General features: G+C 47.9%; 4 protein-coding genes and 1 long non-coding RNA gene across 7 annotated transcripts; 2 read left to right on the forward strand and 3 right to left on the reverse strand.

Annotated features, from left to right (window-relative positions):
• Positions 1-3295: 3295 nt before the first annotated feature.
• Positions 3296-23841, reverse strand: LOC147645686 (uncharacterized). 3 transcript variants are annotated; one of them, XM_086874326.1, is made up of 3 exons: positions 23706-23841; positions 10580-11435; positions 3296-8362 (listed from the first exon to the last, which is right to left on the reverse strand). In XM_086874326.1, exon 2 carries the CDS (start codon positions 11406-11408, stop codon positions 10590-10592), a length of 819 nt encoding a protein of 272 aa, XP_086730452.1. In that variant the 5' UTR covers positions 11409-11435; positions 23706-23841; the 3' UTR covers positions 3296-8362; positions 10580-10589. The 3 variants fall into 3 exon arrangements, with proteins under 3 accessions (XP_086730452.1, XP_086730453.1, XP_086730451.1); XM_086874327.1 differs by lacking the exon at positions 3296-8362 and having other exon boundaries at positions 8420-11342; XM_086874325.1 differs by lacking the exons at positions 3296-8362; positions 23706-23841 and adding an exon at positions 17805-17850 and having other exon boundaries at positions 8420-11435.
• LOC147645687 (endogenous retrovirus group K member 8 Gag polyprotein-like) lies at positions 4631-7377 on the reverse strand. Its single transcript, XM_086874332.1, has 2 exons — positions 7338-7377; positions 4631-7249 (listed from the first exon to the last, which is right to left on the reverse strand). The coding sequence occupies exons 1-2, from the start codon at positions 7375-7377 to the stop codon at positions 6534-6536; spliced, it is 756 nt and encodes a 251-aa protein (XP_086730458.1). The 3' UTR covers positions 4631-6533.
• A 6304-nt stretch (positions 23842-30145) lies between the features above and the next one.
• LOC147645688 (uncharacterized) lies at positions 30146-32457 on the forward strand. The gene is made up of 2 exons (XR_015282210.1): positions 30146-30290; positions 31176-32457. It is a non-coding gene; the product is annotated as an uncharacterized LOC147645688 (long non-coding RNA).
• Positions 32458-37047: 4590 nt separating this feature from the next.
• On the reverse strand, positions 37048-47646 carry LOC111942867 (uncharacterized). The gene is made up of 11 exons (XM_086874330.1): positions 43930-47646; positions 43436-43473; positions 42529-43033; positions 42257-42320; positions 41882-41930; positions 40762-40871; positions 39879-39996; positions 39387-39486; positions 38772-38968; positions 37730-37867; positions 37048-37278 (listed from the first exon to the last, which is right to left on the reverse strand). Exons 1-11 carry the CDS (start codon positions 44456-44458, stop codon positions 37189-37191), a joined length of 1938 nt encoding a protein of 645 aa, XP_086730456.1. The 5' UTR covers positions 44459-47646; the 3' UTR covers positions 37048-37188.
• Positions 47647-47821: 175 nt separating this feature from the next.
• Positions 47822-55691, forward strand: LOC147645689 (uncharacterized). The gene is made up of 2 exons (XM_086874333.1): positions 47822-47913; positions 53616-55691. Exon 2 carries the CDS (start codon positions 53735-53737, stop codon positions 54458-54460), a length of 726 nt encoding a protein of 241 aa, XP_086730459.1. The 5' UTR covers positions 47822-47913; positions 53616-53734; the 3' UTR covers positions 54461-55691.
• The last annotated feature ends 14787 nt before the right edge of the window (positions 55692-70478 follow it).

The raw sequence follows: 70478 nt of genomic DNA on the forward strand, positions 1-70478 counted from the left end.
GGTTTAAGGGGTTTCCAAGTTCCAGATAAGGGGGTGCAGGGGTTTTTGGGGCTTGGGAAGGGGGTACCAGGGGGTCCCAGTGCTCCAAACTGAATGTTCATGGGGGGTCTCTGTGCCCAGGAAGGGGGGTTTTCCTGGAAATTGAAGTGCAGGGGTTCCCCATTCCCAGTGTAATAAATGGAATTGATTTGTGCTAACTAAATTGTGACTCTTATTGAAGTTATTATTAGAAATGGTCAGGAATCAGTGTTACAAAGCAGATGTACCCCTTTGCAGATGTTACATGTCAAAATTAAGGTACAGGATGTAGTTTAGAAGATAAGTGATGTCTCATGACGAAAATGGCCTTGAGATGGACAAAATTAGGATGAATCTAGGCATTGGGCCTAAAGATTATGAGACTAATTAGTAGACCAACATAACACAACACGTAGTACACACGTGCAAACATGTAAGGTTATCCAAAGGACAATGAGGAAGAGGAGAAGCCTTTGCCAAAAGACCCCCAAAAGAATACTGAAGACGCCCTAACAACAAGTGAAGCATGTGCCATTGAAGAAAAGTGACGTAAAGTCAGCAAAATCAGAAATAGGAGGAAACTTACGGGAAACGTGAATGAATATTTATAAGCATACAGTATATAAGGTTAGCTTGAAGTGCTTTGTTTTGTAGGTGAGGTGAGGTGAGAAGCACCCCCTGTACGCCGGTTGGTTTTGCTTATGCCTTTGTAACCACTGCCCAATTGTATGCACATTGCAGGAGACAGGTTCGGGAATCAAGAGACGACCCAATGTGAGTTAGTTGCTTGTTCCAAATTTATTACAATCTTAGCTACATTTTATAGTATTTTGAAAAGCTAACATGCGATCTGTATTTTACTATGTTGGATAATTGCTATTTTTCACACATTAATTTCTACATTTCTATTGGACCAGCTCATAACACCCAAGCTCTAGAAGATACTTTTTAGTAAAACTTATTAAGATACATTTAGCAGATTTCTCATCCTAAATTCTTATTCTTCATTGTCTTATTAACACTTAGTCTCCTTAATTTCTTTGATACAGTATTTTGCCAAGGATTTATGCTAGCTCAAAGTCAGGGTTGTGCAGGCCTTCCAAAGAGCTATGGCCTCGAGAAGCGAGCCATTCTTCAACAATTCCCCCGTTTTCTGTCTGCACAACCATGACTTTGGTTACCTTAACAAACAAACACTTGATTTTGTTGGATATTGCAAAGGATATTGCAATATCCATCAAAATTGCAAAGGATATTGCACAACTAACACATAACAATCCAATGATCATAACACAGATAATTAATAATCCTGTTTTACATAAACTCTTAACCCATCCTGTCAGTCCAAGCCAATCAGTCAGTCCATCAATCCCAAAGAATCCCACATCTTCTTTGATCTTCTGTGTATGTTGCATGAGTTCTTGAATTTCCTTGTGGATGGATTCTGAATGATCTTGTAAGTCCATACAAGACATACCATCAAAGTCTTCACATCCATGACCATGTGCTAACAACAAAAAATCAATGCCTGCTCAATTTTGCAGCACTGCATGCTGAACTTGTGACGATATCAATTGCTAATTCAGAAAGTACTCTGCTAGTACCGTTTGCTTGTTTTACAACCCAACAACTAAGTTTCTTTAAATTGCGATGAGCTCTAACAGCAGCAGCACCTGGCAAAATGGTAGAAGCAAAAAACACTTGCCATCTGTTCCATAAATCCAAATTATCATCACAGTCAGAACTCAAAATTTGACTAAGATCTCTATTCCACCTGACACGATGTGTGCTATTAGGATGATGGTGTGGAAGTGCCACGCTGAGTTGTCCAATTGTGCAAAGACCTCCAACAGGTTGTGATGGGATACCTTCCCATGCTCTGTTACCACAAATTAGAAAATAACCTGCTGGTAGTCTACAAGGTGATTGAGTCCCAAATACAGGGTTTGATACATTCCTCACCATTTTAGCACACCACTGCAAAAAATTGCCAGTTGGACTTGTCAATGTGATGATATTGGATTGTTCACATCTTTGATCAGTACCTTTTGCACACAATTTTTTGCTAGCATTTAGATAAATACAATAAGCAGCATCTAATGAATCTGCTAGATCAATTTCTTGTGGCTCAGGGCCTTCTGGAAGATGATCATTCCAAACATCATAATTCTCCGTACATTGTGAAAAATTCTTATATCCATTCCCTAGACACCTTGTCTTAAAAATGTCCTGAGTCTCTTTCATTGCCTTGTCTACCAAAGTCCACCTTGATTCATTGACTGGAACACCAATCAGACAAATAATGAAAGGAGACTGAGGTGTCGACAGACTAGCACAGAAGGTCGTAGTATTTAAACTACGAGCAAATGAAACCCATACATTTTCCCATGGATCTATGGTCTCTCTCTAGTTAACATGGCTGTTATTAAAGGTAAAATTATGAGAATGAAAATGCCAGTTGCCATTTTGAACTCTTTCCCACTGTCTACGTGAAATAGTACATTTTTTGCACTGTGCTGCAATTATATTAGTTTTCTGAGCAAGTTTTGTAAAAGTTGCTATTTTCTGAATTCTAAATACTAGATTGGCTCTTTCTAATGCACTCCCATTTTCCCATAATGCTAAGGCTTCTGCCTGTGTTAAAGAACAATTTAAGTATTTTGTCAGTGCAGCAAGTGGAGTTAAATGGTAAATTTTTCTATAACACCTAAGACAACCTCTATGAGGTTCTGATCTCTGATATCCCCACAAATCTCTTTTACAACCTTCACACACAATTCTTATTCACAATTTTTCTGTGGTTTTACAATACCAACACTTTATACCTTCTAATTTTTCTTTAACCCATTGTAGATAAACAGAAAAATAAACACTTCCAATATACGTACTTCTATAATCAACTTGTACACCCAATAGATAATTGACTTCTCTCACTAATGGTTGAAGGGCAAGTTGCCACCGTTTACTTTCTTGCCACCATCTACTTTCTCTAGTCTGACTGTGATATCCCACTGTTGATGTGGTTGATCGTGGCTCGTGTCCATTTACTCGGCACCCATAACGGTCCTGTAGGGGTATCAACACACACGTAGCCTCAGCCATTAAATAGGACTTTGGCTGGTCCTATCCAATGTCCTGTTTTAGGCTCTCTGTAATGAACAAATACTTCATTAGTTACAACACTTGATTTTACACATCCATTATGTATGACAGCTGGAGGATCTTGACAATCTGCAAAAACACACAAATGGTTAATTACAAAAAGAACTTCATCTAATTTTTCTTTTGGGTCAGAGATATCTTTGAATTTGTTAAGATATTCCTTTAAGGTTCTATTAGTTTGTTCCACTATTGCTTGTCCTGTAGGAGAGTTTGGAATCCCTTCAATATGCTCAACTCCCCATTGCTGCATGAATTTTCTAATATTGTCACTGGCATATACAGGGCCATTATCAGTTTTAATTTGTTCTGGGACCCCCATAATAGCAAAACATTGGGTTAAATGTTTCTTTACGTGCAAACTCTTTTCTCCTGTCTGGGCTGCAGCCCATACAAATTTTGAATAGGTATCTACAGTAACATGTACATATTTTAATCTGCCAAATTCAGAAACATGGGTAACATCCATCTGCCATATCTCTAGGGCTTTTAACCCTCTACGGTTAAAAAGCCTATCCCTAACCCAGGACCATGATGACTGCATTGTGGACATGCTTGCACAATTCCTTGTGCTTCTGAAATTGATAATGAGAACTGTCTTCGTAGGCCCTCTGCATTTTGATGAAACTGTTTGTGAGCCATACAAGCAGCCTCAAACTGATTGAGAGGAACTCTCTGCACCCAACTAATTGATCTGCAATATGACTGCCAAGACCAAGGCCTTCTTGAAATTTATGACTTCTAATAAGTATTACACAATATGGTGCTGATCTTAATCGTGTAGCTTGTTGTATTTGTTGAAACAACTGCATTAACCGTTTATTTTGTGTTTCCTTAATAAAAGCATCCTCAATCCTTTTCAAAATACCTGCAGCATAAAATGAATCTGTAACCACATGAAGGGGACAATTTATCCACCGACACATAGCCCAGCACACAGCTGCTAGTTCAAGAGTCTGTAATGAGTCTCCCTGCTCAGCGTGCAAAATATGGTAAGTCCAAGATCCCTGTTGCTGCCAGACAATAGCTGCTCGTCTGGTTGTTTTACCAGCATCTGTAAAAACTGTATGTCCCTCTTTAAATGAATGTTTAGGCAATTGAATCCAATTATGATCTTTCAATATTTGAATAATTTTACTTTTTGGAATTTCATTAGTTACTTGCCCATTGTATGCCAATAATGCAAGCTGAAGAGGATAAGAGTGACGCATTGTCCATTCAAGATCAGCAGCAGTCATTGGGATATGAATACTCACTGGTTCATTCCCTGAAACAGCAATTGTACGATCACAACCTTTTGTAATTGTCTCTCCCACTTGTTCCCTCCGGGTCTGTAAGCTATGCTTAGGTTGCATTGATACAAAGACCCACTCAATTATGTAAACCAGATAGTCTCCCCTGTTTTTCTTCTGCCATTGAGCAATGATGGCACACACTGAAGAAGGCTGTGAAATAACGAGCAACCAAAGAGGTAAATTTATTACACACGGCCATCTGGTAACAAGTAAAGAAGCAAGATATTAAATACATTGTTGCTGTTTTTCTGTGAGAACCATTGGAGCAGCAGGGTTAGTTCCTTTTAATAAAGGTCACAAGGGGGCAAGATCTTCATTAGTAATTCCAACAACAGTGCGGACCCATTGTAAATCACCTATTAAAGTTTGCACATCTGTAAGATTTTGTATTTTGTAATTCAGTGTTACTTTCAGTAGACGTATTATGCTGTCACTAATTTGCCACCCTAAGTATTTCCATGGGGCAGTTTTTTAGGTTTTCTCAGGAGCAATTTGTAATCCAGCATTAGACAATACTTATGTGAGTACCTTTAATTGTTCATCTGTAAAAGGGTGTTCCTGTGCAATGAAAATATCATCCATATCATGACAGATGATAGCTTGTGGCCATTGTTCATGTATTGGCTGCAAAGTTGTGGACACAAACAACTGACACATGGTGGGACTACTGTGCATTCCTTGAGGCAGTACAATCCATTCATATCTCTCACTAGGTTTCTCTTTATTAATTGCAGGTAATGTGAATGCAAACCATTTTGTATCATCAGGATGTAGTGGAATAGTGAAAAAACAGTCTTTTAAATCAACAATTAACAGTGGCCACTTTTGTGGTAACATTGCAGGTGAAGGTAATCCTGGTTGTAAAGCTCCCATGGGCTGCATTTGTTCATTAACTTTTCGTAAGTCATGCAAAAGTCTCCATTTTCCTGATTTCTTGGGTATAACAAAAATAGGTGTACTCCGTGGACTTACTGATGGTTTAATATGTTTTGCATTAAGCTGTTCTTTAACCAATTCATGTGATTTTTGCAGCCGTTCCTCACTTAGCGGCCCCTGCTCCACCCACACAGGATCATTACTTTTCCAGGTCAGTTGTCATGGGGCTGGCTGCACTGCAGGGACCGCTGTGAGAAAACCCAGTCTGGGGTAGTTAGTACCACTCCCCATTGAGTTAAACATTCTCGACCAATGAGAGCGAATGTTCCTTCTGGCAAAGGTATTACTGTTGCAACTGCACGGGCCTTTTTCCCTTCAAGCACAAATGTTAGAGATTAGGTGTGACTGAAGCAGCTGCAGACACTCCTCCAACTCCATCCACAGCAGTTGTGGTTGTTTGCAATGGCCAACAGCGTGGCCAAATTTTACTAGAAATGATGGTAATATCTGCACCTGTATCTAACAGTGCTTGTATATTTATCTGTTCTTTTCCATTTATGATGGTTGTTTTTTGAACAGGACGATCATGCATTCGTAGTGTTAGGTCTGTAACTGGTCCTGTTGAACCAAAGCTAGCATCTCCTCTCATGGGTCACATAGGTTTGGATCCTTTCATCATTGCAGATACAAGATTTTGAAAGGGAATTATTTGTGCAATTTTACTGCCTTGAGGTATAAACAAAGGCGGATGCAGTGTATATGCAACAATTTGAATAACTCCCGTGTAGTCTGCATCAATGAGTCCTGGTATCACTAAGATACCTTTTAAGCCTGCCGATGAACGTCCTAGCAATAATGCTCCTACATTGTGTTTAGAGGAATGAATTGGACCTTTGAAAGTTGTAGGTATCTTTTGTGGCTGATTGTCTGCAAGGGTAACTCCTACTGCTGTTTCCAAGTCGATTCCCAGACTTCCTGCGGTTGCAGGGCATAACTCCGGGTCTCGGGGGCAGTTACTGTGATCCGTGTGCGACTGCCTTTCGCGCTCTTTCGCCCGTTTCCCGAACACCGACATGCCATGGTAGCGTGAGTATTAGATTGGCAATAATTACACCATACATTGCCTACGCTACATTGCTTTCCTAAATGCCCAGTTTTTCCACACCGAAAGCAAACATTTGTCAGTCAGGAGCGTCCTCCTTTTACAAGAGGTTTTAAAGCCGCAGCAAAAGCTTGGTTTTGGGTGGTTATTACATTTAACATTGTTTCATTTTGTTTTTTCACAGCACTAGCTACAGCCTCTGACATAAAAGCAGCTTGCTGTTGATACACTGCATTGGACATGCATTCTAACATTGTTCCCCAGTCAGCTGTGCGTGGGAGAGTAGCTAGTATCATTTTAGCTTTTGGATTTGCATTCTCAAATGCAAAAGTCCTTGTTAATTGTTCTCGTACTTCAGCAGTTAGGTCTGTTGCCTGATCAAGTGAAACAACAAGTCTGTTAATAAAAGAGTCAAAAGACTCATTCATTCCCTGTTTGACAGTGGTGTAGCTTGGTGCTCTTTTATCAGCTGGAATCCTCCACAGGGCTTGCTTTGCTTCCTCAGCAGATGCATTATGCAAATCTGCTGGAAATTGTAATTGCTGTGCCGCTGAGGCATAGATACCTTTGCCCATTAACATCTCGATAGTGGCACCATGAAGAGGATCAATTGGCTGTCGTGGTGTATTTATAATTCTCTTACAGCCAGATTCCCATTCTCGCTCCCACAATACATACTGTGAGGGAGTGAGTAATAGTTTTGCTATGGCCATACAATCGTCAGGTGACAAAACATTAGACGCAAAGATATAATTAATCGTTTGCTTAGAGGGCTCTGAATGTAGTCCATATTGAGTAACTGTATTTCATAATTGCTGCATTAATTTCCATTCAAAAGGTGTATATTGTGCTCCAGGCTGGCCATTAGCAAGAGTTCCTTGCTGTACTGGATAGGCATGTGGAGAACAGGCAGCTGCAGCTTCCCATTGTCCTTCTAAAATAGCATCCCTGATTACTGCAGACCAGCGACTGTGAGATTTGACTGGTCGTATTTCCATTCCCCCTGAGATGGTGATTATCATGTCACCTACTGGCTGCCTTCCATGAGTATTTAGATTGCTTGTTTTCTTAATTACTTTTTCTAAAAGTTTATCTGATGGCCTTTCATGTTTTGGAACTGTAATATCAGAGGGTGTTCCATCAGCTTCGTCAGCTGAGCTTTCATCCTCAGAGTTTTTAGCACTAGTTGTACGGTACTGGGAAATTGTACAGTCTTTGCCTCCTGTTTCTGTGTTGTGTTGTTTGTTCACAGGAGATAAGGGGGGTGCATTTGGAGTTACTGAGGTCAGTCCTGTCTCTTGATTGGCAATTTCTTTTGCACTTGTTATGACAGGCACTTTAATACCTTTTGCAGGGCTAGGGTCAGTGAATAAATGAGAACTTGATTTTGCTGACACTTCTATATCTTCCCCTCCTAACATTTTTTGTGCAGCTAGTGCCATACGTTTTTCAGCTTGGTATTGATTTAGGGCATGAATAATTTCTCTCCAAGTGGTAGCAAGGTCTCTAGCAGATTTAGTGCCATCAATAGTGGCATCCCATAAGGCATCTCCAATTTTTTGCCACTCTGTTCGGTTAAAGATTTCTGTGGGATCTTGCATAAATCCCTTCTCTTTTGCCCATTTACATAGCTCTTGGAGCTTTTTTGTGCTCACACTGGCCTCTCGCTTAGTGAGAAATTCTGCCAGCAGCGATAATGCCGCCTCTCTATCCGTTTCCCGAGGCAGCGGTCTTACCGGCACTTTGGAGGATGGCCCTCAGATCCTCTTAACCTCTCCAGGCTCTTTGTGCCGAATCGCCTTCTCTCCTTAATCCAGAATCCACTGGATTCTTTTACTGCATTTCTGCAATACTGAGCCTCTTGACAAGGTCCTCAGGCAGCGTGCAAGCTTTATTTGTAATCCCTGGGTCCCTGTTTTGGGTGACAAAATGTAGGAGACAGGTTCAGGAATCAAGAGACGACCCAATGTGAGTTAGCAGCTTGTTCCAAATTTATTACAATCTTAGCTACATTTTTATAGTATTTTGAAAAGCTAACATGCCATCTGTATTCTACTATGATTGAATAATTGCTGGTTTTCACACATTAATTTCTACATTTCTATTGGTCCAGCTCATAACACCCAAGCTCTAGAAGATACCTTTTAGTAAAGCTTATTAAGATACATTTAGCAGATTTCTCACCCTAAATTCTTATTCTTCATTGTCTTATTAACACTTAGTCTTCTTCATTTCTCTGATACAATATTTTGCCAAGGACTTATGCTAGCTCAAAGTCAGGGTTGTGCAGGCCTTCCAAGGAGCTGTGGCATCGAGAAGCGAGCCATTCTTCAACAGCACATATATATAGAAAAATATGTACCTGAATATATTTACTAAATTGTAGCTTTCTTACTAAATTGTATTCTTTTACTAAATTGTATTCTTTTATTATTTTGTTTCAAATTTATTAAAGTATTTTATCAATTAATTAGATTGATTGTTTGGAAATTTGAAAGTCATTTATAACACTACTTATTTCAAACATTATGTAGACTATGTAGGAATGAAAAAAACCACCAAACTGCAGCAGGATATCCACTGTGCTTTAGGTTCTTCTTAATGAGATTCTTCAGGGTGAGAATATTTGGCTCATTCTGAGAACTGACAACGTTTTTTACCATTCAAAATTAGATCTGCCTCTGTGAGTACCACATTTCAAAAACCCAAGCCTGGGAACCTCTTTCTCTTTTTCTTCTGGCCCTGAGCAGGTATCGGGGGTCCGGCCCCTGTTGGGCCCTGGCGGGGCCGGGCCGGGCTCTGCTGCAGCGCTGGCCCCTCCCGGGAAGCCTCTGGGTCCCGTTCCCGGGGGCCGCCGAGCCCTTTCCAGCTGCGCTGCTGGGCCGGGCCAGCCCCCGGCTCGGCTGAAATTCTCCTGCCGCTGAGTTTCAGCAGAAGCTGCCGGGCAGGAGGAGCTGAAGCTGCCTCTGAGTGCTGGCCTGGCTGCTGAGATCCCAGTGCAGCCACGGGAAAATCATCCAGCAGGAACAGCTCCGGCAGCTGCCCCAGCAGAGAGCGAGTAACCAGCCACAGGCCTGGGCAAGATATTAACCCTTTCAATACACAGATGAGACCTCTCTAATTTGAGGAGGGGGTCATTTTGGTGAGGAGGGGTCATCAAGAGATGAAGGAAAACCGCTCTTCCTCACTCTCACCTTTCTACCTTTACAATGGTTGACATTACAAATGACATTTGGTACAACTCCAATTTCCTCCCTTGTGACTTTGAAATGGTTTTCCAGATGTAAGGTCTGTGATCTTCCTGAACCCATTTATCAGTTTCTCTTTTCTCATTATAAAGCACAGCTGAACAAACATACAATGACAAGTAATTTTTTACCTAAGTCTGAGATTCATTATCTCAGATCCCGCTTCTCACTTAATCATTAACTAGTTCCAGCAAGGCCCATCTCTAGCTAAGAACACTAATTTTTCTAAAATTCTTAATTTTTTTAAATTAGTGACTCCAAAGGAGATTTCAGAGGGTCCTGGGTGGGCTGGGAGAGACTGGGAGGGTCTTTGGAGTGGCTTGGGGTGTCTGTGAGAGGTTTTGGGGGTCCTGACCTCTGCAGACCCCCCAGGGATGCTGTCAGACACCGCTCACAGCTGATGAGGATCGGGGGCTTTTTGTTTGGCTTCGTCTTCCTGGCACTGGGGCTCAGCTTCTGCCTGAGCAAAAAGGTGAGGGGGGGTCCCAGGGGTCATGTCCTCCCTCCCCAAGAACGTGTGTGCTCCCTCCAGGGACCCCCACTCTGGTATCACCCCCTTTTCTCTGCCCACAGAGCTCTTGAGGCAGCAGGAAAAGGTTCACTAGGACTGAAAGTTAACAAATCCACTCTCCCAAAGGAATTCCCATTGTTGATCTGTGTCCCAATGCTGTTCCTGTCCTGGTGTTCATCCCGGTGCCCACAGGGAGCCAGGAAGATGTGGAGCCTCCCAGCCAGGTGTCTTCCCAACACGGATCACCAGGACCACGGATCACCAGGGCTCTGCCCAACGGGGGTCACTGGGGATCATCCAACGCCCATCCTCCCATGGGGGATGGAGCTGGAGCAGCGCACGAAGCTCTTCCCGCACTCGGGGCACTCACAGGGCTTCCCTTACTGGTGCCTCCGTTGGTGTTTGGTCAAGGCAGAGCTCCCAGAGAAGCTCTTCCCACACTGGGGACACTCGTAGGGCCTCTCCCCACTGTGGATGCGCCGGTGGACGGTGAGGTCGGAGTTGTACTTGAAGTCCTTCCCGCAGTCGGGGCAGCGGAAGGGCCTCTCGTCTGTGTGAATCCGCTCATGTTGGAGGACATCAGAGCTGGTCCGAAAACTCTTCCCACACTGGGGACACTCGTAGGGCCTCTCCCCAGTGTGGATGCGCTGGTGTACCCTCAGACTGGCGCTGTGACCAAAATTCTTCCCACATTCCAAGCAGGTGTAGGGCCGTTCGCCTGTGTGGATCACCTGATGTCTCATCAGGCCAAAGATATCTCTGAAACTCTTCCCACATTTTCCACACTCAAAGGGCCGTTCCCCAGTGTGGATCACCTGGTGATTCCTCAGGTAGGAGCTCTGGCTGAAGCTCTTCCCACATTCCAAGCACTCGTAGGGCTTTTCCCCAGTGTGGATTACCTGGTGTCGGATCAGGCTAGACCTGTAGCTGAAACCCTTCCCACACTCCAAGCACCTGTGGGGCTTCTCCCCCAGCTCTGAGCTCCGGCTGGATCTCTGGCCATGTTCCTGGCACTGGGGGGATCTTTCCTCCTCGCAGCTCCCTGGACTGGGTTTGCAGACCCTCCTTGTGGGGGATCTCTGTGGCTTTTTCTCCTCCTCTTCCATCTGGACACAGTTTGGGAAGGAAAATTCCTGGTTAGGAGGAAAAAAAGAGAGGAGAACGCCTTGGACTGGGGGTTCCTCCTTGCCCAAGTTCATCTCAGAAAGTCATTGGGCATCTGCTGTCTGTAACAAACCAAAACACCAAGATTCAGTCCAAACATCCTCCAAACATCAAAAAAAAGATCAAAAACTACCAAACAGCAAATCCACGAAAAACCCCCTCCAGAACAGAAAGATTCAGCCCCTGCAAAAAAACAAACCACCAACATTTATCCCAATAAAGCTCAGAAACACCAAGATTCAGCCCAGTGAAAATTGTGGAACCCCTCCCCAGTCACCTGCTGACTGTGGGCAGGGCAACACTCCTGGGACTGCACATACAGGGAGGGAGGAACCTTGTGCTGCTTCCTCTTCCTGCTCCTCCTCCTCCTCCTGTGGCCCTACTCTTCCTCACACTCCTCTTCCTCCTACTATTTCTTCTCCTCCTGCACAATCCCACCTTCTCCTCCCACGTGCATCCTTTGACCGTTTTGTTCCTCAACCCTGCTTCTCCTTCCCTTCTCCTCCTGCCCCCAGGCCCAGCACCCACTGCCGCCTCCCTCTTCCCCCCCAGTCCCACAGCATCCCACCGCAGGGGCACGGATGCAGCTGGGCCAGCTCGGCCTGGGGCAGCGCTGGGCTCTCGGCCGCTTCCGCCCGCACTCGCTCCCCACTGCAGCCGCTCCCGCCACCACAGCGCGGGGGGGCCCGGCCTTGGCGCTCCCCCCTCCCACCTCCCCAAATTCCCCTCCAGGGGGGCGCCAAGGCCCGGGGGGGAGGGGCGCAGCTGGGATCCAGGTAGAACCATTGAGGGGAGAAAAGGGAATGCTAGAACGGCATCCTGGACAAAGGGATGATGACCCCAAAATATCTCTCAAGGGTCCCTTGGGAGCATGTGGAGGTCGTTTGCACATTCTCCCAGAGGGAATTAAGGACATGGACACCCCGGGGGGGCAAGAAGGGAAGTCCAGAAGGCATTTAGACAACAGGGGATGGATGGTGTTGGTGTGCTGGGAAGGGATTGGCTGAAGGGGAGTGTGCAGGAATGTGCTTAAGGCAAGAAGCAGCAGGAGGAATCCATGGGGTAAGAAAAAGGATGATGGAAAAGAAGAGGAAGAAAAAAACACTGAGGATTGGGATGTGTTTCAGAAGGTTCTTATCCTCAGCATTTGCCAGCTGACTCAGATCCTTTGTATCCCAGTTTTGGAGGACAGGAAAACAAGGAGGTGAGGATTTCAGGGGGTTTCTCTGAGCTGGGAGCGGCAGGAGCGGGCGCAGAGCTGCGGCACCGGGAGCACGGGCTGGGGGCCTGTGGGGAGCTGTGGGGCCGGGCCGGGGCTGTGGGGCAGCCGGGGCTCAGCGCCGGGCGCTGCCTGAGCCCAGCACCCCCCGGGCAGGGCCGGCAGTGGCCCCCGGCCCCCAGGAGGCTGCGGGACGCCCCGGCCGCTGCCCGGCCCCGTGGAGCTGCCGGCCCTGCCCGCCGGGGGGGCCGCCTTTGGACACTGCGGCAGGACAGGGACCGGCTCGGGGATACGGGCTGGGGAGGGGAGCCTCAGCACAGCCAGCACGAGGAAGGAACAGCTCACAAATGGCGATTAGACCTGCAAGGATCCACATGATCTTTTAAGCATTTCCTGCTGGGTCCCTGGAGAAAGGAAGGATTTTGCAGAAAGCTCAGCAGCTGCCACAGGATGAGCACCCACAGGCACTGAGGGGGGGCTGCAGCAGCGACAGAAGAAGCCCCTGCAGCACTTGCTCACAAAGGCTCAGCAGCTGAATGCAGCAAGGGATGAGCAAAAGGCCAAGCTGAAGGCAAAGGCCATGGCACAGTTCCTACAGCCCCTGAGGGATCAAGCCCAGGGCCCAAGGGGGCCCCAGCACCCAGGGGACACCCTCGGCCACAAGCACCTGGCACAGGCATTGCCCTCCTGGCCAGGGCACAGCCCACCCAAACAGCCCCTGGCAAGGAATCAGCCTTCCAGCTGCAAGGCACAAGGACACTGCAAGCACAGACAGCAGCACCCTCAGCACCAGCAAGTCCAGCCCTTGATGGACACGCATTCTTAGCGGTGGCACAGCTCCCATTCCACCAGGGACCCACCACACTGCAGCCCTTGGGTACATCCAGGGTGGGGCTGGATCCAGAGGAGACCTTTCCTGATGGACACAGGGGCCTCTCTATCCACTCAGAATCTTACACCTAAAGGTGTTAGGGAATATTTTAGCTATTAAGGCACTAACTGGGAAAGATGAGTGGGTGTGTTTTATTCAGCCACTATTAGCAGATGTGGGGAGAGGGTTTGAAATGCAGGAGCTTTTATTTGCTCACAATTGTGATTGTAATTTACTGGGAAGGGATATGATGGCTAAATTGGGAATGCAAATTAATGTTGCAAAAGGTGATACAGAGGCTGGTTCTGTTGTACCTCTGTGTCAAATGTCAGGCAGAGCCTAGGCTGAAGTGAACCCACAAGTGTGGGCAGCCCCAGGCAAACTGGCAAAATTAGATATGGAGCCTCTCCAAATTTCCCTGAAGCAACCAGGACAAGAGGTGTCCGAAAGCAATCCCCTGTTCCAAGGGAGGGAAGGAAGGGCTCACAGCCTGTCTGGGAGTCCTGCTCAAGGCTTGGGGAGCCAGGGATGGCTCCCTAGAATGCTCCTATCCTGCCAAACAAGAAATCCAATGGAATCCACAGAATGCTGCAGGACCCAAGAAGAAGAAATGAGATGATGAAACCGAGGCACCCCACACTCTCAGATCCTTACACCAGCCTCAACCAGGTGCCCTCCTCACACTGCTGCCATTCACAACTTGATGCAAAAGATGCTTTCTGGGGATCTGCCCACTCACAGAGGATGCAAACACAATTCTGCCTTGGGCTGGCAACAAGAGCTAGAAGGGAAAATGCTCAAGACATGGACGGTCCTTCTGCAGGGATGCACGGAAGCACCGGCCTGATTGGGGCAAGCCTTGCAGGAAATATCAAAGGAATTGACCTCACCCCCAGGGACTGGCTTCATGCAGGATGTGGATGACTTGATCCAGTCAGGAGGACAAGGAGAAGAGGTAGAGGAAGCCTCTGTGAAATGGCTTCATTTTCAGGCTAAAAAGCAGCTTTGAGTAGCTGAAGGAAAAGAAAGGGCAAATGGTAGAGAAAATAGTCAAGTATTCGAGACCTGTTTTGACTGAAGCTTTGTCTTGTATTGACCCTGAGAGGGTTCAAGGAATCTAAGAACTAATGTTACCTAGGACTAAAATGGAGCTGAAACAATTCTTACAATTAACAGGGAATTGCGGGAGCTGGATTGAGGATTCTCTCTTCTAGCCAGAACATTGCATGAATTTTTTACCCCCAGATAGTCTCAATGTTATGGGGTGGACATAAGAAAGAGAACAAAACTTGACAAAATGGAAAAAATAAAATGATTGATGCCCCAGCCATGGCTCTTCCACACTCAGAAATCTGAACTGGAAGGGAATATTAAACAGGCCACCCCTGAGCCTGCACTGAAGGCAACGCAGCAGCAGCCAGGGCTCCCCAGCGGGGGAAGCCCCTGCGCCTGCCCACAGATCCTCTGCTCAAATTCTCGGCCTGGGCACCCTCCTTTGCCATCTCCAGCCACTGCGGGACAATCCTTGCTCTCACTCTTGCACCTTCAGGCCTTTCTGTGCCTGCCCTCGCCACAGCTGCTGGGGAAGGCACCGGGACAATTCCACTCTGCCTCTCAATTACACTCACACTCTGCCCTGCCTGGGATTACAGTCTGGGAAAATAGACCAACTGGAAAATGGCTTCAAATCTAATTTCTCTAAATGGACTTGGTTTGCATTTACCTTGGTGAAAGGAATTTTAATGTTTCTTTTCCACCACTCAGCAGAGATGAAATTAACATCTCAACAGACTGGGAATAGCCCAAAAGATTCCATCAGCTAACATCAACCAACATCTTACCCCAGACACTGCCCCAGGCACAGCTGGAGACACCTGGTCTGGAAAAGGCTGAGCAGGAAATCCAGGAGTGCCCACCTAATTCCCATCACAGGCACAGAAATCCCAGTGCAACAGGAAACCAAATCCTAACAACTCCACACCTTCAAACCAATGAACATTAAACCAGGGGATTTCTATGGGGTCAGAATGTATAAATTTAGAAAAATCTAGTCAAACTCCTGTGTCATGGAATGATTTTCTCTGCACACCCAGCCTAAGTGTGCATGAAATTATTCCTGTTGCACATTCTGTACAGAATCAAGTAATGCCTTATTTCTCTAAAGACATTGTGGTGAGTTTTTGCTTTTCACAGTTTCAGTGAAAAGATTACACCATTAGAATACATTTTCATAATAATTTTACTTCTATATTGTCGGTTCTGTTTGGGCCAGTGGTGTGAGAATCAGTTTTCAGTCCTAGGAGAAGGAAAAGAAAACACTTGATTGCTTTCTCATTTTTGTTTTATATTTGAACGTGACTCTTAGTGATGACAAAATGATGGTATGAGTTTTTCAATGTTCACCTTTAAGCTGCACTTTGAAAACTAGAAGAGCTTAAAAGTTGGCGCTTTAACACATAAACAGTTAATAAAATATTGTTTAAAAAAAAAAATAACAGATTCTGTGGGGGCCACGTGTGAGTCACGGGATGTCTGCCCTGGAAGAGCAGCTTTGTTCCAGGCAGCCAGGAGAGGAGCTTTAGAAATGCAAATTAACACTGATGACCCAAAGCCTGCACAATGGCCCTAGGGCTTCCTGCCTGCAGGAGGAATTGGGCTGATTCCCTTTGCCCCTCAGCCCAAGCTCTGCCTGCTTGCACAGATGGAATTTGCACAGCTAAAGGCAGAGCCCATTGTGAGGATATCTGACTCTGCAGCAGAAATTGGTTAAGCTGCAAAGGAAAACAGAAAAGGAAGAATGTTGTGAAAACTTCACTAAAACAAGTGGGGGAGAATCATCCCTGTCCCCACTCCAACATGTGCTGTCTCTGTCTATGTTATATAGGGTGTATCAGACCACTGGGGTTTATTTGCTACCACAAGTTCAGGGAAATCAGTTGAGAATCCAAGTATGTGATGATTTAATGAGAGAAAAGCTGACAATTGATGCAGCCCTGGCTGGAGGGAGCACCCAGAAATGGGGAAAAGATGAACAACCACCAGAACAAATCCTGCAACACCATGGACCAGACCCAGGAACCCAAACAAATTCATATCAGGTACCAGAGAAACCATTTCTCATTTCAATAGGATAATCAGATTACAGGATGCCATTGAAATAACACCCAACCAGACAGCTGCAGCTCCTGACCTTCCCCCCAACCAATCCACTCAGATGAGGAACACAACATTTCACCATGGGATGGGATCAGATTACCTTTTAGCAGAAGGAGACAGAATTTCTGGAAAAGTAAATGACTCAAACTGCAGTTGACAAATAGATGAGAACAGATACCAAAGGAAACAAGAAAGCAGCTCATGAACCAGACCAAATGAGGAAAGGATGGGAATGGGAAACGTTTTTGTGCTTCCCTGGCAGACCATGGGTTAAACAAATGCCAGACAGAGCTGTCCCCCTTCAAATCTACACACCAAAAATCCTGTAACTCAGGGATTCCTCCCAGAAAAAAATCTGCTAGGATCTCCCCAAATTGAGTGAAAGGGGGGATGGGACCCCCAGACAGAGCAGGAGGGGCCTGGAACCCCCAAATCCAAGCATGGGGGAGGAGGCTGGAGATTGGAGGGACGTTTGGGAAGGGGCAAGAGTGGGAAAAAAAGAGGGCTGGGACCCCAAAGCGTTGGGGAGGGTGCTGGGAAACCCAAATTGCAGTGTGAGGGGGCAATGGACTGGGAGAAGTATGAGAAAGGGGGAGAGAGGAGAGGGAAAGGTGGGGCTGGGATGAAAGAAACGTGGTTCCCTGTCCTGCAGCACTCGATCCCTGGAGCGATTCCCTGCGGCTTGTGGGGAGGAAGATCTGCACTGGGGGGTCCCCAAGCCCCCTGCCCATCCCAGCGTGTCCATCTCGCTGGTGCCCTCCAGCTCCCAGCCCGGCCCCGGCCGCCTGCTCTGCTCCCGGATGGATTTCTCCCCTGCCCACATCCAGCTGAGCTGCTCCCAGGGCCAGCAGCAGCTCTCGGGCCACGTGCTGGCCACTGCCGTGCTCCCCAGCGGGGACTGGAGCCAGCAGCTCCTGGTGCTGCTGGAAACCGCCCCCGGCAATGCGGGCTCAGCTCCAGCTGCCAGGTGGAGCACGGCAGCCTGGAGCACCCCCTGAGCCGGCACTGGGGCACGGCCCGGCCCCCACAGCGCCGGGGGCAGGGGCTGGCAGGACACGGAGGGGATTTGGGGCTCCTGGCCTTAACTGGCAGCCCCTCCTTGAGAACCCCTCTCCCCCTGGCCCAGCTCCCCTCATCCCCCTCTCCCAGCCCTTTCCCACCGGCTCCCGGCCCCGCTCCGCTCACCCCAGAGCTCCTCGCCAGCAGCCGAGAGATGGAGGAGGAGGAGGGCAAGGAGGGGAAAGCGGAGGAGCGGGAGGAAGAGGAGGGGTAGAGGAGGAGCAGGAACTGCAAGAGGAGCAGCAGAGGAGGCCCCATGAAACAAAGAAATTAAGAATTAAGAAGAAATGTTTAAAAGGGGTGTCTGACAAAAAACCAGACCTGACACCCTAATCCACAAGAACAGGAAAAAGAGTCAGACTGCAAGATAAGATAAGGAGCTGGAATACACAAACAAGATGCAAAGACAAAGGCACCACAGGATAAAGGAGATTCCTGGACCCTAAGCCGGAGGAAACGGATTTGAAGTCCCCCTCCCCCAAAAAAAGCGGCCAAAGGACTGAAAGGGGCACAGGGCTAATTTTAATATGAAGTGAAGACAGGCGGGGTTAGGAAATTAATATGTATTAGCCGTATCGTGTAAACCTGCTCTGTAAAGGATAGAAACGGGAAAACCCAATCAAAAAGGTGTGCATGCATTTTGGAGGAGATATCCCCCATGCACCTCAGCGCTGAATAAATTCACACCTGCTCTTATAACTACTCTGTGAGTTATAGAGTTCCTTTTATTCCGCAAATCACCCAGGTGCGTCCATCGCTCTCTGGATCTGCAGCCCCTTCGCGCCGGGAGCATCGGGCCCCGCAGCCCGCAGCTCACCGGGGACGGGAACCTCGCCCCGAAGCTCTTGGGCCGTCCTGGCAGGATTTGTTGGAAGGGGAAGGGATATTTGGAGCTCACTCGAAGTAGCTTTGGGGACCCCTGTTCCTTTTTCTGGGCACGGGCCGGGCAGAGCGATGTCTGGATCTTGCAGGACTCCAAAGCTGAGCTGAGATGCCCGGTACCGGCAGGGGGAGGGGAGCAGAGAAAAGGGGGGAGCCCCGGGAGCCCCGGAGCCTGAAATGGGGGCCTGGAGAGGGGGGACCCCGAGAGCCGGGAGTGAGGGGAGCCTGGAGAAGGGGCAGCCCGGAGAAGGGATGAGCCTGCAGAGGGGGAAGCCCTGGGACACCAAAGTGGGGACCCCGGGAAAGGGAAACCTCAGGGAGGGATTTTTTCCTCTCAGTCCTGATGCTTTGGAGATTTTCATGGACATAAGACACCTGAAGACTTCTAGAGATGGACTCGGGCAGGAGGAACCCTGAATCCCAGGTGGTCACCCCTTGTTTTTTCCCCAAACCCAGACTTCTCATGCCCAAGCATTAGAGGAATGGAGGAGAAGAAGGCAGAGAGGAAGATCCTCTGGGACCCCCAGGCAACAACAGTCAGTACAACAGTGGAGGCAAAAGCATTATCACCAAATCCATCTGCCCAGAGGGCAGAACTGGTTGCCTTAACCAGAACACTAGAATTAAGTGAAGGGAAAAGGGTAAACATATGGACTGGCTCAAAGTATGCTTTTGGAGTAGTGCATGTACATGGGGCACTGGGGAAAGAAAGAGGACTGCTGTCTTCTCAACGTACCCACATTAAACATCAAGATGCAGTCCTGCAATCAATAAAAGCAGTACAAAAGCTGGAGCAAGTAGCAATCATGCACTGTAAAGCTCACCAATCAGGAAGCTCCAAAATTCATGAGGGAAATTGGAAAGCAGACTGGACAGCCCGACAAGCTGCTCGAGAAGTGAAAACTGCAATGGCATAGATACCGTTAAAAACTAATGTATCTCAATTCAATTTACCCCCAGAACCAAAATATTCAATAGAGGATGAGAAATTGGGACGCTCACTGAATGCACAGAAGAATTCAGAAGGGTGATATGTGACTACACAGGGACAAGTAGTGGTACCCCCCTTGATAATGAGAGAAGTTCTACAAATTAAACATAACAAATGTCATTGGAGTGCAGAGGCAGTGGTGAAATTGTTAAAACAAAATTTAATTTCAGTACGGATGTTAGCAATGGCAAAATCAGTAATGTCAAAATGTGAAATTTGCTTAAAGAACAATCCAGTGGCTCGACAACAGGCACAATTAGGGAAAATTCAGGTAGGAGTAGAACCAGGAGATTATTGGCAAGTAGATTTTGTAGAATTAGCAAGAACTTGAGAATACAAATATCTATTGGTAGGGGTCAACACATTTTCAGGATGGCCAGAAGCTCTTCCCTGTCACACAAATCAAGCAAAGGAGACAGTCAAGTGGTTACTGCAAGAAATCATTCCAAGATTTGGGGTGCCTCTAGGAATATCATCAGATAGGGGCCCACATTTCACAGCCACCGTAGTGAGGGAGGTGAGTAGGTTACTGGGAATAGCTTGGCATCTCCATACACCATGGAGACCCCAATCCAGTGGACAGGTAGAGAGGATGAATCAGACACTGAAGAGGCAAATCAGCAAAAGATGCCAAGAGGCTAAATTGCAGCAGCCACAAGCTTTACCAATAGCACTGCTGAGGATTCAGATAAAGCCTAGAAGCGGGATGTCAGTCAGTCCTTATGAGATATTGGATGGGAAACCATATGAATGCCCTGAACCTAATCCAAATGTACATGTTACAGGGAAGCAAGAGGTGTAGAATTATGTTCTGTCTCTTGGAAAAGCTCGAGCTCGACTTCGGAGCACCCTTGTGTGGAACAGGCTGCTGACTCTTGAGAATCCAGTTCATGACATCCCCCCGGGAGATGAAGTGTACGGTAAAAGCTGGAAGGAAGAACCATTAAAAGAAAGGTGGAATGGACCCTATCAGGTACTGTTAACTACCTTGACAGCAGTCAAAGGAGCTGGACTGGATCCCTGCATACATTACACCAGAGTGAAGAAGGTTTCCCCTGCACTGTGGACTGCACAAACTGTAGGGCCAACAAAGCTGCAGATAAAGCGGGTTTGATTGTTTCAAATGTCTAGGTTGCTAGTGACTGTAATGGTGATTATTTTATGGCCTTTAGGGCCATCAGCAGGAATCAATGTTACCTTGGGATGTGAAATGCAAAAGGATCAGCTGACAACTCTTCATTTTAGAATGAAGAGGGATGTGGGGGTGCAGCCGGAAACACAAGTGATAAAAGTCTCTAATACTATTCAGGCAGAAAATGGGATGATTGGATTAATTCAAGATTTGGCCAACATGCAAAACATCAGCAAAATAACTGCCTGTCTGCCAATACCAAAGGCAGCAGGAGACCTAATAAATTGGGGAATTATAACATCAGAATTACCTGAAATACAAAAGAATAAAAATGAAAATGTGAGCTGTGTATTGCAAATAGATTACGAGTACCCAAATAAAACAGTGTTTGAAAATGCTGTGAAGCCAAAGTATTCATCTCTATGGGAATGTCATGAAAATGGAGGAAAGTATGAACCAAAACTAGGCTGGTATGGGGGATTAGGGAATTATGGATGGTGTTATGAAAAGATAGCAAAGGTCATTAAAGAAAAGATTCCAGTATCAAAGTGGAAGTGTGAAGGACAGGAAGGAAAAGATCGAGCTGAAGCTTGGGACAGTGCATGGTCAATGAGTGGGCTTCAGAAATTCCAATCTATGGCAGATAGCCCTTGGTGCATTAAGTGGGAAGGCTCTGAAAGTGAAACAGATCCAGGGGTATGGAACACTGCAACCAGTAGTAGAATGGAGGCAGACAAAGTGAATTGGTGGGTATGGAACTAAACTTAGGACTGTACTTCTGATGATGAAGAAATAAAACAAATGCCACCACTTGTGGTAGCTCTGCAAATTGGATGTGCCTGCAGAGGAATCAAACATAAACAAGGTGAAATAAATGACAAGATAGGACAAGTGATCCAAAAGGTAATATGTAGCAGAAGAACAATTCAGAGTCCAGGCCAATTTGGATGGGCAGCAAACGATGGCACCTGGACAACACATCTGCCTGTAGGTGAAAAAGTAAAAGAGATTACTTTAGGCCTCCCCACCTTATGCCAAATTTGGAAAAGGTCCCCATCCAAGGGAGAACATGAACTTCTGCAAATAAGGACTAGACGAGAAGTTCAGAAAAACAAAGCTGAAGATGAAGAAAGATAGCAGGAACCCTCCAGTAGTGTAAAATTTCATTGGGCTCTGGAATCCTTGTTTGGCCCAATAGCAAATTATAACAATAGAAAGATGTTGTACAAACTTACAGGCCAGGTAGAAAGATTGGCAAGAGTTACCAAAGAGGGATTTAGAGAGCTAAATGTACAATTACAAGCCACAACTAAAATGACCCTGCAAAACAGATTGGCTTTAGATCTGTTATTGATGAAAGAACACGGAGTGTGCGGGTACCTAAAAGGACAAATTGATCACTGCTGCATCCACAGCCCAAATGGAACTGCAGATGTAGAACACAACATTAATTCATTAAAACAAACAGAACAGGAAGCACAGAAAGAGAGGGAAGATCTGACCACAAGTTGGGTAGATAAAATTTTTGAAGGGTTAGGATGGAATGTGAGCTCCTGGATCAAATCTATTCTTGAGAGTTTGATAATCCTACTAATTGTGTTCTTAGCAATCTGGTTAATCTGTGCAGTTCTGAAAGGAGAGATAAAGAAAAGAGTATCCTGGAACCAGAAGATAATAAAGGCGCTGACACGGGACAGAGATCCACATCCGCATTTGTCATCTCCAAGTCCTCGAGAGTGTAACAACGCTTATGACAACTGTGGATTCCAAGATGAACATCAACTATAAACTCAGAAAAAGGACTGTATATAGTGAAAGCATTACACTTATTATAGTCAAGTGAAATATTTTCAAAGGAGGGAAATATGCTACTATGGGTTTAAATGTTTCTGAAAATGTTTCTTAAAATCATGTAGAGCCACATGAATGCTGGGTATTAGGGATGGACTAGCAAGCCGAAATGTTTACGGTAACGGGAACTGGTACTTGGGGTCTCCAAGATACCCACCCAGAGATAAGAGTCATACATGTTCATACAAGGATGAGCTAACTCTCATGAAGCAATATAGGTAAAGTTAATGAAGCAATATTAATGAAACAATACTGATAAGGTTGTTATAGTGATTAGTACTAGTTCTGAAATTGTAGAAATATGTGCACTTTGGACAAAGACAATGGAGCTAGATTTGGGTTGCTGATACCCCCAGTTCCCCGACGCTTCAATAAAGCACCTGCATATAATCAGACTGTGATTATGTGTGTTCCTGAACGCTAACAAAGACAGATCAAAAACTTCCAAAACACAAAAAATCTGATATCCCCCCAAAATAGAAAGATTCAGCCCCCACAAAAAAAAAAAAAAAAATCACCAACATTCACCGCAATAAAGCTCAGAAACTCCAAGATTCAGCCCCGTGAAAATCGTGCATCTCCCTGCCCGGGCACTCGCTGCATGGGGGGTGAGGGGGGCAGTGAGGCCGGGCCGGAGCAGGGGGTGCCTGAGAGAGGCCCCGAGCCCGGCAGAAGCCCCTGCACAGCCATGCAAGTGGCTCCTGGCCGGACTCGGGGATCCCCCTGGCCATCCCCGCTGGAGCAGCCCGGTCCTGAGGGACTCTGGCCCCTGCGAGGGACCCCAGGCTGCAGCAGGACAAGGATTCCTGGCCCTCAGGGGGAGGCAGTGACATGACCTGACTGTGACCCCCATCCCTGTGCCTCTGGGCGGGGAGGGGGACGGAGAGGGGCACAAAGTTAAGCCCGGGAAGGAGGGACAGCTGGGGGGAAGATGGATTTCCCTAGGAATTATTTTACGTTTCGTTTTCTTGTTCTGACATGTTTGAATAATAAATTCAATTAATTTCCCCAAGTCAGGTGTGCTGTGCCCGTGACCAAGGATTGAACTGTCCCCACCCTCATCCAGACCCCTGAGCCTTTCCTTGTGTGTTCGGCTCCCCGCCCGGGACAGGATGGAGAGTCACAGAGTTTTGGCCTCGCTCCGGCATGCCCTGCTCCATCCCGGACTCACCCCCAGCTCCCAGCGCCCTCAGCTCCCGGGCACCCCGAGCTCCCGACGCTTCAGCGCAGCGGCGCTTCCTTGGCCTCCTGCCCGGGCCGGGCCCAGCGCCGGGGCCGCTCCTCAGCCCAGGGGGCCGAGAAATGGCGGAGCTCAGCCCAAGGCACGCGAGGCCGTGCCGTGTGCAGAGCCCGCCGCTGGCTGCGATTGGCTGCTGCTGCCGTCACTCGTGGTTCTGGCGCGCGCTGATTGGGCAGAGCGGGGACAAGCCCGGCCCCGCTGGCGCCCCCAGGGCGGCCGTGGGGCAGGAGAGCCGCCATTGCCGGAGCGTCTGTGCGGGCCCGGCAGCGGCGGCAGCAGCGGCCGGAGCCCGGTGAGGCGGCGGCGGAGCTCGGAGGCGGCCCCAGCGCAGCGTCCCGGGCACAGCGCAGCCACCTCCGGCCTCCCGACACGAAGCGGGACGAGCCAGCGCTGCTCCGCCACCGCCTCCTGCCGAGGCCCCAGCGGCAAGGAGACCGCGGGCAGCCGCTCCCGCAGCGCCCTCAGCCCAGGGCCAACACGGGCCGGCCACGGCACAAGCCACCCGCCACAGCCCCCTGCCGCCCCCTCCCGGGCCCGCAGCGAGCCCCGAGCCCCCGCAGAACCGAGCGCGGCTCCCACCTGCGATGGCCGGGGCCGCCTCCGAGCTCCGCCGCCGCCTCTCCGGTTGTTATCAATGAAATTACAATTTTGACAGCTAGGTCCCTTGGGTTAATGGCAGTTTAATTAAAAATGAATACAATTTAGTAAATGGAATAGTAATTTCGTATAAAACAATACAATTTAGTAAAAGAATATCATTAAGCAAAAAATTCACGATTTATATATATAATTTGCCCGTAATTCAGTACGATTAAAGCATAAGCAAAACCGACCAGGGTACGTGGGGTGCTTCTCACCCCACCTCACATACAAAACAAAGCACTTCAAGCTAAACTTATATACTGTATGCTTATACATATTCATTCATGTTTCCCATATGTTTTCTCCTATTTCTGATTTTTTTTTTGATTTTATGTCACTTTCCTTCACGGCACATGTTTCTCTTGTTGTTAGGGGGTCTTCAATCTTCTTTTGGGGGTCTTTTGGCGAAGGCTTCTCCTTTTCTTCATTGTCCTTTGGATAACCTTACAGGTTTGTGTGTGCGTACTAAGCGTTGTGTTATGTTACTCTACTTATTAGTCTGATATTTACTGATTTTTAGGCCCAATGCTTAAAGTCATTCTAATTTTGTCCATCTCAAGGCCGTTTTGGTCATGAGACATCACTTACCTTCTAAACTACATCCTGTACCTCAATTTTAACATGTAACATCTATAAAGGGGTACATCTGCCTCATAACACTGATTCTTTTGGTTGCTTCTAATAATAACTTTCCGAATAGTTACAATTTAGTCAGCACGAATCAATTCCATTTATTATAATCCCCCATTTCTCTTTTTGATTACATTTATTTGTGCCTTTTTTAAAAGAAAACATAAACTTGAATCTTAATTTTTTTATCTTCTCAATAATTTCAGTTCTTGCATTTACTTTATTTTCATTTCTAATTTCTTAACATTTTTCATGCTGTATCAAGCTTTTTGCACTCTCTTTCAAATTTAGTTAACTTTTATTTTTTGAGCTATTGTAGTTTCTTTTTGTTCAGTATTCCTTGAATTACTGAATGGATTAGTCTAATAAGGCATGAAATTATACAAAATAGAAACAATAATCTTAATATAAAACACTATAGCATAAATTTTAACATTTTCACTAAGTACTTCTAAAAAGGTTATCTCACTAATCAGTCTTCAAAATAAAATTCTAGTTTTGAACTGGTATATATATCCTTAGCAATTTTTGTGATGGCTCTTCTATAATCATTTATACAACACTCAGATTTGTTCAACTTTCTACAAACTCCCCCTTCTTCAGCTAACAAATACTCCAGGGTAATTCTGTTTTCATAAACAAATGCTCACATTTGTGAATGTTGCTTGGCCAGCAGCTTTAGGGCAGTAGAGGTTTGGTTTGAAACAACTTTAACTACTGTCTGCAGCTTTATGAACTGATTCAATAGATAGATTTGGGTTCTATATCTCTAAGATCCATCTGCAGCTCAAGTGGCTGGGTCATCTCTCTGCAGGCCATTTGTCTTCATTTCTGGTTTCTTCTTGCTTTTGGAAAGTCAAGGTTCAAGTCTCTTTTATTGTTTCTTAATGTTTCATAAAGTGGTGTTCCTAACATATTGCTCCTGGACCTCGGTATAACGAAGAAGGAGGGTCATATAACTCTTAAGATACAGGTTGTTTTTCACTTTTGAGGTAATTCACTGTATGCTCTTTGCTCACAAATTTAATATATTCTATCAGGGGCCTTCCATTTGTTACTTGTTGTACCTGGTTGTTCCCAATAGAATTTTAGGTCACTTATGGATTGGTAAGGGTTAGCTCCAGAACTTTTATACCAGCACAAATCAACATGGTTATCCTACAATTACTTTCTTTTTGTTATTCTCTAATATCCAGCAGGAGTTTTTGGTGGCCAGGTGTTAGTATTATTATCTGATACAAACTGTTTTAATTATTTGATGATTCAAAATTTATCTTCCAGGTCATTTTAATGTCTTGGAAGTTTGAGTAAGATTTCATTTTTAAAATTGGTCTGGAGCTAGACTCCCACTTTCCCACAGCTATTTTTTTAGCTATTTTAAGTCTTTCACAAATTTAACATTTAAATAATTTTAATTCGATAACTACTTCTTGCATTAAACCTAGAAAATTATTTTAGTTAAGGTTGGCCAATCTCAGTTGCAATACTGCTGTTTCAACTGTTCACACCACTTACTCATTTTGTCTAATTCTTTCCCTGAGATTTTTTTTATACTTTTATAAAATTACTGTGATTGTAACAGGCAGCATTAATATATGGATGTGCCACAAACAGATTTTATCTTGTTTTTTCATTTGTCACATTTGTTTGCATTTGTCACATGGATCAGAATTATTGTGATTGTGTTTTTGCATAGTTTGTTTGCTCATTGTTTGCTTTTGTGCTGCTTGTTTTAATATCACTTGTTCCTTTCTTATTTTTTTGATTCTGTCCCATCCTGCTTTATGGTTTTGGCCAGTTGCCAAGGGTATCTTAATGACCACAGTGAAAATAATCCTCAGGAGTTTTCACTCTCTACCTTCCTCAAGGCCCTGGGGCTGCAGCCAAGGGCCGAGGTGCCAGTCTTCTTGGTAGCAAAGTTTATACCCTGGGCTCTGGTCACTGACACGTTTGGTCTCACTGCTACCCTTGGCCTCATAAGGTTCCTATGAGCCACTGCAACTCTGCTTGTTTCAAGGATGGCACAGATTTCACAGCACTGTCTTATCTCTCTGAGTTAGTCAGTTTTGGTTTTTTTTCCTTTTAATTTAAACTACTAAAGCTCCAGAGATCTGCCAACTACAATAAAAGTTACTTTTTACACAACTTCAGTTAGCAATTTATTAATAAAGCTTTAATTAACAGGGGGTTCTTTTAGCAGAATTTTTGCTGTTAAATAAATAAAACATTTAGTCAAAACCATTTATATTTACTATACAAAATATTGAAAAACAAACATTTTAAAAAACCAGAAATTTAAGGTTCTGTGAAAAAAACCTTTGCTACATGTTTTTAACACTTATAGTGCACATAACACAACTGTAACACACCATTTAGATACTGTATATTCATAAAATATGTTTGTGCTTCACAGACTCTGAGCAAGGCAGAATTTGCCTTTTGAATGTGTAAATATAATAAACCAAACCAAATTAATGCCAGGTTGTAACAAATGGTCAGTTGTGTTATATGTTAAAGTTCACTTGGCACAGCCAGCACTGCACACTTTTCAGATAAATGGGATTTAGGTAGTGCTGCTGTTTCTATTTCCAGCAAAATACCTTTAGGTGAAGGAACAGTTTTACCTCTTTTTTTTTTTTTTTTTTTTTTTTTTTTTTTTTTTTGCTACTTATTAGTTTATAAAGGATACAACAGATAACTCTCGCTTTCTTGTGTTTTAGTAATAAATTTATCTTTCCCCCCACCCGGGGAAGCTACAGGGTAGCACAGTCGCTCTCTTCTTGATTAAAAGGTTCTTTAGAATTTACATACTGATTTAAAGCTCGACAAATCCAATCTTTAAACGATCCAAACTTTGGCCAATTCAAATTATATTTTCAGATCATTTTCTCTGTCTATTTAAACATATAATAATTTATCATTTTCTGCTTGTTTTTCCTCTCCGGGATTCCCATGTATCCCAAACTCACAACATCATCCTCAGTGGACTGTCCTGAGGAATGCTCCCCTCCTGAGAAACCCCCTCACGGCTCTCAGATATTCCGGGCTCCTGCGAATTCCCCTTATAATTCCCAGCCCCTGGGTTCAAGGACTCACTGTCCCTTGAGCCCATCTCTGGCACAACCAACCAAGAAATCTCCGCTGCCAGGAGAATCTTGATCCCCCTCCCTCACTCCGTGGTTCAGCTTCCCCCCTCCCTCAATATTACTCTGTTGCTCTATCCCGTCTTTTGCCAACTACTCGCTTCCTGTCTAATTTCCTCTCTTTCTCCATTTCTTTTACCCCTCTTCGACTGCTCATTTCTGGCTACTTCTCTTCCCAATCCCTCTCAGCTACGTACTAAAGTTCCCAACTCTTTTCTCTTTTTAAAGGCAGCTGAAGCTGCCTCAATCTCTCTCCTCCTGAGTCCCTTCACTCAGCGATCAGATCACTCCCTTCTCCCCGAGGGCTTTCCCGTGGCTTTTAAGATTGGGCCTCTCCCTCCCGTCCCTGGCGGGGATTTTCACTCGTTCTTCTCTTTCACTCCCCTCCTTTCCCGGCCGGTCTCCTGGCGGCGAGCCGAGAAGGCGGTGCGGCCGGAGGTCTGCACTCCCTTTGGGGGTCCGGGCTGCCCAGCCCGGTCTCAGAGCCTGCACACACACACACAGGCACACAGCTCCCCCCTGCCCAGCCCCGTGGCACTCACACGCTCCGTTTGCCCGGCGCTTCTGCTGCACAAGGCGTTTTACAGGCACCTTTATCTCTGGCCGGCACTCTGCGGGAGCTCTTCTGCACGCTCCCTGCAGCCAGCTTCTTTTGCTGCTGCTTTATCCTCAGTGGAACTTCTATTTCCACGGGAGCACCATCTAACCTCGGCACCACCTTAAAAAATTGGTGGGGAGCTCCTTCCCAGGATTAGCCGTTCTTCCCCTAGATTGGAGTTCCCGGGATTTGGCACCAAATTGTTACAAATGACCTTCAAATTTCCAAACAGTCAATCTAATTAATTAATAATAAACTTTAATAAATTGGATACAAAATAATAAAAGAATACAATTTCGTGAAAGCATACAATTTAGTAAGAAAGATACAATTTAACAGATATATTCAGATTTATATTTATATATATTTATATATTGACAGAGACAGATATAGATACAGATATAGATATATAAAGATATATGTGTGTGTGTGTGTGAATATAATTGGCCAGTGGTTACAAATGGTTAAGGCATAAGCAAAACCGACTGGGGTACGGAGGGGGTTCCTCACCCTGCCTCACCTACAGAACAAAGCACTTCAAGCTAAACTTATATACTGTATGCTTATGCATATTCATTAATGTTTCCCGTATGTTTCCTCCCATTTCTGATTTTTTTGACTTTACGTCACTTTTCTTCAAGGCACATGCTTCACTTGTTGTTAGGGGGATCTTCAGTCTTCTTTTGGTGGTCTTTTGGGGAAGGCTTCTCCTCTTCCTCGTTGTCCTTTGGATAACCTTACAGGTTTGTGTGTGCGTACTAAGCCTTGTGTTATGTTACTTTACTAATTAGTCTGATATTTACTGATTTTTAGCCCCAATTCTTAAAGTCATTCTAATTTTGCCCATCTCAAGGCAGTTTTGGCCATGAGACATCACTTATCTTCTAAACTACATCCTGTACCTCAATTTTAACATTTAACATCTGCAAAGGGGTGCATCTGCCTTGTAACACTGATTCCATTGGTTGCTTCTAATAATAACTTTCAAAATAGTTACAGTTTAGTCAGCACGAATCAATTCCATTTATTACACTACCTCCCGGGCCCGCAGCGAGCCCCGAGCCCCCGCAGAACCGAGCGCGGCTCCCACCTGCGATGGCCGGGGCCGCCTCCGAGCTCCGCCGCCGCCTCACCGGGCTCCGGCCGCTGCTGCCGCCGCTGCCGGGCCCGCACAGACGCTCCGGCAATGGCGGCTCTCCTGCCCCACGGCCGCCCTGGAGGCGCCAGCGGGGCCGGGCTTGTCCCCGCTCTGCCCAATCAGCGCGCGCCAGAACCACGAGTGACGGCAGAAGCACCCAATCGCAGCCAGCGGCGGGCTCTGCACACGGCACGGCCTCGCCTTCCTTGGGCTGAGCTCCGCCATTTCTCGGCCCCCTGGGCTGAGGAGCGGCCCCGGCGCTGGGCCCGGCCCGGGCAGGAGGCCAAGGAAGCGCCGCTGCGCTGAAGCGCCGGGAGCTCGGGGTGCCCGGGAGCTGAGGGCGCTGCGGGCGCTGCGAGCTGGGGGTGAGTCCGAGATTGAGCAGGGCATGCCGGAGCGAGGCCAAAACTCTGTGACTCTCCTTCCTGCCCCGGGCGGGGAGCAGAACACACAAGGAAAGGCTCGGGGGTCTTGGATGAGGGTGGGGACAGTTTAATCCTTGGTCACGGGCACAGCACACCTGACTTGGGGAAATTAATTGAATTTATTCTCAAACGTGTCAGAACAAGAAAACGAGAAGGAAAGTGATTCCTTCGGAAATCCATCTTCCCCCCAGCTGTCCCTCCTTCCCGGGCTTAACTTTGTGCCCCTCTCCGTCCCCCTCCCCGCCCAGAGGCACAGGGATGGGGGTCACAGTCAGGTCATGTCACTGCCTCCCCCTGAGGGCCAGGAATCCTTGTCCTGCTGCAGCCTGGGGTCCCTCGCAGGGGCCAGAGTCCCTCAGGACCAGGCTGCTCCAGCGGGGATGGCCAGGGGGATCCCCGAGTCCGGCCAGGAGCCACTTGCATGGCTGTGCAGGGGCTTCTGCCGGGCTCGGGGCCTCTCTCAGGCACCCCCTGCTCCGGCCCGGCCTCACTGCCCCCCTCACCCCCCATGCAGCGAGTGCCCGGGCAGGGAGATGCACGATTTTCACGGGGCTGAATCTTGGTGTTTCTGAGCTTTATTTGGCTAAATGTTGGTGTTTTGTTTTTTTGTGGGGGCAGAATCTTTCTGTGTTGGGGGGATATCAGATTTTTGGTGTTTTGGAAGTTTTTGATCTGTCTTGACGTTTGGAGGATTTTTTGGGCTGAATCTTGGTGTCTTAGAGGTTCTTACAGACACTAGATACCCAATGAATTCCTGACATGAACTTGGGAAAGGAGAAACCCTCAGCCCAAGGCTTTTTCCTTTCTTTTTTCCCCCCAAACTAGGATTTTTCATTCCCAAGCTGTGGCCAGATGGAGGAGGAGGAAAATCCCTGGAGATCTTGCACAAGGAGGGGCTGCAAACCCAGCCCAGTTAGCTGTGAGGAGGAAAGATCCTCCCTGTGCCGGGAAGGTGGCCGGAGATCCAGCCGGAGCTCAGAGCTGGGGGAGAAGCCCCACAAGTGTTTGGAATGTGCGAGAGATTTCAGCCACAGCTCCAACCTGCTCCGGCACCAGGTGATCCACAGTGGGGAAAGACCCTATGAGTGTGGGAAATGTGGGAAGAGCTTCAGAGATACCTCTGAACTGATGAGACACCAGGTGATCCACACAGGGGAACTGCCCTACACCTGCTTGGAATGTGGGAAGAGCTTTGGGTGGAGCTCCAATCTGAGGAAACACCAGCTCATCCACACCAGGGAGAGGCCCTACAAGTGTCCCCAGTGTGGGAAGAGTTTTCGGACCAGCTCCCATGTCCTCCTACATGAGCGGATTCACACAGACGAGAGGCCCTTCCGCTGCCCCGACTGCGGGAAGGGCTTCAAGCACAACTCCAACCTCACCGTCCACCGGCGCATCCACAGTGGGGAGCGGCCCTATGAGTGTCCCCAGTATGGGAAGAGCTTCTCCAGGGGCTATCACTTGACCCAACACCAACGGAGGCACCAGTAAGGGAAGCCCTGCGAGTGCCCCGAGTGCGGGAAGAGCTTCGTGCGCTGCTCCAGCTCCATCCCCCATGGGAGGATGGGCGTTGGATGATCCCCAGTGACCCCCGTTGGGCAGAGCCCTGGTGATCCGTGGTCCTGGTGATGCGTGTTGGGAAGACACCTGGCTGGGAGGCTCCACATCTTCCTGGCTCCCTGTGGGCACCTGGATTGAACACCGGTGCAGGAACATCCACTGGGACACAGACTCACAATGGTAATTCCTTGGGGGGAGTGGATTTGTTGACTTTCAATCCCAGAAAATCTTTTGCATTCAATCCACCTATCTTCTGGTGGCATCAAGGAGGTCTTGGAGGTCTTGTCCAACCTCAGTGATTCCACAATTTTCATTTCCTATTGCCCAGAGGTGTCTTCCACAGCCAGATGTCGATGAAATGGGTCAAAGACCAAGATTTTGGAGATAGTGGTGTGGAAAGCCTTCCCAAAAATGTTGTTCCCTTCCACCCAAGCACGGGGATTCTCAGCTGGCAGAAATCCTTTCAATATGGCCTGATTGGCTTTTCATTTTTCTTTATCCCTTCAAAATATCCAACTTTGGGGTGAAAATAAAGACATTGAACTAAGACGTTGGTGAGGACATTGAGACACATAGACATGGTGGGACATGGAGAGTGACGTGGGGACACATGGACAGGGACATGGCCATTCATGGGGACATGGGGGGACACAGGCACAGATGGAGACATGGGGGACAATGCCAGGGGTAGAAACATGGTGGGGACACAGCCCTGGGTGAGGACATGGTGGGCCATGGCCAGTAACGTGTGGGGCCATGGCCTTGGCCGCTGCCATGGGGGGAACTTGCAGGGGCTGTGGGGGATGCTGGGTTTGAGGGAGTTGAGGGTTCCTGGCAGGGACTTGGGGCTTGCTGAGGGCTTTGGGGAGCCCAGGCCGAGCGGCTGCGGCTGCGCTGGGAGCCCCTGGCGGAGGTTCTGGGGCAGCTGCTCAAGGACCCCCTGGCCTGGAGCCCCAGCTGGGCATTGGGCTCCTGGAAGGGAATGAACATCCTTGTGCCCAGGAGGGAAATCCCAGCACCCCCAGGGTGTGGGGGGCAGCTGAGAGGCCACAGCAGGGAGGGGAAAGCCAGCCAGAGCTATCCCCCTCCAGAACTGCACCCCAAAAATCCCAAAACTCAGGGATTTCTCCCAAGGAAAAAGGTGCCAGCATCTGCTTGAATTGAGTGAAAGGGGAGATAGGAGAGGTGGGGTGGTGGATTGGTCGGCAGTGGGGCAGGGGTGGAGCAGCAGGGGAAAAGAGGGGCATGGGAGCCCCATATTGGGTTTGGATGAGTCTTGCTCCTCCTTCTTCATCCCGCCTCCTTCTCCTCTCTGGCCCGTTTCCTCTTCCTCCATCTCTTCTCCTGTTCCCCCCGAGCCCAGTGCCCACCCTTGGATCCCCATTTTTCCAATTCCTTCACATCCCATAGGAGGAGCCAGGATGGAGCTGGGGCAGGTTGGGCTGGGGCAGCACTGGGCTCTTGCCATGGTCCAGGTACCACCCATGCACCCCCTCCCCAAATTTCCCTGGTGGCTTCAGGGGTCCCAGCCCTTTTTAGGGTTTGCTGGGTGCCATGCTGGAGTTTGGTGTCTCCCAAGGAGTCCCCAGAACAGGGTGACAGATCGGGGGGACACACGGGGGTCCTGATCCAACCTGGGGCAGCATCTGTCCCTGACAGGGTACCCCCATGGGGTCTCCCCAAGTCCCTCCCCACTGCCCCCCATAAACGGGACAGGGGCGAACTGGGAAGCTTTACTGGGAACACTGGGAGCAGCCGGCCGGGGGCAGAGTGACAGCAGGGCTGGGGGGACACACGACCCCTCCAAAATCAGCCCAGGGATGGAGCGGGGGATGCTGGCTGGGCCTGAAGCCATGGGGAGGGGCTGCGGCTGCCAGCGGCTCAGGAGCTCTGTGGGCAGAGAAAAGGGGGTGACACTGGGCTGGGGGCCCCGGGGGAGCACACACGTTCCGGGAGAGGGAGGATATGACCCCCAGGACCCCCCGTCACCTTCTTGTGCAGGCAGAAGCTGAGCCCCAGTGCCAGGAAGACAAAGCCCAACATGGAGCCCTCGATCCATATCAGCATCTTGCTGCGGGCAGTGTACAGCAACATCTCTGGGAAGTCTGCAGGGGTCGGGATCCCCCCTAAAACCTCTCACAGACACCCCAAGCCCTTCCAAGCACCCTTCCACTCTCACCCACCCCACCAGGACCTCTGAAACATCCTCCCAGTCCCTTCCCAGCCTCCCCAGGATCCACCAAAGCCCCTCCTGTCCCTATCAGGATCCCACAGCCCCCTCCCAGTTGCCCCTCACCACCACAGGAGCCCCAGGACCCCCTCCCAGTTCCTTCCCAGCCCCACCAGGACTCATCAGGAACCCTCTCAGTCTCTTCCCAGTGCAATGAACCTCATCCCAATCCCTGCTTTCCAATCCCCAATCTCCTTCCAGTCCCTCCAGGCTCACTCAAATCCCTCCCAGTGACACCCAGCACCCCTAAACTCCCTCCCAGTTTCCACCAGGACCCCCAGAACCCCATCCCACCCTCCCCAATAACCTTTAATCCCATTCTCAGCCATTCTTGGCCCACAAACCCCTCTCCCAGTTTAAATCAGTCTATCTCAAACTCCCTCCCAGTTACTCCCAGTGTCGCTCTATTGGGAACGGTGAGAAGAACAACACAGACTCTCTTGTGAGTTGAACAGGAGAGCTCTTAAGGTTTATTACCTCAGATCTTTTTTTATAGACCGATACATGAAAGTACAGAAAGGTAAAACTTATTGGTCAGTGAACTAACACATCACCATCATTGGTCACTGGGGTACACCACCCCTCGACCTTCTCTTGCAAGAAAACACGAAACTGACAAACAGCACCTGCAAGGCTGTCTTCTGTCTCTGAGGATTGTTTTAATTCCTCCCCATGATTTCCCAGGCCACTTTCTCAGGCGGGACTGAGAAAGTTATGCAGCCTGCTACTCTACAGGCACTGTGCTCCCTACTTTTGCTCATAGTTAACATCCATACTCCCAGCACACCCCAATCCCCCTCCCAGCCCCCCCAGTGCCTCCCCCGCTGCCCCCGGCGCTGTGGGGGCCGGGCCGTGCCCCAGTGCCGGCTCAGGGGGTGCTCCAGGCTGCCGTGCTCCACCTGGCAGCTGGAACTGAGCCCGCATTGCCGGGGGAGTTTCCAGCAGCACCAGGAGCTGCTGGCTCCAGCTCAAGGCCACCAGCGAGATGGACACGCTGGAGGGCACTGGGAGAGAGGGGGACACACTGGGATCAGCTGGGTGTGAAATGGTGCCAAGGCCGGTCAGCTCTTCCTCAGCTCCACGCCAGGAGTGGAACACACCTCAGGAGCAGGATGACCCGAGGTGTGGCTTAGAGCAATGTTCTGCAGCACTTAACAGCTGTCAGGCACAGTGTGGAGGCAAGAATGGGGGGAAGGTCTTTTATATTGGGGTTCAGGGAAAGGTTTAACTGCCCAAGGGTCCAGGGACAAAAGACACAGAATACAAGTGTACAGCAATTTATATATGGGGAGGGCCCAGGGGTGGATACAAAACTTCAACCAGTGAGGGATATCCTGGGGAGGGGAATAGGACACATGGACCAATGGGGTGCTGTGGATTAGGGGATTTCCAAAGGGGACGTCCAAGCAGGAGGTTGGCATAAGGCAGGATTGACAGGGAACATTTGGGAACAAGGGGCAGGGTGGACAAGATTGATAGGGAAGGTGCTGGAAAAAGGGGATGGGATACAATGATAGGCAGGGCAGGGGAGGAGATAACTTTGGGTTAAACCAACAAAGCAGGGGGGTAACGGCCTGGCTGGGCTGCAGGGGGGTCCCAGGGTGTGAGGATGGAGGGTTTGGGAGGGTTCCAGTCCTGGATACATGGGTGCACGGGGGTCCTGCTGCAGCAGAATGGGAGTTCAGGGGGATCCCTTCCTCTGTTCTGGGGTTCAAGGGGTCCCAGTGCCTGAAAATGGAGGTTCAGGGGGGTCCTGGTGCCCAGAAATGGGGGTTCTGGGAGGTTTCCATTCCCGAGAATGGAGGTTCAGAGGATTCCAGGTTCCAGATAAGGGGGTGCAGGGTTTTTGGGGCTGGGGAAGGGGGTACCAGGGGGTCCCGGTGCCCCAAAATGAATGTTCAAGGGGGTCTCTGTGCCCAGGAAGGGGGGTTCACACAGAAATGGAAGCGCAGGGGTTCCCCAGTCCCAGTGTAATAAATGGAATTGATTCGTGCTACTTAAATTGCAACTGTTACTAAAGTTATCATTAGAAACGATCAAGAATCAGTGTTATAAAGCAGATGCACCCCTTTGCAGATGTTACATGTCAAAATTAAGGTACAGGATGTAGTTTAGAAAAGAAATGGTCAGTAAAATCAGAAAAAGGAGGAAACTTATGGGAAACATTAATGAATATGTATAAGCATACAGTATATAAGTTTAGCTTGAAGTGCTTTGTTTCGTACATGAGGTGAGGTGAGAAGCGTCCCCCCTACACCCCGTCAGTTTTACTTATGCCTTAAGCATTTGTAACCACTGGCCAATTATATTCACATATATATATATATATATGTATCTGAATATATCTACTAAATTGTATCTCTTTTTTACTAAATTGTATTCTTTTACTAAATTGTATTCTTTTATTATTTTGTATCCAATTTATTAAGCTATGTTATCAATTAATTACATTTGATTGTTTGGAAATTTGAAAGTCATTTATAACACTACTATATCAAAAGCAGTTAGAAATGATTACAAACTGTAGTATATCAAAATCATTGTGATTATAATAAATTGCAAAAGCCAACACATAATAGCGAAGGTCAACACCAACATAGTTCTTTATCACAAACACAGGGCAGGTTTTTCCCTTGCATGGAGCACTTGCGCCTTCCCCGGGCCCCTTCTGCCCTCCCGCAGAACCAGAGGCATTTTCCAGCGCACACAGTTTGTAAGCAAGAGCCGGCTGCAGCCCAGAAGGCTCCAAGCGCCTCCTTCCAGGCTGACTCTGCAGATGCCGAGGCTGCTCTGGGCTCTGCCAGGCTCTGCTGGGGCTCAGCTCTGGGCGAGGCTGGGCCCGCTCTCCCCTCGCAGTGCTCCGGGCAGCTGAGTCACAGCGGGAGAAGGACAGGACACCTCAAGGGATTGAGGTTTAACAGAGATTTTATTCAAATAACTGCCATAACAAACAGGCTGTCCTAACCTACTCTAACTAACTAACAGTGTTATCTAACATAACTAACTACTTGTCCTAACTACTATAACGAAAAGTTGGCCTCCTGTGCTTCATCTTCTCCGCTGCTCCCTCAGTTGCTTTGCTGCAGTGATCAGAGGGGTCAGGCTGGAGAGAGGCTTGGCTGATGACAAAAATGGGTGCTGCCCAAGGGATAAAAAAGAAAGAAATGAACTGTTACTTTCCAGACTCAAGTTCCTCACAGGCTCTGTTGCAACAGGACAAAGGGGAATGGTTTGAAAGTCAAGAGAGGGAAGCAGGCTCAGATTAGATGTAAAGAAGAATTGCTGTAGCAGGAGAGTGGGGAAACACTGAGAGAGGGAGCCCAGAGATGTGGGAGGTGGCTCCTCCCTGGAAACATCCAGGCTCAGGTCAGGCAGGGCTCTGAGCCACCTGATGTGCTTGAAGATGTCCCCGCTCGTGGCGGGGCACCAGCTCCAGATGAGCTCGACAGGAGCCTGCCAAGCCAAAGCAGGCGAGGATTCTGCTGGCTTTGCGTGTGAAAAGCAGCGGGACTGGAGATGATGGGAGGGGGCCCCACAAGAAAAGCCCTCCCTGGCGCTGCCGTTTCCCCCGCAGCCGCTTGGCATTCACCTGCAGCAGCTCCTGGGCAGAGAAGCGCCGCTCCTCGTCCGGCTCCAGGCTGCACTCGAGGAAGTCCCGCAGCAGAGCCGACAGGCGCCTGGGCTCCTGCAGCTGCGGGCTCCCGTTCTGCCGGATCAGAGCGCGGGCCTGCAGGAAAAGCAAACACAGCGCTCTGACAGCTTCCTCCACACCCACACGTGCTCACATCCAGCCCGCTTTCTCTGCACCAGCTCCCCGGGCACTTTCCTCCCTGGCACAGATGCTGCTGCTCACAGCTCATTCTTCTGGGCCAGCCAAAAAACCCAAACCCTGGTGCAGCCACAGCCATTGCAACATCCAAATGATCTTGCCTTCAGAGCCGATTGCATTGGCTGACTTTGTCAGTAGGAACCTCCATCAGAAATAGCCCATTTTGCTTCTCCAAATACAGACACCAGCTTTACAGGCCATTTTCAAGAGTTAGTGTGGTCTGCCTGTGTTATTTGAAGGGATTCTTATATCAAATGCATCTCTGCAGTGCCACTGACCCTCAAGTTAAAAGCATTCCTGATGCCCCATGCCAGAAACTGCCAGGCAAGGAACAGCAGGTTTGTGTGGCTGAAAGCTCAGGCTTGGTGACACAGAGAAAGTAAAAGGAAGGAAAGAAATATGTTAGAGTGTGGGGATGTTAAACAATCATCTTCATGTTTTAGACAAGTTTCCCAGTGAGAAGAGCCAGGGGGAGTTCATCTCACAAAACCTCTTTTAGAAACTCCTCCAGAAATCTTGTTGGGTTTGGGTGTGGGTGTTGGGGTTGGTTTGGGGTTTTCTGCAAGACAGCATTAGAGCTGATGCACTTGCTTCATGTATTTGGGTCATCCTCACAAGAGCTGCAGCAACTTAAATGCCAAAGCAAATTGTTGCTGGAGACTGCAGAATATTTGTCTGTGTTCAGGCTCAGGTGCTGTGGGAATTCCCTTTGCGATGTGCAGAAACCTCCAGCTGCTCCTCCCAGTGCAGGGTCACCCTGTGCTCACAGGCCTCTGCAAAGCCTGGAGAATTTGCCTCTTACCATGGCCCCCGTTTGCTGGAAGTAAGGAGGTTCTCCTTCCACCATCTCGATGGTCACAATGCCAAAGGACCAGATGTCCACCTTGGGGCCGTAAGGAGAACTGGTCACAACTTCTGGGGCCATCCAGTGAGCAGTGCCCACCATGGAGCTGCACTGGTCCTGCTCAGGGCTGAGCTGAGCACAGAGGCCAAAATCAGCTGAGGACAGAAACAAGCACTGTCAAAGGCAGCTGCAATGAGGAAACCAAGCACAAAGATTCCCCACTCTCAGTCTGGGAATGCAGTGCTGAATCCAGCTGGAAATGTCCTCAGGGCTGTAGCCAAGGAAAGATGGAAGTGGACCCTTAAAGAAGCCCTCAGCTTTCATGCTTGGCTTTACTGATTTCCTTTGAAGCTTTAGATTGCAACTCCTGCCCCTCTGGGAGGGCCATACCCAGAGCAAAGGCACTCCTGACAGCCTGCTCCTCTCCTGAGCTCTCTGCACGGGGCAGCCGCTCTCAGCTGGCAGCAGGGGCCGGGCAGTGCCACCAGCAGCACTTGTGGGGCTCTGGCCCTCACTGGGAAGCAGCCCCACAGCCGCACCCCGGGAGCGCCGTGCCTGGCCAGGAACACCCACCCAGCTTGACAGAGCCGTCCATTCCCAGAAGGATGTTGGAGCTCTTCAGATCTCTGTGGATCACCCGGATGGAATGGAGGAAATCCAGGCCCTGCAGACACTGAGAGACAACAAGAAACACGAGGGAAAAAATCAGAGGCCGGAATATATCACACAAGAAAGGACAGTTTAGAATTCTGCCAGCAGCAACTTTGCTGTGACAGCCCAGGAGTGCAGTGCAGACAAGCTCCAGGCAAAAGGTTCAAGGCAAAGCTGAGAACAGGAAATCAGATCCAAAAAAGACAAAGAGTACCACAACAGCAGGAAAGAAGACAAGAACAGAGTAGAAATGCAGTGATATTTGCAGGCCATTCACTTCAGAGGCTCTTTCCTCTCCAGCTCATAAAACCAACAGAGAAACAAAGGCCTGAGCATGGAGCCACTCTGCTCTCACAGCCTCTTTGGAAGGACCATGGTGTCCCAGCCATGGGAAGCACAAGCAGGATCCCTCACCTCCTGACTGACAGCTGCCATCTCTCCTTCAGCCATGCGTGTCTGTCTGACAACGTCCTGCAAAGTTCCTCCATCCATGTATTCCATCACCAGCCAGAGATCTCCATCAACAAGGAAGCTGGAAGAGGAGAACAATGGCACAGAGATGAATGTGCATTGCTCAATTCCCCCAGGGAAAAGCCCAGAGTGGAGTTTTGTTCCCAGGTCACTTGTCAATGAGGACAGAATCAGATGGAGAGACATTCCTGCCAGGCTGCACAGGCCTTGGAATCTGCACAGTCTAAAGGAGAAGGAGGCACCCGGGAGAAAGGAGAGGCCTTAGATGGCAAGCAGATGAAAAATGCACTTTAGCAACAGCCCAGCTCAATGTGGAACCACAACACTTGTCCCCAGCTGCTTCAGCATCTGAACTCATCAGTTCCACCATTCCCTCCGGAACAAGGCAACACAACTTCCAGAGTTATCCAGGGGAGGAGGCCGTGCAGCACTTGGGGCAAAAGCAGTCAAATGCTTGGAAAACCTTGCACAAAGTCCCTTCAGAAATAGGCAAGGCCATTGAAAAATGGGCAAATGAGGCATTTCTGGAAACAAGAACCTGGTCTTCCTGGCATCTGCAGCAATGGGACAGGGCTGGGAAGAAGAAGCCAAGGAAAATAATTTCTACCAGGGTTTATCAGCACTTGCTGTAAAACACAGCAAATGGGGTGAAGTTGAAGAAAAAGCCAAAGCAAAGCAACAAAAGCACATGGAAGGAGTGAAGTGCCAGGCTGTTGTTCTGGGAAGATATGGCCGGGTCAGGCATTTTCAGAACAGGCTACAGACTGGGGATGCCAGGAAAGATGAACGCAGGGCCTGTGCACGGGAGAAGACCTGAAGCACTCACCTGTCCAGAGAGTTGACAATGTTGGGGTTCTTCTTGTCCTTCAGGACCACAACCTCATTCACAGCTCGTTCCCTGTTCTGCCCTCTGAGACTCATTTTCTTGATGGCCACCTGAAGGGACATTGCAGACCTTTAACTGGAGCAGTCTGTGGCAGGAGGCCACAGCAAACACGGAGCGAGTCTTTTTGGAGCGAGCGAGCCGGGCTGTGCCAAACTGCCTTGGGATGGGACACCAGAGCTCAGCAAGTGCCATTCCCACAGCCCATTGCTCTGCTCGCTGGGGCTGTTACAGGACTCATGGCCAGAGACATTTGGCTCTGTAAGCTCTGCAGAAATGCTCCCTCAGCTGTCAGCCTCAAAGCTATAACAACATTCTCTGCACCTACAGTCTTCTCAAATGGCCTCAGCACTCTTAGGATTATTATTCCAACACATTTTGCAAGCAGGAGGTAATTCTGTTTCTGTGCACACAGAGCAAAACAGCCGGGAACCCTTTAGCAATTCTATGGCATTTGGCCAGGATTTCAAATGTCCCTGCTCTGTTTGGGATAGCACAACAAAGCAAACGTGCACATCCATTGCTCAGATAATCCCTGTCCCAGCTGCCACTGACACCAGACCCAAACACAGCTGCAGGGTTTAGGAGAGAGCTTTGCTCTGCACATCCATCTTCTCATTTCTCTCCCTGGCTCTGTGGTAACAGCTGAAGTAGAACTAAAACCCCAAACTGAGCCCAAGCAGGATCTCTCCTTAATTAGGCCTTGAGGTATCCTGATGAAACTCAGGATGATAAAACTGCTAAATAGTGTTCCTGTTCGAGGCTGGGATGAAGGTAAATTGGGCCTCAGTCTCCACCAGCTGATGCATTCACACTTTTAGACATGAAGACCAGGCCAGTGTGTCCTGCTCTGACAGACACCGCTGCCCTCCTTGCCTTCCTTTGGGCACTTGAGAAGGACCAAGTCTGTCCCAGCTGTGCTCTGCAGGCTGACCCTGCTCTGCCTTCAGAGGAGCAGCCTGTGCAGGAAAGCTCTGCTGGGCCCCACAGCTCCAGCCACAGCTCCCAGCAGAGGGGAAAGCCCTCGAGAGATGCCAGACGTGCTGGGCGTGTTGACACTGACCTCTCCTCCCGTGGCCCTGTCGAGTCCTTTGGAAACGGTTCCAAAAGCCCTGGAGACAAAAACAGCAGAGAAGAAAGAAGCAGCGCTTTAGTCCCTGGCAGTGAAAGCCAGCCCAGACAGGAGATCTCTGCTGCCTGCAGCGTTCACAAAACACCCGAGTGCATCCACCCTTCAAACAACAGCACAGCAGCCACCAGCCCTCTGCTATGCAAGGTGCCTTCTGACCACAGTTATCAATTCTGATCAGCACTGAGAGGCAGCAGCATCGTACCCCAGTGTCTGAAGGGGTTTGGGGCTCTCCTGACTTCTCACTGCATCCTGCACCAGCAAAATACCTGGGCCCTGCTTGTGCAGAAGTAACTGCCTTGCCCTTACCCTTGGCCAATCTGCTCCAGTTCCAGGTATTTCTCGGCAGGCTCCCCCACGCTCACGGTGTTCCCTGAAAGAAACCAGGTGGAAGATGCTCCCTCTCAGATGAGAGCCAGAATGCAGCCCCACTCCCTGGGGCCGGGAGCCCCTTGCTCTCAGCTGGGGAAGGACAATAAATGACCCTGTGCCATTCAGCTGCAGAGCAACCCTGGGTGCAGCTGATGCTGAGACACACACACAGAACCCTGCTCTGGCACACAGGAACAGAGCAGACGTACTCAGCTGCATCAGGCTCCACTCCCCGCTCCCCTCTGGCTGCAGGGCTGTGCTGCTGTCAGAATGTTCAGCCCAGGATCCTGCAGCACAGGGAGCTTCAGTGTCCTCTTCAGGAGCAGAGGGAGGTTCTCCATCTTCTTCCCAAAGCACAGCATCTTCTCTTTCCTCTTCCCAAAACTCTGCAGCTTCTCTGTCCTCTTCCCAAAAAGCTGCAGGTTCATCATCATCTTTCCAAGCCATGGGACATTCTCTGTCCGCTTCCCATGCTGGAAGATGTTCACCCTCCTCTTCCCAAGCCACAGGATGTCCACCGTCCTCGTCCCCCACCGGGAGATGTCCACTGTCCTTGTCACACACCGCGGGAGCCTCGCCGTTGTTTTCCCAAACCGTGGGGTGTTCGCCCTCGTCTCCCAGAACAGCGGGAAGTTCACTGCTCTCTTCCTCCTCTTTGGCCTCCTCTTTGCAAGCAGAGGGAGCCAGAGGAGGTGCTGATGCTGCTTTGGTGCCCTGTGGACAGACGGGAGTGTGAGGGACGAGAAGTTCTATCTCAGTTATCACCTTCTTTATCCTCAGCTACACATCCAGCTGCACTAAGCAGAAATAGGGTTCAGAGCTGTTCAAACTAACAATGGGCTAAAGCCGACATTGCCACTTATTGTTGGGAATTCCATATTCCACCATGGCTAAAGCCAGCAAGCAATCTTCTGCTTGCAAAACCAGTCCTGCAGCTCTTCAAAAGCTCTTCAGCAGAAACAGAGAAAACTGCCAGGGATCTCTTTGCTGCTGCTGCTGCTGCAAAGACACTACAGGAACTTTCCTTCAGCCTCCCAGGCTGGCACTCGGCTGCCACACGCCGAGCTCACAACTTGCTGCACAATTCTGAACACCAAAGCTTCCTTTGCCACTCACCGAAGGAGGAGCTGCTGGGGATCCACGCGTGAGGTGCCCTGCAACGGGAGAGGGAACGTGAACCAGATGTTGTTAGGAAAAAACTGCCTGTGGTGGGAAATGAGCAAGGCAAGCCCGAGAGAGCATTTTGCTTTCACAGCATCCCTCCAGGAGCCACAGGCCCTTCACACAGCAAGCAAGAGAGCAGCACAAAATACTGGGCTGTGTCAGCTCTTGGCTGGAGCAGCAAACGGAGGGAGTTCCAGGCTCCGCTGCCACAGACTCCCCGCTTGAGGGAACAGAACCCCCCCAGGCCTCATTGCAAATGCTGTGCACGCCCCGCTGGCTGCAGACACCCCCTTTTTCAGCTGCAGCTGCTGGCAGGAGCTCTCCCAAACCAACCCTGTCCTCATGGCAATTTGGTCACAGAGTCAACTCCGTTCCAGTGAAAGAACAGAAAGCACACAGCAAGCCCAAAGCCACAGAGGCTGCACTGAGGGAAAACCTCAACTTACGTGCCAAGTGGGTTAAAAAATACCCCGAATAAGCCACAGAGAACAGAGTGCCAACTGCAGCAACCACTTGCTGCATCATTTTGGCTGCGCTGCACACGTCTGCAGACTGTACCCCTGCAAGCACAGAAGGACACCCGTCAGGGGCTGGGCTGGCTGCTGAGAATGCCTCGGGCAGGAGGATCCTCTGGCAACGAGCAGGCGCCCAGAGCCGCTCTGGACACTGAGGCCTCCGTGTCCCACAGCAACGGGAACACCACGGGGACGTGGCAACGCTCCTGTGACACCACAGCAGCCGCTCACGCAAAAACCGCCTGGAAGCTTCTCCTGTGTCACAAAGGAGCATAAAGAATCCTCCCAGGGCACGGCCTATTGCCCAAAGGATCCAAGAGGAACTCTGAAAATGCAGCAAACAAGGACACCCCATAGCCCAGCCTGAGCACTGAGGAGGAACGAGGACAGCACCAAACCAGAGCAAACACGACCTGTAGTCACTGATACTGCTGAATAAAACCAGCAAGGCTTGTTCCATCTGGAATCTTTGTTCTAGTTCTAAAAACAAGCAAGGTTCTCCACTTTAAATATACAGAAGGCAGGAACTGGGGAGGAGGTGGGATTAGGAAGGAGGAGGAGCAGGAGGAGGGAGAAAGGAAAAGGAGGAGCAGGAACAGGAATAGAAGGAGAAGCTGGAGGTTCCAGTGCCCCCTGTGTCCCCAGCACCCCCGGCCACGGGCCCATCGCCCCCACCTCATCCTGCAGGTGAGCAGGGAGGGGGAGCTGGTCCCAAATCTGTCAGGGGGAGCCTGAGAGGGTCTTTTTATTGGAGTGTGTTTGGAACTTGCAGATTGCGGAATTGAGCCCTAAATATTGTCTGGCGTCCCTGGGAGGTTTTTTCCCTCTGTGTGTGTAGGTTTGGATCTTGCAGGACCCCAAAGCTGAGCCCCTTGGGGGATCTTTGGGGTCCACATGGCCATTGCCCAGTATTGGCTGGGGGAGGACATTGGTCCTGGGGACCCCCAGGAGAGCAGAGGAGAGGAACCCCTGGGACCCCCAGAGTGGGGAGAGCAGAGAGGGGCGATCCCAGAGCTGGGGGACCCTGGCAGCTTGGAGAGGTGGGAGCCTGGAGAGGAGAGACTCCTGGGATCCCTGGGATCTCAAAGCAGAGATCAGGGGAGAAGGGACCCCATGGACCCCCAAAAGCCCCTGGATCATCGCTAAGGGGGACCCCAGAGGAGGGGGAACCCCTGGAGCCCTTGGACCCCCATCATCCCAGGGAACTAAAACCTCTGGAAGCCTAAAAGTGTAAAGACAAGAGATGGGGAACTCCCGGGGGAGTTTTTTTCAGGCTGAATCTTGATATTTTGGAGATTATCATGGACACAAGACTCCTGCTTAGCTCTAGGCATAGACTTGGGTAGGAGGAGCTTCTGCTCCAAGGCACTCCCACTTTGGTTACTCCCAAACCAGGATTTGTCATTTCCAAGCCATGGCCAGATGGAGAAAGAGAAAAAGCTCTGGAGATCCTGCATGAGGAGGGGCTGCAAACTCAGCCCAGGGAGCTGCAAGGAGGAAAGATCCCCCCTGTGCCAGGAAGGCATCTGGAGATCCTGCCGGAGCTCAGAGCTGGGGGAGAGAGCTCATGGCAGGGAGAAGCCCCACAAATGCTTGGAATGTGGGAAGGGCTTCAGCTGGAGTTTCAAGCTGAGGGAACACCAAAGGATCCACCCTGGGAAATGGCTCTGTGAGTCTGGGGAGTGTGGGAAGGGCTTCAAGAACAGGTCCCATCTGATCTGGCACCAGGTGATTCACACTGGGGAGAGCCCCTAGGAGTGTGGGGAGTGTGGGAAGAGGTTCAGGAAGATCTCTGTCCTGATTAACCACCATAGGATCCACACAGGGGAAAAGCCTGGAAAGTGCTTGGAATGTGGGAAGAGCTTCAATCGCAGCTCCCACCTGATCTGGCACCAGAACATCCACACAGGAGAATGCCCCAGTGAGTGTGGGGAATGTGGTAAGAGCTTCATTGAGATGTCCAATCTGATTTGTCACCAGAAGATCCACACAGGGGAAAAGCCCTACATGTGTGGGGAGTGTGGAAAGGGCTTCAGCTGGAGATGCAACCTCGGAGCACACCAGTGCATCCTGAGTGTGGGAAGAGATTTCCAAGGAGCTCAGGTCTCATCAAACATCAGTGGATTCACACAGAGGAGAGGCCCTAAGGCTGCCCTGACTGCGGGAAGGGCTTCACAAAACTGCACCCTCATCAGGCACCGACACATCCACACTGGGGAGAGGCCCTACGAGTGTCCCCAGTGTGGGAAGAGCTTCTCACAGAGCTCAACCTTGACCAAACAGATCTTCCTGACTCCCCGTGGGCACCTGGATGAACACAGGGGCAGGAATATCCATCAGAACACAGAGCAACAATGGGAATTGCAGATTGACTGCCCCTGAAGATTCACCAGAATGCAGAGATCCCCCCACAGCCCCTGGAGAAGCCCATGCCCGAGCAGGGGAATGCCTGAGATGAGGCTGTGACCCCAGGGGACACCTGTGGACAGAGGGGTCCCTGCTGGAGCCGCCTGTCCTGGAAGGTCTGACCCCGTGTCAGAGTGACCCACGCTGCAGCACTGTGAGGGGGCTGCTCCCATGGAATGGACTCAGGTTGGAGAAGTTCCTGGAGACCTCTCTGGTGGGAGAGATCCCAGAGTGCAGCAGGGGAACAACTCCTGTCCTTGAACAGCAGGAAAAGCCCTGGGAGATGAACTGACCATGGCTCCATTCCCTGTATCCCTGCACTGCCAGGTTAGGATGCAGAGTTGGTAGGAGGGAGGGGTGGAAGGAAGGTGCTTTTAAGGGTCTTCTTATTCTCCTGCTCTGAGCTTATTGGCAATAAATTCAATTCATATTTCCTGTTTTGCCCATGACTGTGTTTAATGAGGAAAGGTCCCGGGTCCTTAACTCATGAACCCTTGGTTAAATTTTCTCTCCCTGTGTGGCTGTGGAGGGCAGTGAGAGAGCAGCTGTGGTGGGTGCCTGGACTCGGGCCAGCATCACCCCACTGCAGTGGGACATGTCCTTGTGTGGCCCTGTGCTATGGTGCTACAGGTGCTGTTGCTTTTGTCTCCCTTATGATTTTATCTTTTGCGTTAAATGCTCGTGAAGTGCCCCCGGTGTCCCTCGTGTTTCCTCGGCGCCGGTAGCCCCATCCCTTCCCCTGCTCCCCGTCCCACGTTCCATCCCGGCTGGCGGAGCCTTGGAGCTGCCGTGGGGACCGTGGGGCTGCCCCGGGGGCTGCGCCCCGAGCCGGGGCCCCTTCCCAGTGCTCCCAGTGTGCCGCTCCAGCCTGGAGCAGCCAGCGAGGGCTTCAGCTGGGACGGCAGAGAGGCGCTGCTGGGGGGTCCTGGCTCACTTCGCTTTGGTTTTGGTATTTTTGCGAGTTTTCTGCAAGAAATCTCTCCTCTACTCAGCTGAAGGGGTTTGGAGGGCGGGTCCCCTTTTTTGGGGGAAATCAAAGCGATGCACTGATGCTCCTAATTAGACGTGCATGAGGCTCCAGAGTTTCCCGCTGAGCCGGAGGCACCCAGCAGCCAGGGCTGGGCAAGGCGGGCCGGGAGGTGCGGAGAACTTTGTTTGTGTTGGGAGCTCAATGGCGGCTCGGGCCGGGCCCGTTCCAGGGCTGTTCCTCATCCCCGCCTTTCTCCTCACGCAGCCCGGGGCGGGCCCTGAGAGCGCGGGGCGGGGCTGTGCCGTGTGCAGAGCCCGCCGCTGGCTGCCATTGGCTGCTTCTGCCGTCACTCGTGGCACTGGCGCGCGCTGATTGGGCAGAGCGGGGACAAGCCCGGCCCCGCTGGCGCCCCCAGGGCGGCCGTGGGGCAGGAGAGCCGCCATTGCCGGAGCGTCTGTGCGGGCCCGGCAGCGGCGGCAGCAGCGGCCGGAGCCCGGTGAGGCGGCGGCGGAGCTCGGAGGCGGCCCCGGCCATCGCAGGTGGGAGCCGCGCTCGGTTCTGCGGGGGCTCGGGGCTCGCTGCGGGCCCGGGAGGGGGCGGCAGGGGGCTGTGGCGGGTGGCTTGTGCCGTGGCCGGCCCGTGTTGGCCCTGGGCTGAGGGCGCTGCGGGAGCGGCTGCCCGCGGTCTCCTTGCCGCTGGGGCCTCGGCAGGAGGCGGTGGCGGAGCAGCGCTGGCTCGTCCCGCTTCGTGTCGGGAGGCCGGAGGTGGCTGCGCTGGGCCCGGGGCTGGGCGGGAAAATTCCCGGCGCCAGAGGTTTGTGTGGCCCAAGGAGCCAGAGGAGCGGTGTGCAAGTGACTTTATTGCTGCCCAAAGGGAGAGGCCATGGGTCATTTGCCGTGCGCTCTCTCCAGGTCTTGGAGGACGCGGCCTCGTTTTTGTCCTGATTTTCCCGGCCGCATGTCCCTGTCCCTTTGCCCAGCACTGGCCGAGGGGCTTGGAAGGTTCAGCCTTCCCGATCCGCCTGCTGCATGTCCTTTTTGTATAACATCCTGTGAAAAACGAAGTTCACATAATTTTTATCGAATTTAAAAGTTTAATAAAAAAATAATTAGGAGAAAAAAATAATGTATACAGATACGGCCGGGTGTCTCTGCATTCAGCCAAGAGAGCAGACCTTACTAACAAAGGATTGTCCATTAAGAACAGAATCCTACTACATATCCATAAATTCTCCTACATATTCATACATCGTTCTTAGGATCTTTGGTGTTCTTCTGTTTAGTTTTCTCTTGCCCCCTTCTCAATGGATCAATCCTCTTGGCGCCATCGAGATTTACATTCCCTGATACCAGAAATGCAATAAATTCCTCCCCCCCCCCCCCAGTTCTGGTCACTGCTGTTTTCATCTGGATAAGATAGTTTATAAAAGAAAAGAAGGTCTCCAGCTATCTTTTTCAGTCTTTGGGTTACACAAACAAAAGTAGTTTTTGTTTTAATGCTATGTCCTAGCTTGACATACATGTATTATACCACTATTTCTAAGTTTCATTAATAACAGAAATAAAGAAGACTATATTATTACAGCTAAATTTTCTAATGTTATACATATAATATTCATTATAATACTTGTGAAAAGCCAATAATATGATATGCGTTTATAACAACCCGATATTCCTAGCTCTGTGAAGTGTTTGTTCTTTTGGAAGTTCAGGAATGTTTCGGGACTTGGTCTGAGCAGCAGTCCTTGTCAATTAGTAACATTTTCTGAAACTGGTGATTTCTCCCATTGCTTCCTTATGTACAAGTCCCTGGCCCCATCTCCAAGCAGATTCACTCATTGCCTCTGTTTTTTCTTCCTGGGTGTTCTTTGTTTTTGGGGTTGCTGTCAGTGCCCTCATTCTCTGTCCTTTTGTAGCCGTTTGTGGCTCAGGAGGCCTGGCTGCCACCTGCATCCCCTTGCTCAGCTGCTGAATGAGCTGCACTCAGCAAGGTGTGGTGCATGGTAAAAAGATGAGAGTTGCTGTAGCACATGAGAGGAGAAACAGCATTTGTTAAACCCATGGTCTGTGAGGGAAGCACAAAACTCTGTCCCATTCCCATCCTTTCCACATTTGGGCTGGTACATGAGCTGCTTTTTTATTTCCTTTGTTATCTGTTTTACTACTTTTCCATTGCCATCCATTTGCCACGAGCAGTTTTAACTTTTAAACTTTTTTAAACTTAACTTTTCCCAAACCTCTCCTTTTTCTGCTAAAAGGTAATCTGATCCCATCCCATGGTGAAATACTGTGTTCCTCATCTGAATGGACTGGTTGGGGGGAAGGTCAGGAGCTGGAGCTGTCTGGTTCGTTATTTTTTTGGTTATTTCACAGAGGCTTCCTCTACTTCTTTTCCTTGTCCTCCTGACTGGATCAAGTCATCCACATCCTGCATGAAGCCAGTCCCTGGGGGTGAGGTCAATTCCTTTGATATTTCCTGCAAGGCTTGCCCCAATCAGGCCGGTGCTTCCGTGCATCCCTGCAGAAGGACCGTCCATGTCTTGAGCATTTTCCCTTCTAGCTCTTGTTGCCAGCCCAAGGCAGAATTGTGTTTGCATCCTCTGGAAGTGGGCAGATCCCCAGAAAGCATCTTTTGCATCAAGTTGTGAATGGCAGCAGTGTGAGGAGGGCACCTGGTTGAGGCTGGTGTAAGGATCTGAGAGTGTGGGGTGCCTCGGTTTCATCATCTCATTTCTTCTTCTTGGGTCCTGCAGCATTCTGTGGATTCCATTGGATTTCTTGTTTGGCAGGATAGGAGCATTCTAGGGAGCCATCCCTGGCTCCCCAAGCCGTGCCTTGAGCAGGACTCCCAGACAGGCTGTGAGCCCTTCCTTCCCTCTCTTGGAACAGGGGATTGCTTTTGGACACCTCTTGTCCTGGTTGCTTCAGGGAAATTTGGAGAGGCTCCATATCTAATTTTGCCAATTTCCCTGGGGCTGCCCACACTTGTGGGTTCACTTCAGCCATGGCTCTGCCAGACATTTGACACAGAGGTACAACAGAACCAGCCTCTGTATCACCTTATGCAATATTAATTTGTATTCCCAATTTAGCCATCAAGTCCCTTCCCAATAAATTAAAATCACTATTGTGAGCAAATAAAAATTCCTGCATTTCAAACCCATCCCCCACATCTGCTAATAGTGGCTGAATAAAGCACTCTGGCTCATGTTTCCCACTTAGTGCCTTAATAATTTAAATATTCCCTAACACCTTTAGGTGTAAGATTCTGAGTGGATGGAGAGGCCCCTGTGTCCATCAGGAAAGGTCTCCTCTGGATCCAGCCCCACCCTGGATGTTCCCAAGGGCTGCAGTGTGGTGGGTCCCTGGTGGAATGGGAGCTGTGCCACCGCTAAGAATGCGTGTCCATCAAGGGCTGGACTTGCTGGTGCTGAGGGTGCTGCTGTCTGTGCTTGCAGTGTCCTTGTGCCCTGCAGCTGGAAGGCTGATTCCTTGTCAGGGGCTGTTTGGGTGGGCTGTGCCCTGGCCAGGAGGGCAATGCCTGTGCCAGGTGCTTGTGGCCGAGGGTGTCCCCTGGGTGCTGGGGCCCCCTTGGGCCCTGGGCTTGATCCCTCAGGGGCTGTAGGAACTGTGCCATGGCCTTTGCCTTCAGCTTGGCCTTTTGCTCATCCCTTGCTGCATTCAGCTGCTGAGCCTTTGTGAGCAAGTGCTGCAGGGGCTTCTTCTGTCGCTGCTGCAGCCCCCCTCAGTGCCTGTGGGTGCTCATCCTGTGGCAGCTGCTGAGCTTTCTGCAAAATCCTTCCTTTCTCCAGGGACCCACCAGGAAATGCTTAAAAGATCATGTGGATCCTTGCAGGTCTAATCGCCATTTGTGAGCTGTTCCTTCCTCGTGCTGGCTGTGCTGAGGCTCCCCTCCCCAGCCCGTATCCCCGAGCCGGTCCCTGTCCTGCCGCAGTGTCCAAAGGCGGCCCCCCCGGCGGGCAGGGCCGGCAGCTCCACGGGGCCGGGCAGCGGCCGGGGCGTCCCGCAGCCTCCTGGGGGCCGGGGGCCACTGCCGGCCCTGCCCGGGGGGTGCTGGGCTCAGGCAGCGCCCGGCGCTGAGCCCCGGCTGCCCCACAGCCCCGGCCCGGCCCCACAGCTCCCCACAGGCCCCCAGCCCGTGCTCCCGGTGCCGCAGCTCTGCGCCCGCTCCTGCCGCTCCCAGCTCAGAGAAACCCCCTGAAATCCTCACCTCCTTGTTTTCCTGTCCTGAAAACTGGGATACAAAGGATCTGAGTAAGCAAGCAAATTTGGAGGATGAGACCCTTCTGAAAATCCTTCCAATCCTCAGTATTTCTTTCTTCCTCCTCTTTTCCATTATCCTTTTTCTTACCCCATGGATTCCTCCTGCTGCTTCTTGCCTTAAGCACATTCCTGCACACTCCCCTTCAGCCAATCCCTTCCCAGTACACCAACACCATCCATCCCCTGTTGTCTAAATCCCTTCTGGACTTCCCTTTTTGCCCCCCCGGGGTGTCCATGTCCTTAATTCCCTCTGGGAGAATGAGCAAACGACCTCACCATGCTCCCATGGGACCCTTGAGAGAGATTTTGGGATCCTCATCCCTTTTGCTGGGACCCCATTGTGGCTTTCCCTTTTGTCCTCTCCCTGGGTGCCCTGCCATGTTCACTCCCCGAAGATGCCACTGTAGTCACTGCTGAGATTTTCAGTGCTCTCTCCCTGCCGACTCTTGAGAGCCGCCCTGATCCGTCCCTCGTCTGTCTCCTGCTCACTCTCGGGTACCCAATCAATGCCCGGTGCCGCCGCCAGCCGAGGGAGCCGATCCCCCAAACTGGGTGAGGCCCCTTCAGCTGCACTCACTGCCCGCCGGCCCGGACGGTGGAAGGAATTGCGGAGGAGCCCCAAGGTGTGTGGAAAAATTGACATCCCCAGAGGTTTCTGTCCACAAGGAAGGCAGAAGAGTCCTGTAAAAGTAATTTCATTCATAAAAAAGGGAGAGGCCATGGGACATTTCCTATGCTGTCTCCCCAGTTGTTTTCTCCTTTTCATCCTAATTTTCTTGGTCACATCTCCCTCTCCCTTTCCCCACTGGCTGAAGTCCTGGAGAGGCACAGACTTCCCAATGCACCTCCTACATACCCCCTTAATATGCACCCCACTTTTGTATAGCTAACGATATTGATGGCTGTGTTAAGTCTTTGTTGTTCTTCTGGAAGTTGATGAATTTAACAGGACCTTGGCTGAGCAGCAGTCTGTGTCATCAATTAATAACATTTTGTGCAGCTGATGGCTCCTCCTGTCACTTCCTTATGTCAACGTCCCTGGCCCTATGTGCAATGAGGTTGAGGGGATGAGTTTGTAAAGAGGCTTTGTTGTTCTTCCTTTGCTGGGGTTGCCCCGTTTTGGGGCCATCCCCCCTGGAGCAGGGTGTCCCCCCTTGGTGCAGGCGCAGGGCTCAGGCAGGGCTGAGCCAATCAGAGCGCGCGGCGCTGATGACTCATCAGTGTCCAGGCAGAGCCGCAGCTGCCAGCGTTCCCCAGCTGGAGCCCAGCTGCGCCCCTCCCCCCCGGGCCTTGGCGCCCCCCTGGAGGGGAATTTGGGGAGGTGGGAGGGGGGAGCGCCAAGGCCGGGCCCCCCCGCGCTGTGGTGGCGGGAGCGGCTGCAGTGGGGAGCGAGTGCGGGCGGAAGCGGCCGAGAGCCCAGCGCTGCCCCAGGCCGAGCTGGCCCAGCTGCATCCGTGCCCCTGCGGTGGGATGCTGTGGGACTGGGGGGGAAGAGGGAGGCGGCAGTGGGTGCTGGGCCTGGGGGCAGCAGGAGAAGGGAAGGAGAAGCAAGGTTGAGGAACAAAATGGTCAAAGGATGCACGTGGGAGGAGAAGGTGGGATTGTGCAGGCATAGGAGGAAGAGGAGTGTGAGGAAGAGAAGGGCCACAGGAGGAGGAAGAGCAGGAAGAGGAAGCAGCACAAGGTTCCTCCCTCCCTATATATGCAGTTCCAGGAGTGTTGCCCTGCCCACAGTCAGCAGGTGATTGAGGAGCGGGATCCGCAGTTTTCACAGGGCTGAACCTTGGTGTTTCTGAGCTTTATTGGGCTAAATGTTGGTGCTTTGTCTTTTTGCAGGGGCTGAATCTTTCTCTTCTGCAGGGAGTTTTGCCTGAATTTGGTGTTTGGCTAGTTTGTCATCTTTGTTTTGATATTTGGAGGATGTCTGGGCTGAATCTTGGTATTTTGGTTTGTTACAGACACAAGATGCCCAGTGACTTTCTGAGATGACCTTGGGCAAGGAGGAACCCCCAGCCCAAAGCGCTCTCCTCTCTTTCTTTCTCCTAATCTGGAATTTTCATTCCCAAACTGTGTCCAGATGGAAGAGGAGGAGAAAAAGCCCCAGAGATCCCGCATGAGGATGGGCTGCAAACCCAGTCCAGGGAGCTCCGAGGAGGAAAGATCCCCCCAGTGCCAGGAACACGGCCAGAGATCCAGCCGGAGCTCAGAGCTGGGGGAGAAGCCCCACAAGTGCTTGGAATGTGGGAAGGGCTTCAGAAAGAGCTCTGACCGGGTCCGGCACCAGGTGATCCACACTGGGGAAAAGCCCTATGAGTGTGGGGAATGTGGGAAGAGCTTCAACCGGGGCTCCAACCTGATGAAACACCAGAGGATCCACACTGGGGAACGGCCCTATGAGTGTGGGAAATGTGGGAAGAGCTTCAGAAGTATCTCTGACCTGATGAGACACCAGGTGATCCACACAGGGGAACGACCCTACACCTGCTTGGAATGTGGGAAGAGCTTTGGGTGGAGCTCCAACCTGAGGGCACACCAGCTCATCCACACTGGGGAGAGGCCCTACGAGTGTCCCCAGTGTGGGAAGAGGTTTCAGACCAGCTCCACTCTCATCAGACATGAGCGGATTCACACAGACGAGAGGCCCTTCCGCTGCCCCGACTGCGGGAAGGGCTTCAAGCACAACTCCACCCTCACCACCCACCGGCGCATCCACACTGCGGAGAGGCCCTACGAGTGTCCCCAGTGTGGGAAGAGCTTCTCCAGGAGCTCTAACTTGACCCAACACCAACGGAGGCACCAGTAAGGGAAGCCCTGCGAGTGCCCCGAGTGCAGGAAGAGCTTCGTGCGCTGCTCCAGCTCCATCCCCCATGGGAGGATGGGCGTTGGATGATCCCCAGTGACCCCCGTTGGGCAGAGCCCTGGTGATCCGTGGTCCTGGTGATCCGTGTTGGGAAGACACCTGGCTGGGAGGCTCCACATCTTCCTGGCTCCCTGTGGGCACCTGGATAAAAGCAAGGGAATTAAAATCCAACTGGATACAGAATGACAATGGGAATTGTTGACTTTCAATCCTTGAGAACCTTTTGCCTCAGGAGCTGTGTGGGCAGAGAAAAGGGGGTGACACTGGGCTTGGGGGGCCCGAGGGGAGCACCCACGCTCTTAGGGGGGGGGAGGACACCACCCCTAGGACCCCCTTTCACCTTCCTGTGCAGGCAGAAGCCGAGCCCCAGTGCCAGGAAGACGAAGCCCAACACGGAAACTCCAATCCCCGTCAGCATCTTGCTGTGGGCAGCGTTTGACGGCATCCCTGGGAGGTCTGCAGAGGTCAGGACCCCCAAACCTTCTCACAGACACTTCAGTCCCCTCCAAGCACCCTCCCAGTCTCTCCCAGCCCACCCAGGACCCTCTGAAACCTCTTTCAGAGTCACTAATTTTAAAAAATTAGGTATTTTAGAAAAAGTGGAGATCTTAGCTAGAGATAGGCCTTGATGGAACTAGTTAGAGTTAATGATGAAGTGAGAAGCAAGATTTGAGATAATGAATCTCAGGTAAAAAATTACTTGTCATTGTACGTTTAGATGTGCTGATAAGGGAAAAGAGAAACTGATAAACGGGTTCAGGAAGATCACAGACCTTACATCTGGAAACCCATTTAAAAGTCACAAGGGAGGAAATTGGAGTTGTACCAAATGTCATTTGTAATGTCAACCATTGTAAAGGTAGAAAGGTGAGAGTGGGGAAGAGCGGTTTTCCTTCATCTCTTGATGAACCCTCCTCACCAAAAGGACCTGTTCTTCAAATCAGGGAGCCAACCACGCAGGTGTAATGACTTTTTAAACTCATTACTGTGCATTTTAATCCAAAGTGGGGAATGGGGGGTGTTAGCATTATGAATATGTATTCATATTTAGGATATTTAAGACTTTTGTAAATAAGTAGACACTGGAATCTTTTGTCAACTTGCAGTGCGTATTAAGGGGTGACTCCCGCACTCGCCCAGTGCTGTGATTAAACATCCACTTTGTAACTTTAAACTGTTGGAGAGGTTTTTGTCCATTAACAGATTGATGTTGATACTGGATCAATATCGCTATTTTGGTAAATCACTGCCAGTCTCTTCCCAGCCTCCCCAGGACCCAGCAGAGCCCCTCCTGTTCCTCTCAGGATCCCACAGCCCCCTCCCAATTTCCCCCCACTGCCCCAGGACCCCCAAACCCTCTCCCAGTCCCTTCCCAGCACAACCAACCTCATCCCAATCCCTGCTTTCCAATGCCCAATCTCCTTCCCGCTCCTCCAGGCTCACTCAAATCCCTCCCAGTGACACCCAGCACCCCCAAACTCCCTCCCAGTGTCCACCAGGACCCCCAGAAACCCATCCCACCCTCCCCAACATCCTTCAAACCCCTTCCCAGCCATCCTAAGCACCTCAATCCCTTCCCCAGTTTAAACCAGTCTATCTCAAACTCCCTCCCAGTTCCTCCCAGCACACCCCAATCCCCCTCAGTGCCCCCCCCAGTGCCTCCCCCGCTGCCCCCGGCGCTGTGGGGGCCGGGCCGTGCCCCAGTGCCGGCTCAGGGGGTGCTCCAGGCTGCCGTGCTCCACCTGGCAGCTGGAGCTGAGCCCGCATTGCCGGGGGCGGTTTCCAGCAGCACCAGGAGCTGCTGGCTCCAGTCCCCGCTGGGGAGCACGGCAGTGGCCAGCACGTGGCCCGAGAGCTGCTGCTGGCCCTGGGAGCAGCTCAGCTGGATGTGGGCAGGGGAGAAACCCATCAGGGAGCAGAGCAGGCGGCCGGGGCCGGGCTGGGAGCTGGAGGGCACTAGCGAGATGGACACGCTGGGATGGGCACTGGGGATCAGCGGGGACAGACTGGGATGAGCTTGGGGGGTAACTGGGAGAGATGGGAGAGGAGTGGTGTGGGGTCGGGTGGGACCGGGAACAGGATGTCAGGGACTGGGGAGGCGCTGAAAGAGATGAGAGTGGATACTGGGACACTGGATGAAGGCGCAGATGTCTGGGAGTGGAAGGAGGAATGAATTCGAAATGGACTGGGAATGGGCTAAAAGGAGTGGGAGAGACTCCCCGGCCTCTGGGCGGGACTGTGATGGCACTGGGAGGGACTGTGGTGGTACTGGACGGGACTGTGGTGGCACTGGGAGGGACTGTGGTGGCACTGGGAGGGACTGTGGTGGCGCTGGGAGGGGCTGTGGTGGCACTGGGCGGGACTGTGGTGGCACTGGGCGGGACTGTGGTGGCACTGGGAGGCTGTGGTGGCACTGGGCGGGACTGTGGTGGCACTGGGCGGGACTGGGAATGAAGTGCGCGGTGCTCGCAGGCCGAGTCCAGCGCGGGGCTCTCGGCTCTGTGGATCTGCCCGGCAACTGATGAGTCATCAGAGAGGCGCGCTCTGATTGGCTGAGGGGCGGCAGATCCACGGAGAGGCGAGATGGACAGGCGGGGTCACTGGGAGAGGCTGGGATGGACTGGGAGTGACTGGGATGGACTGGGAGAGCCACGGGAGCCATTGGGAGGGACAAGGGGCCCCGGGGATGGGCACACGGAAGGCTGAGGGCTCTGGGGTGATTCCCAGGGAGGTCTGGAGGGACAAGGCCGGGCCCCTCTCTGTGCCCCGCGAGCAGCGGCCCGGACAGAAAAGTTCAGGAGCGGGAGGAGGTGTTTCTCAAGATTGATTTTAATCCTCATTCTCCTGGTCTGATTTGCTCAATCCTAAGTTCAGTTCATTTCCCCGTGTCGGGCTGTTGTGCCCCTGATGGTGATCCCTGAGTGACCTCTCCCTGCCCTTGTCCCGACCCACGAGGATTTGGATTTGTTTCAGTTCAGTGGAATTCGTGGTGATTTGGGGGGAGCTGGAGCAAAGCAGCTGGAAAGCACAGTGGGCGTGTGTCCTGGGTTGATTATGATGTTAAATTGTATCCCCATTCGTCCACCTAACCCAGACACAGGTTCTGTATTCTTAAAATTCCATCTGAGAGTAAAAGTGAGTGGAAAAGAAGCACCAAGTCTGTTATCAGACTGCACTTGCTCCCCCCGCATCGGGAGTTTTGACTACAGCACAGACAGACAACAAGACACAGATCGCCTTGGCTTTCCAGCTAGCCGGGGCAGAGAGATCTTCCTGGACTGTTTTCTTTCCCTTTTTCTGAAACGAATCGAAGCTGCTCTGGACTGGGGACTCGGGGCAGCACCGGGAGCACCCCTGGACTACCGGGAGCCCGGCCTGGGCAGCGGCATTTTCCAGCGCCAGAGGGACTGATAACAGAGCCAACACCCCCAGGAAAGAGACCCTCTGAAGTTCCTCATCTCTGCTGAAGGGCGAGAGGTTTTGTAATTTGATATCGTTCATTTTTGTGCTGGGTAGTGCTGTGCCTGGGAAATAAACAGGTTTTCTCCACTCCTCTCAGAGAAATCTCTTCCCGAACTGGATGGGGGGTGGGAGAAAGGGGCCACGTGGGTTTGCTTCCCGGGGGGAACCCACTGGAGGTTTTCTCCCAGATTTACCCTAAACCAGGACAATCACCCAAATTACACAAACACATCACAAAATTTCAGAAACATCCCTCCAAATTCTAGAAAAAATGACGAAAAATGGCAGAAAACACCCACAAAATTTCCTAAATCTTCTCAAAACCCTACCAAATTCCAGAAATATCCGACATAATCTCCAAAAATTTCCGCACAATCTAAGAAAAACCCATCAAAACTCTTCAAGACTCCTCAAAATCGCACAAAATTCCAGAAAAACCTTGCAAAATTCCGGAAAAAAAATTCACAAAATTCCCTAAATCTTCTCATAAACCTACCAAATTCCAGAAATATCCCAAAAAATCTCCACAAATTTCCACACAATCTAAGAAAAATCCCACACAATTCTTCAAGGCTCCTCAAAATCCCAAAAAATTCAAGAAAATTACCACAACTATACAAGAAAATTCCAGAAAATACCCTTAAAATTCTGAAAACCCCACCAAATTCCAGAAACACCCTACAAAATCTCCACTAATTTCCACACAATCTAAGAAAAATGTTCTCAAAGTTCTTCAAGTCTCCTCAGAATCCCACTAAATTTCAGACAATTCCACAACATTCCAAAAAAATCCCACCAAATTCCAGAAACACCTCAAAAATTCCAGAAAAAATCCACAAAATTCCCAAAATATTCTCATAAGCCTACCAAATTCCAGAAATAGCCCACAAAATCTCCACAAATTTCCACGCAATCTAAGAAAAATCCCACACAATTCTTCAAGTCTCCTCAAAATCCCACAAAATTCAAGAAAATTACCACAACTTTACAAGAAAATTCCAGAAAATTCCCTTAAACTTCTGAAAACCCCACCAAATTCCAGAAACACCCTACAAAATCTCCACTAATTTCCACGGAATCTAAGAAAAAGGCTTTGAAAATTCTTCAACTCTCCTCAGAATCCCACAAAATTCCAGACAATTCCAAAACATTCCAAAGAAATCCCACCAAATTCCAAAAAACTTCTCATAACCCTACCAATTTCCAGAAACATCCCACAAAATCTCCACTAATTTCCACGCAATCTATGAAAAATGTACTCAAAGTTCTTCAAGTGTCCCCAGAATCCCACAAAATTCCAGACAATTCCAAAACATTCCAAAGAAATCCCACCAAATTCCAGAAACATCCCACAAAATTCCAGAAAAAAATCCACAAAACCCCCAATATCTTCTCATAAGCCCACCAAATTCCAGAAATATCCCACAAAATCGCCTCAAATTTCCACGCAGTCTAAGAAAAATCCCACACAATTCTTCAGGGCTCCTCAAAATCCCACAAAATCCAAGAAGACTGCCACAACATTCCAAAAAAATCCACAAAATTACCTAAACCTTCTGAAAACCTCACCAAATTCCAGAAAATCACCACAAAAATCTCCACTGATTTCCACAAAATCTAAGAAAAATCCCACACAATTCTTCAAGGCTCCTCAAAATCACACAAAATTCCAGAAAGTTCCAAAACATTCCATAGAAATCCCACCAAATTCTAGAAACATCTCACAAAATTCCAGAAAAAAAGCAAAATTACCCAGATCTTCTCATAAGCCTACCAAATTCCAGAAATATCCAAAAAAATCTCCACTAATTTCCACACAATCTAAGGAAAATCCCACACAATTCTTCAAGGCTCCTCAAAATCCCACAAAATTCCAGAAAATTACCACAACATTCCAAAACAATCCCACCAAATTCCAGAAACACCTCACAAACTTACAAAAAAAACCCCCACGAGGTCCCCAAAATCTTCTCATAAGCCCACCAAATTCCAGATACATCCCACACAATCTTTACAAATTTCCACAAAACATAAGAAAAATCCCACAAAATTCTTCAGGTCTCCTCAAAATCCCACAAAATTCCACAGAAACTTCACAACATTCAAAAAAAATCCTAAAAATTCCAGAAACATCCCACAAATTCCTTCAAGTCTCCTCAAAATCCCACAAAATTCCAGAAAATTCCAAAACATTCCAAAGAAATCCCACCAAATTCCAGAAACATCTCACAAAATTCCAGAAAGAAAAGCAAAATTACCCAGACCTTCTGATAAGCCTACCAAATTCCAGAAACATCCCACAAAATCTACACAAGTTTCCACACATTCTAAGAAAAATCCCACACAATTCTTCAAGGCTCCTAAAAATCCCACAAAATCCAAGAAAACTGCCACAACATTCCAAAAAAATCCAACAAAATTCCCTAAATCGTATGAAAACCCCACCAAATTCCAGAAAATCACCACAAAAATCTCCACAAATTTCCACAAAACCTGAGAAAAATCCCAAAAAATTCTTCAGGTCTCCTCAAAATCCCACAAAATTCCAGAAACACCCCACAAACTTGCAAAAAAACCCGCACGAATTTCCCAAAATCTTCTCATAAACCCACCAAATTCCAGAAACATCCCACATAATCTCCACAAATTTCCACACAATCTAAGAAAAATGTACTCAAAGTTCTTCAAGTCTCCTCAGAATCCCACAAAATTTCAGACAATTCCACAACATTCCAAAACAATCCCACCAAATTCCAGAAACACCTCAAAAATTCCAGAAAAAATCCACAAAATTCCCAAAATATTCTCATAAGCCCACCAAATTCCAGAAATAGCCCACAAAATCTCCACAAATTTCCACACAATCTAGGAAAAATCCCACACAATTCTTCAAGTCTCCTCAAAATCGTACAAAATTCAAGAAAATTACCACAACTTTACAAGAAAATTCCAGAAAATTCCCTTAAACTTCTGAAAACCCCACCAAATTCCAGAAACACCCTACAAAATATCCACTAATTTCCACGCAATCTAAGAAAAACGCCCTCAAAATTCTTCAACTCTCCTCAGAATCCCACAAAATTCCAGACAATTCCAAAACATTCCAAAGAAATCCCACCAAATTCCAGAAACATCCCACAAAATTCCAGAAAAAAATCCACAAAACCCCCAATATCTTCTCATAAGCCCACCAAATTCCAGAAATATCCCACAAAATCGCTTCAAATTACCACACAATCTAAGAAAAATCCCACACAATTCTTCAAGGCTCCTCAAAATCCCACAAAATTCCAGAAACATTCCACAAAATTCCAGTAAAAACCCACAAAATTCCCTAAATCTTCTCAAAACCCTACCAAATTCCAAAAATATCCCAAAAAAACTCCACATGTTTTCACACATTCTAACAAAAATCCCACACAATTCTTCAACTCTCCTCAGAATCCCACAAAATTCCAGAAAATTACCACAACATTCAAAAAAAATCCAACAAAATTCCCTAAAGCTTCTGAAAACCCCACCAAATTCCAGAAAATCACCACAAAAATCTCCACTAATTTCCGCACAATCTAAGGAAAATCCCACACAATTCTTCAAGGCTCCTCAAAATCACACAAAATTCCAGAAAATTACCACAACATTCCAAAACAATCCCACCAAATTCCAGAAACACCTCAAAAATTCCAGAAAAAATCCACAAAATTCCCAAAATCTTCTCATAAGCCTACCAAATTCCAGAAATATCCCACAAAATCTTCACAAATTTACACAAAACCTAAGAAAAATCCCACACAAAATTCTTCAGGTCTCCTCAAAATACCACAAAATTCCAGAAAATTACCACAACTTTACAAAAAAATCTCACCAAATTCCAGAAACACCTCAAAAAATTCCGGAAAAAAAATCCACAAAATTCCCTAAATCTTCTCATAAGCCTACCAAATTCCAGAAATATCCCACAAAAATCTCCACAAATTTCCGCACAAAGAAAAATCCCTCAAAATTCTTCAACGCTCCTCAAAAATCCCACAAAATTCCAGAAACACCCCACAAACTTGCAAAAAAACCCACACGAATTTCCCAAAATCTTCTCATAAGCCCACCAAATACCAGAAACATCCCACAAAATCTCCACAAATTTCCACACAATCTAAGAAAAATCCCACACAATTCTTCAAGGCTCCTCAAAATCCCACAAAATTCAAGAAAATTACCACAACTTTACAAGAAAATTCCAGAAAATTCCCTTAAACTTCTGAAAACCCCACCAAATTCCAGAAACACCCTACAAAATATCCACTAATTTCCACGCAATCTAAGAAAAAGGCCCTCAAAATTCTTCAACTCTCCTAAGAATCCCACAAAATTCCAGACAATTCCAAAACATTCCAAAGAAATCCCACCAAATTCCTGAAACATCCCACAAAATTCCAGAAAAAAATCCACAAAACCCCCAAAATCTTCTCATAAGCCCAACAAATTCCAGAAATATCCCACAAAATCGCCTCAAATTACCACACAATCTAAGAAAAATCCCACACAATTCTTCAAGGCTCCTCAAAATCCCACAAAGTCCAAGAAAACTGCCAAAACATTCCAAAAAAATCCAACAAAATTCCCTAAAGCTTCTGAAAACCCCACCAAATTCCAGAAACACCCTACAAAATATCCACTAATTTCCACGCAATCTAAGAAAAAGGCCCTCAAAATTCTTCAACTCTCCTCAGAATCCCACAAAATTCCAGACAATTCCAAAACATTCCAAAGAAATCCCACCAAATTCCAGAAACATCCCACAAAATTCCAGAAAAAAATCCACAAAACCCACAATATCTTCTCATAAGCCCACCAAATTCCAGAAATATCCCACAAAATCGCCTCAAATTACCACACAATCTAAGAAAAATCCCACACAATTCTTCAAGGTTCCTCAAAATCCCACAAAGTCCAAGAAAACTGCCAAAACATTCCAAAAAAATCCAACAAAATTCCCTAAAGCTTCTGAAAACCCCACCAAATTCCAGAAAATCACCACAAAAATCTCCACTAATTTCCGCACAATCTAAGGAAAATCCCACACAATTCTTCAAGGCTCCTCAAAATCACACAAAATTCCAGAAAATTACCACAACATTCCAAAACAATCCCACCAAATTCCAGAAACACCTCAAAAATTCCAGAAAAAATCCACAAAATTCCCAAAATCTTCTCATAAGCCTACCAAATTCCAGAAATATCCCACAAAATCTTCACAAATTTACACAAAACCTAAGAAAAATCCCACAAAATTCTTCAGGTCTCCTCAAAATACCACAAAATTCCAGAAAATTACCACAACTTTACAAAAAAATCTCACCAAATTCCAGAAACACCTCACAAAATTCCGGAAAAAAATCCACAAAATTCCCTAAATCTTCTCATAAGCCTACCAAATTCCAGAAATATCCCACAAAAATCTCCACAAATTTCCGCACAAAGAAAAATCCCTCAAAATTCTTCAACGCTCCTCAAAAATCCCACAAAATTCCAGAAACACCCCACAAACTTGCAAAAAAACCCACACGAATTTCCCAAAATCTTCTCATAAGCCCACCAAATACCAGAAACATCCCACAAAATCTCCACAAATTTCCACACAATCTAAGAAAAATCCCACACAATTCTTCAAGGCTCCTCAAAATCCCACAAAATTCAAGAAAATTACCACAACTTTACAAGAAAATTCCAGAAAATTCTCTTGAACTTCTGAAAACCCCACCAAATTCCAGAAACACCCTACAAAATCTCCACTAATTTCCACGCAATCTAAGAAAAAGGCCCTCAAAATTCTTCAACTCTCCTCAGAATCCCACAAAATTCCAGACAATTCCAAAACATTCCAAAGAAATCCCACCAAATTCCAAAAAACTTCTCATAACCCTACCAATTTCCAGAAACATCCCACAAAATCTCCACTAATTTCCACGCAATCTATGAAAAATGTACTCAAAGTTCTTCAAGTCTCCTCAGAATCTCACAAAATTCCAGACAATTCCAAAACATTCCAAAGAAATCCCACCAAATTCCAGAAACATCCCACAAAATTCCAGAAAAAAATCCACAAAACCCCCAATATCTTCTCATAAGCCCACCAAATTCCAGAAATATCCCACAAAATCGCCTCAAATTTCCACGCAGTCTAAGAAAAATCCCACACAATTCTTCAGGGCTCCTCAAAATACCACAAAATCCAAGAAGACTGCCACAACATTCCAAAAAAATCCAACAAAATTCCCTAAACATTCTGAAAACCCCACCAAATTCCAGAAAATCACCACAAAAATCTCCACTAATTTCCGCACAATCTAAGGAAAATCCCACACAATTCTTCAAGGCTCCTCAAAATCACACAAAATTCCAGAAAATTACCACAACATTCCAAAACAATCCCACCAAATTCCAGAAACCCCTCACAAACTTACAAAAAAAACCCCCACGAAGTCCCCAAAATCTTCTCATAAGCCCACCAAATTCCAGATACATCCCACACAATCTTTACAAATTTCCACTAAACCTAAGAAAGATCCCTCAAAGTTCTTCAAGTCTCCTCAATATCCCACAAAATTCCACAGAAACTCCACAACATTCAAAAAAAATCCTAAAAATTCCAGAAACATCCCACAAATTCCTTCAAGTCTCCTCAAAATCCCACAAAATTCCAGACAATTCCTCAACATTCCAAAGAAATCCCACCAAATTCCAGAAACATCTCACAAAATTCCAGACAGAAAAGCAAAATTACCCAGATCTCCTCATAAGCCTACCAAATTCCAGAAATATCCCACAAAATCTCCACAAGTTTCCACACATTCTAACAAAAATCCCACACAATTCTTCAAGGCTCCTCAAAATCCCACAAAATCCAAGAAAACTGCCACAATATTCCAAAGAAATCCAACAAAATTCCCTAAATCTTCTGAAAACTCCACAAATTTCCAGAAAATCTCCACAAATTTCCACAAAATTGAAGAAAAATCCCACACAATCCTTCAAGTCTCTGCAGAATCCCACAAAATTCCAGACAATTCCAAAACATTCCAAAACAATCCCACCAAATTCCAGAAACATCCCACAGCATTCCAGAAAAAAATCCACAAAATCCCCAATATCTTCTCATAAGCCCACCAAATTCCAGAAATATCCCACAAAATCGCCTCAAATTTCCACACAATCTAAGAAAAATCCCACACAATTCTTCAAGGCTCCTCAAAATCCCACAAAATTCCAGAAACACCCCACAAACTTGCAAAAAAACCCGCATGAATTTCCCAAAATCTTCTCATAAGCCCACCAAATTCCAGAAACATCCCACAAAATCTCCACTAATTTCCACACAATCTAAGAAAAATGTACTCAAAGTTCTTCAAGTCTCCTCAGAATCCCACAAAATTTCAGACAATTCCACAACATTCCAAAGAAATCCCTCACAATTCCAGAAACACCTCAAAAATTCCAGAAAAAAATCCACAAAATTCCCAAAATCTTCTCATAAGCCTACCAAATTCCAGAAATATCCCACAAAATCTCCACAAATTTCCACGCAATCTAAGAAAAATCCCACACAATTCTCCAAGGCTCCTCAAAATCCCACAAAATTCCAGACACATTGAACAAAATTCCAGAAAAAAACCCACGAAATTCCCAAAATCTTCTCATAAGCTTACAAAACTCCAGGAATATCCCACAAAAATCTCCACAAGTTTCCGAACAATCTAAGAAAAATCCCTCAAAATTCTTCAAGTCTCCTCCAAATCCCACAAAATTCCAGAAACATTCCACAAAATTCCAGAAAAAACCCACAAAATTTCCTAAATCTTCTCTAAACCCTACCAAATTCCAGAAATATCCCACATAATCTCCAAAAATTTCCGCACAATCAAAGAAAAACCCCTCAAAACACTTCAAGACTCCTCAAAATCCCACAAAATGCCAGAAAAACCTCACAAAATTCCAGAAAAAAATCCACAAAAGTCCCAAAATCTTCTCATAAGCCTACCAAATTAAAGAAATATCCCACAAAAATCTCCACAGATTTCCGCACAAAGAAAAATCCCACACAATTCTTCAAGGCTCCTCAAAATCCCACAAAATTCCAGAAACACCCCACAAACTTGCAAAAAAACCCGCACGAATTTCCTAAATCTTCTCATAAGCCCACCAAATTCCAGAAATATCCCACAAAATCTCCACAAATTTCCACACAATCTAAGAAAAATCCCACACAATTCTTCAAGGCTCCTCAAAATCCCACAAAATCCAAGAAAACTGCCACAACATTCCAAAAAAATCCAACAAAATTCCCTAAATCTTCTGAAAACCCCACAAAATTCCAGAAAATCACCACAAAAATCTCCACTAATTTCTGCACAATCTAAGGAAAATCCCACACAATTCTTCAAGGCTCCTCAAAATCCCACAAAATTCCAGAAAATTACCACAACATTCCAAAACAATCCCACCAAATTCCAGAAACACCTCACAAACTTACAAAAAAAACCCCCACGAAGTCCCCAAAATCTTCTCATAAGCCCACCAACTTCCAGATACATCCCACACAATCTTTACAAATTTCCACTAAACCTAAGAAAGATCCCTCAAAGTTCTTCAAGTCTCCTCCATATCCCACAAAATTCCACAGAAACTCCACAACATTCAAAAAAAATCCTAAAAATTCCAGAAACATCCCACAAATTCCTTCAAGTCTCCTCAAAATCCCACAAAATTCCAGACAATTCCTCAACATTCCAAAGAAATCCCACCAAATTCCAGAAACATCTCACAAAATTCCAGACAGAAAATCAAAATTACCCAGATCTTCTCATAAGCCTACCAAATTCTAGAAATATCCCACAAAATCTCCACAGGTTTCCACGCATTCAAACAAAAATCCCACACAATTCTTCAAGGCTCCTCAAAATCACACAAAATTCCAGAAAATTACCACAACATTCCAAAACAATCCCACCAAATTCCAGAAACATCCCACAGCATTCCAGAAAAAAATCCACAAAATCCCCAATATCTTCTCATAAGCCCACCAAATTCCAGAAATATCCCACAAAATCGCCTCAAATTTCCACACAATCTAAGAAAAATCCCACACAATTCTTCAAGGCTCCTCAAAATCCCACAAAATTCCAGAAACACCCCACAAACTTGCAAAAAAACCCGCACGAATTTCCTAAATCTTCTCATAAGCCCACCAAATTCCAGAAACATCCCACAAAATCTCCACAAATTTCCACACAATCTAAGAAAAATCCCACACAATTCTTCAAGGCTCCTCAAAATCCCACAAAATTCAAGAAAATTACCACAACTTTACAAGAAAATTCCAGAAAATTCCCTTAAACTTCTGAAAACCCCACCAAATTCCAGAAACACCCTACAAAATATCCACTAATTTCCACGCAATCTAAGAAAAACGCCCTCAAAATTCTTCAACTCTCCTCAGAATCCCACAAAATTCCAGACAATTCCAAAACATTCCAAAGAAATCCCACCAAATTCCAGAAACATCCCACAAAATTCCAGAAAAAAATCCACAAAAGTCCCAAAATCTTCTCATAAGCCCACCAAATTCCAGAAATATCCCACAAAATCGCCTCAAATTACCACACAATCTAAGAAAAATCCCACACAATTCTTCAAGGCTCCTCAAAATCCCACAAAGTCCAAGAAAACTGCCAAAACATTCCAAAAAAATCCAACAAAATTCCCTAAAGCTTCTGAAAACCCCACCAAATTCCAGAAAATCACCACAAAAATCTCCACTAATTTCCGCACAATCTAAGGAAAATCCCACACAATTCTTCAAGGCTCCTCAAAATCACACAAAATTCCAGAAAATTACCACAACATTCCAAAACAATCCCACCAAATTCCAGAAACACCTCACAAACTTACAAAAAAAACCCCCACGAAGTCCCCAAAATCTTCTCATAAGCCCACCAAATTCCAGATACATCCCACACAATCTTTACAAATTTCCACTAAACCTAAGAAAGATCCCTCAAAGTTCTTCAAGTCTCCTCAATATCCCACAAAATTCCACAGAAACTCCACAACATTCAAAAAAAATCCTAAAAATTCCAGAAACATCCCACAAATTCCTTCAAGTCTCCTCAAAATCCCACAAAATTCCAGACAATTCCTCAACATTCCAAAGAAATCCCACCAAATTCCAGAAACATCTCACAAAATTCCAGACAGAAAAGCAAAATTACCCAGATCTCCTCATAAGCCTACCAAATTCCAGAAATATCCCACAAAATCTCCACAAGTTTCCACACATTCTAACAAAAATCCCACACAATTCTTCAAGGCTCCTCAAAATCCCACAAAATCCAAGAAAACTGCCACAATATTCCAAAGAAATCCAACAAAATTCCCTAAATCTTCTGAAAACTCCACAAATTTCCAGAAAATCTCCACAAATTTCCACAAAATTGAAGAAAAATCCCACACAATCCTTCAAGTCTCTGCAGAATCCCACAAAATTCCAGACAATTCCAAAACATTCCAAAGAAATCCCACCTAATTCCAGAAACATCCCACAGCATTCCAGAAAAAAATCCACAAAATCCCCAATATCTTCTCATAAGCCCACCAAATTCCAGAAATATCCCACAAAATCGCCTCAAATTTCCACACAATCTAAGAAAAATCCCACACAATTCTTCAAGGCTCCTCAAAATCCCACAAAATTCCAGAAACACCCCACAAACTTGCAAAAAAACCCGCATGAATTTCCCAAAATCTTCTCATAAGCCCACCAAATTCCAGAAACATCCCACAAAATCTCCACTAATTTCCACACAATCTAAGAAAAATGTACTCAAAGTTCTTCAAGTCTCCTCAGAATCCCACAAAATTTCAGACAATTCCACAACATTCCAAAGAAATCCCTCACAATTCCAGAAACACCTCAAAAATTCCAGAAAAAAATCCACAAAATTCCCAAAATCTTCTCATAAGCCTACCAAATTCCAGAAATATCCCACATAATCTTCACAAATTTCCACGCAATCTAAGAAAAATCCCACACAATTCTCCAAGGCTCCTCAAAATCCCACAAAATTCCAGACACATTGAACAAAATTCCAGAAAAAAACCCACGAAATTCCCAAAATCTTCTCATAAGCTTACAAAACTCCAGGAATATCCCACAAAAATCTCCACAAGTTTCCGAACAATCTAAGAAAAATCCCTCAAAATTCTTCAAGTCTCCTCCAAATCCCACAAAATTCCAGAAACATTCCACAAAATTCCAGAAAAAACCCACAAAATTTCCTAAATCTTCTCTAAACCCTACCAAATTCCAGAAATATCCCACATAATCTCCAAAAATTTCCGCACAATCAAAGAAAAACCCCTCAAAACACTTCAAGACTCCTCAAAATCCCACAAAATGCCAGAAAAACCTCACAAAATTCCAGAAAAAAATCCACAAAAGTCCCAAAATCTTCTCATAAGCCTACCAAATTAAAGAAATATCCCACAAAAATCTCCACAGATTTCCGCACAAAGAAAAATCCCACACAATTCTTCAAGGCTCCTCAAAATCCCACAAAATTCCAGAAACACCCCACAAACTTGCAAAAAAACCCGCACGAATTTCCTAAATCTTCTCATAAGCCCACCAAATTCCAGAAATATCCCACAAAATCTCCACAAATTTCCACACAATCTAAGAAAAATCCCACACAATTCTTCAAGGCTCCTCAAAATCCCACAAAATCCAAGAAAACTGCCACAACATTCCAAAAAAATCCAACAAAATTCCCTAAATCTTCTGAAAACCCCACAAAATTCCAGAAAATCACCACAAAAATCTCCACTAATTTCTGCACAATCTAAGGAAAATCCCACACAATTCTTCAAGGCTCCTCAAAATCCCACAAAATTCCAGAAAATTACCACAACATTCCAAAACAATCCCACCAAATTCCAGAAACACCTCACAAACTTACAAAAAAAAACCCCACGAAGTCCCCAAAATCTTCTCATAAGCCCACCAACTTCCAGATACATCCCACACAATCTTTACAAATTTCCACTAAACCTAAGAAAGATCCCTCAAAGTTCTTCAAGTCTCCTCCATATCCCACAAAATTCCACAGAAACTCCACAACATTCAAAAAAAATCCTAAAAATTCCAGAAACATCCCACAAATTCCTTCAAGTCTCCTCAAAATCCCACAAAATTCCAGACAATTCCTCAACATTCCAAAGAAATCCCACCAAATTCCAGAAACATCTCACAAAATTCCAGACAGAAAATCAAAATTACCCAGATCTTCTCATAAGCCTACCAAATTCTAGAAATATCCCACAAAATCTCCACAGGTTTCCACGCATTCAAACAAAAATCCCACACAATTCTTCAAGGCTCCTCAAAATCACACAAAATCCAAGAAAACTGACACAACATTCCAAAAAAAACCCAACAAAATTCCCT

The sequence above is a fragment of the Cyanistes caeruleus genome, unplaced genomic scaffold (assembly GCF_971803275.1).
Source record: "Cyanistes caeruleus unplaced genomic scaffold, bCyaCae1.hap1.1 HAP1_SCAFFOLD_192, whole genome shotgun sequence".
Classification (NCBI taxonomy): domain Eukaryota; kingdom Metazoa; phylum Chordata; class Aves; order Passeriformes; family Paridae; genus Cyanistes; species Cyanistes caeruleus.

Bases quoted from the DNA above. Each gene is read 5' to 3' on its own strand.
- LOC147645687 (XM_086874332.1), bottom strand. From the start codon at position 7,377: ATGGGAAGCTGCAGCTGCCTGTTCTCCACATGCCTATCCA. The intron at 7,250-7,337 runs GTACAGCAAGGA...TATGAAATACAG, and splicing joins GTTCTCCACATGCCTATCCA to TTACTCAATATGGACTACAT.
- LOC147645686 (XM_086874326.1), bottom strand. From the start codon at position 11,408: ATGAACTTGGGCAAGGAGGAACCCCCAGTCCAAGGCGTTCTCCTCTCT.
- LOC111942867 (XM_086874330.1), bottom strand. From the start codon at position 44,458: ATGGAACAAGCCTTGCTGGTTTTATTCAGCAGTATCAGTGACTACAGG. The intron at 39,997-40,761 runs GTGAGTGCTTCA...CTCCTCTTCCAG, and splicing joins ATTGTCAACTCTCTGGACAG to CTTCCTTGTTGATGGAGATC. The intron at 39,487-39,878 runs GTGAGGGATCCT...GTTGTCTCTCAG, and splicing joins TGGCAGCTGTCAGTCAGGAG to TGTCTGCAGGGCCTGGATTT.
- LOC147645689 (XM_086874333.1), top strand. From the start codon at position 53,735: ATGGAAGAGGAGGAGAAAAAGCCCCAGAGATCCCGCATGAGGATGGGC.